This window comes from Humulus lupulus, chromosome 5 (genome assembly GCF_963169125.1).
Source record: "Humulus lupulus chromosome 5, drHumLupu1.1, whole genome shotgun sequence".
Classification (NCBI taxonomy): domain Eukaryota; kingdom Viridiplantae; phylum Streptophyta; class Magnoliopsida; order Rosales; family Cannabaceae; genus Humulus; species Humulus lupulus.
The window spans coordinates 219,387,300-219,459,388 of record NC_084797.1 but is presented as its reverse complement, the minus strand read 5'-3'; the positions used below and the strand labels follow the sequence as shown (position 1 = coordinate 219,459,388).

The window sequence follows — 72,089 nt, the reverse complement described above, 5'->3', positions numbered from 1 at the left end:
AACGATGCAAATGTAATGCGTATGCGATGCTTTGCGCTGAAATTTGAAGAAAACTTTGGTGATTCATGTTTTTTTACTCAAATGTCAATTTTATGTGATTTTTTCGAGATCTACAAGTTAAGATCGTATAAAATCTTAAATTTTGTATGTAGAACATATAATTACGATGATTCATTCAATGGATGCTTCAATGGCAGTGTTAATAGACATGGTGATTCAATCTAAGGGGATGGTCGTGGGTAGAATTCAAAAGGTGAAAGGATAAGGAGAGATAATTTGTGAGAGAGAAAAAAAGCTTCAATGTGAGGTCGTGGTGCCGCAATGGTAGTGCCCGCCTTGGTAGAGAGAGAAAGATTGTGATGTGAGAAAGAAGAATTAATAACAATGGTATAAAAAAAATTACTTGTATTCTTCTCAATAATTTTTTAAAAAAAATAATAAACTCATAAAATTTAATTGGGAAATTTCATAAGCATTTAAAAAAAAAACTTATTTTTGAAATGCGCATGAAATTTCCCAATTAAATTTTATGAGTTCATTATTTTTTTTAAAAAATTATTGAGAAGAATACAAGTAATTTTTTTTATATTATAGTCACTTAAGTAAAATGATTATTTATTTTACTGGTTGGTCCAAAAGAGAGGAATCTTATAAAAAGAAGTGTTCAAAGTGAGACAAGCATTGTTTTATATGTCCTTGTTATCAAAATCAAATACACTATAATAATGGTAACCTATGGGCTGCATAGAAATTGAAAAATGATCAAAATAGCATAATCCTCGAAGGAAGAAAAGAAAAACCAATATCCAACTTAACGGTTGAGGATGTAACTATAGTTAAAGGTGAAGATGATACATTATTTTAAGGAAAATTTGAACACCATCCGTTTTTTTGAATCATTTCAAACTCTGGAAACATACAAATGATGAAAGATGAATTCCAATAACAATAACCAAACACCCCAAAATCTATTTATGGTTCTCCACCAAGCTCCACTCGTAGATTATCATAGGGATAAACTTTTGGTGCCTGGTCAAATAGAAAAACAAAGCAATACATAAGATAATCTAAAGAGCAAATGCAATCTCAAATGATGCAAGCTCCTCCGCAACTAAGTACAGTTCGGTAGATTCACAATATTGCTTGTAATAATTGGTTTTATGATCACATCAAAGTAAGATTAATCAAGAGAAACAAAAGCATTGTGACGTAACTTTGTAAGTTGCATTGCAACTTTTAATTAGCATGCAGGTTCCTAATTCTTGTCATTTTCTAACACTAACTAAGAGTGACAACAGGTATTAGTACTAGTACTTTGATTTATTTTTTTTTTCATGATAGCCAAGTTCTTCAAAGATTTCAAAAGAAGCAGAAGCATGCACTCATATCTCATTCAACACAAGTAATGATGCTCGGATTTATAATGGAAATTACAAGAGCATTAAAAAAGAAGCTTGTCTTATGCTAGCTAAACTAGGTAGAAAACCATTCAAAGGAAAGATTCCAGCATGGCCACAACCATTAGAAAAGAACTTTATCTTATGCTAGCTAACATAGGTAGAAAGCCAGTTATAGGAAAGAGTCCACCATGGCCATATTGCACAAAAACAAAACACTTAATTCAGAAGACTTAAACCATTTGAAGTGGCAGTTGAGAGCAGACTGAAATCCACTACAGAAGATCATAACTCAAACAATTTTACAGGCCGAATTCCTAAAAACACTAAATTGAGCATAGCAGAGCAATAGCACATATATAATATAAAAAGGATGTTCTATAACTCTGCTGCAGGCCATAAACACACATTTCTTTATTATAAAAACACCTGGTTCCATTCAATGCAACCGAATTTCCAAAGCCAATACCAATAAATTATCATAATCAAGCAACCCAATTCAAGAAGACATTTAATTATTACCATGGCTGGCGTACACCTAGTCATTTGAATCAATGGCTAACAACACCGCCATCTTCTTGACACTCAAGATTACAAAAAACTATTCTATAAACATAAATTTTTAAAGTAATTCAGAATCAAAGTGAGTTTTTGGACTTACAAAAGGTATCTTTGAGGCTTTGTCATTCCACACAGCCATCAATCCCAACGCCGCAAAACAGCTCAACCCCCCACATAGCCAAGCCAGTGCTTCATACTGCATACAATTCAGAAACTCAACAAAACAAAATCGAAGCTTGATTTCGACCAATAAACCCAAAATTGTATACCTTTCCAACTGTATCGGCAATACGATCTATACAGGGCTCCGGTAAATTAGTCCCGTTGTCCCAAGTCAATTCGTCGTTGACATGAAGCTGAAGAAAAAGAAATTTGCTTCAAAGATTCGGCTTTTGAATTTGATGATTTCAATTAGTTTAGGGTTTTGTGGAGAATCTGATAATATTAATAACAAGGCTTACGGGTTTGTCGGGGACGATGTGCCTGCCGACGGGAAGGCCCATGCCGGAACGAAAGCGAATAGATGATGCGACGGAGCGTGAAACGACGCCGCTTGCGCTCATGATCTTGGATGCCACATTGCTCAATCTCCCTGCCATTTCCGATTTCTCGGTTCTTCTTCCTTTTCCCAAATCAGTACAATTACAATATTCAGGGCGAAACCATTTTGATCAATTCTTCCATTTCAAACGGTGTCGTTTGTTGTCCTGAGTCAGAGGCCCTAGCCCAAATATCATTCTCTTATTTATGGGCCTCAATCTGATACATGTGACATTTGACAATGGCCTCACGGGCCGTGACAATTGGACCGAAATCTATAAGGGTTTATTATATAGTGGAAATTAGATCTTGTACCCATTTTAAATGATACACTTTAATTTTTACCCACTATTTTTAACTTTTATTTTAGTACCCAAATTTTTAATTGATGTACCCATTATACCCCTTTAATTATATGTTTTTTTTTCTTCTTAAACACACTACAATTAGAATGTATTTCCAATTTAACTCTAATATGACACATATAATACACATTACAACAACACTTAAAATCATGTGCTCAAATAAGGGTAATTTGGGAAATCTCATGATAATAATGGGTAAAATTCAACTAAATATATTTAGTGTCTAATTTTAGTTAACTATCCCCAAAAATGGGTACTTCTCAACGTTTCCCTTTATTATAGGATCTTTACAATTATATACTTATAATATAAAATAATTACAAAAATCACTTGCAAAATTTTATTTACAAAATATTTTGCCACATCATCAAAAATATTGGATTCTAAAAGTAATATACATGAATTTGAAACTTTCTTGAAACCTTGATTTGCCTGTTTTTCTGGGTTTAAAAAATTAATAATTTGATTACTTAAAATGTCAATATGTTACCAATTAGTTACTTTTTTCACCATTTTTTATACCGCTTTTTTGAAGAAAAAAAATTCATGGTATGGCCCCTCTCTCTCACTCTCTCCACTATACTCTTTTTTTTATTAATTTCTTACATTCTCTCTTATCATTAATTTCAAAAATCTTTTCCAGCCACACCGCTAGTCGGTTGGGCTCAAAAGTTATACCACCACGACCTACTTTTCAAGGTGATCATTTTGATATGTGAGAAACATATGTTATTTGGCCATCGCCAGAGAAGATGACCAGAATAAAAAATAATATTTTAGTTTCTTTTTAATATTGTGCTGGCCAAAAAGTAACTAAATTTTAAACTTTATCAAAAATTAATATACTAAAATTTGTATTCTTATTTTATGTTTAAAAGATACTATATTGTATTCTAAACAACTTAAATTTATTTAAAAATATTCCAAGTAACTTTTTTAAAATAGATTCTTTAGGATATTGTTTAGTAACTTTCAAATAGAATATAAAAAAGTTTATTGTATAGTATAATAAAATTAACTTTTAATAATAAGTAATAAATTAATTTTTTATATTTTATTGTAACTTATCATTAGTTTCTCAAAAACGATTAATTGGCAACGTAAAAGTATCTTAAGTAATAAGACACCATAATATAACTTTAAAATGACTAATCAGTGTCTTAAGATAAAAAAAGTTTCAAAAATTAAGTATTGGAGGTAACCAAAATGTATATAAAATAATATGCTATAAAAATAAAAAAATTCATGAAAAAAGTAACTAATTGGTAACTTATTAACATTTTAAGTAACTAAAATGTTACTTTTTTAAACATAGAAAAACAGGAAAAATGGGATTTCAATAAAGTTTCAAATTCAGGTATATTACTTTTAAAATCTGGTATTTTTTTATGACGTGGCAAGATATTTTTGTAAATAAAATTTTGTAGGTGATTTTTGTAATTAAATTATAAAAAACAGTAAGGAATGTAAATTTCTCTTTTTTATAAGAGATTTATTTTAACAATATACATAATATTATAATTATTTACACATGTATCGTAAAAAATTAATATTACAATTATGCAGTGACACATCAGCACAACAATACTGTATTCAAAACTTTCATACTAGAAATCGAAAACAAAAACCTTGATCCAATCCCAGAAAAACAGGACACAATTTGTGCGCGTGATCCCAAATTCCCTTCTGAAATTTGAAAGCTACCAAAATCGTCCCCAAATATACAAGCAATCAACAAGAAATTCCATTGTAACACAGAACATTGTTAATCAAAACCAGAGAACAGCCTCCACATTCTCGATCAAAAAAAGTTTCCGATCTAATCAAGCTATCAATTCCATTAATTCCGGTGAGTTCTAGGTTATACTTGCATAAAACGTTTCTAGAAATTTGAACACCATATATTCAGGCGATCACAACCATTTATTCTGACAAGAAATCTGAAACTACAAAAATTCAGATCATAACAACATCATTCCAGTAAACTACAAACCAGGTATTATTAAAACTAAATCTCTGTAGTAAAACATAAATCCGGTGTATAAACTCATTGATGATCAAAGTACTTGACAATACGATAATTTCATTCAACTACTAACAAACCTTATCAACGATTTAGTTTGAAAACTTATTATGAAGTTTAAATCCAAATTCAAAAATTATTGTTTTGGTTCTTTTACTCTTTCCTTAGTTTAAATTGCAGAACTATAAAACTGATTCGTAAAAGAAGATAATTTAGTAAATTTTGAAATACAAAGTGTACCGTTCGGTTGCATTAATATACTTAAAACAAAAATATACTCATATAAGAAACCAATTGGTTTATAAAAAAATAATCTTGAATTTTCAACATTTTTGAAAAATAAGTTTCAAAACAATTCTAAAGTTTATATCCAAATTTAAATTTTACTATTTGGTTGCTTTACTGTTTAGTTACTTTAAATTGCACAGCCATATAATGAATTCATAAAAAAGGATACAATTTAGTAAATTTTTGAAGAAAAGTTGTATTGTTTTGGTTCATTTAATACAATTAAATTATTAAGCTACTTATATAGGAAACCAATTCGAATATAAAAACTTGAGTTGGTTGTTGTTGTTAATGAATCTTGATTTTTCAACCTTTATAAAAAAAAAAAAAGTTTCAAAACAATTCTAACGTTTATATCCAAATTTAAATTTTACTGTTTGGTTGCTTTATTGTTTAGTTACTTTAAATTACATAGCTGCACAAATAAATTTAAACTAGTAAAAAAACTTCTAATATGGTTTCCTATTTGTAACAGGATATGGATCCACGAATAGTAATCATTTTATACAACACGAAAATGGATAGACAGGAGCTACTACACAAATTATAAAGTGGTTAGAATATTAATACCAAGAATTTGTTCCTATGAAAATCTTGTGCAAACAATTAGTGTTGCTTTTGATTTGAATAGGAACAATTTTGACATTGATGTCCAATTTCAAATTAAAGAAGGAATCCCACCTATGAAGATCAAAGACGATAATGGATGCAAATTCTATGAACAAATCAAAAAGAAAAATGATGATGAGACTACTTACTCTCTAATGGTAAATTTTGTAGAAAAGGAAGCAGCTACAATTGAATACACACACCCATTACATTACATTGGCTACAACTCTTCCCATGATGGATGCATTGATTCAAACATGGAAATGACTGAAAATTTTCCTACACGATCGTAATATGCACAATCCATGCCAATTTTATATTTGAACAAGCTGAAGAAGCAGTTGCCACAAGCTGGGAAAATAAAACAAAAGTCGTTTCTAATCCTAACGTTGATGTGATAGTTGTTGGACAAGTTTTCAGGAACAAAGAAACACTAAAAACTGCCATTACCCTTTACTCAATAAGAAAAAATCAACCTTTCAAGGTAAAAATATCATCATCTCTTGATTACAAATTAGCTTGTGTGGATAACAATTGCAAATGGAGCTTTTTGGCTCAAAACATGGCAAAATAGAAATGTTCAAGATTAAAAATAAAATAAAAAAAATACACATACATGCTCATTAGACATTACTTCTGGAGATCATCCTCAAGCGACAAGCAACCTAGTTGGGAATGTCATGAAAACAAAATTCATAAACCCAAAAAGAAACTACACACCCAATGAAATTGTTGATGACATGGTAGATGATTACAGCGTCTCAATTTCTTATCAAAAAGCTTGGAGAGCTATAGAGAATGTTAGACGCTTCCCACAAGATTCATACAGTGAAATACCTGCAATTTTATACATGATGCAAAAATGTAACACAGGTATTACTTACTTAAAACTACTCTAATTTTCCTACTGCAATTTTTAGCTAAAAAACTACATAATACTATACAGTTTGCTTACTTTTATAACGGAACAATAGTAGACCTTGTCACAGATGAAGACAGAAGGTTGAAGTATCTTTTCTTTACTATAAGGGCTTCAATTAAAGGTTGGCAACATTGTACTCCAATACTTGTCACTGATGGAACTTTCTTAAAAAACCCACATGAAGGAACATTACTAATTGCTAGTGCCCAAAATGCCAATAGGCATATATTCCCACTTGCCTTTGTTGTTGTAGACTCTGAAAATGATGAATCTTGGGATTGGTTCTTCCACAAATTAAAAGAATCATATGGTGAAAGACAAGGCTAATGCATCATTTGAGATGGACATGAAAGTATTGCAAAAGCAGCACAAGCATCCTTCCCAAACCTCATGCATGGGGTATGTTGCTCCCACTTGCTGAAAAATATTAAAACAAAATTCAAGAAGAAAAGAGAAGCCCTCAAAAATGCATTTAATGGTGCTTCAAGGGCTTATAATACCACTAATTTTGACAAATACATGGTAGACTTGGACAACATTGATGAAAAAATTAGACCTTACTTGTTCAATGATGTTGGTGTAGAAAAATGGACAAGGTTGTACAACAACAACAAGCGATACTCAACAATGACATCTACATCGCAGAATATGTGAATGCAGCAATCAAAGAGATAAGAGAATTACCAATTGCTACATTACTATAATGTCTTCACTCTTTGGTACAAAAATGGTATTGGGACAACAAGAATAAAGCATTAGCCACATTCACAAAATTAGCAACCATCCCAGAAGAAATGTTATGGACACAAAGGGATCTGAGCTTAAAATATAAGGTAGCCTAAATTTGGTTTGGTATGATGACAGAAAAATATACACTCTGATGCGGTATTAAACCTTATTGTTACTTTGAATAATATACATTATGGTTTCTTTTTTATAGTAATGCGCTAAAACCTATTTATTTACCAATTAATGCAGGTTGAAACAACAAACCTACTTATATTCACAGTACATGATTTGACAAGATCTTACATAGTAGACTTGGAGAAATGAACATGCACATGCCAAAAATTTCAATATGATGAAATGCCTTGCTCCCATGCAATGGCTGCATTAATGTAACACCCTAATTTCTCATTAATTAACGAGAACATAGCGTTGGATCATAATCATAAACATTGCTCTTTTATTGAATGAAAACTTAAAAATAAGTATACGGATCCATGGTTTTACAAAAATAAAATAATTTTCTTTAACATATTAAAATGAGCAACATTTAAATAAAACATTCTTTAATAAATAAGTATGCCCTCTTGATCTTCCTCGACTATATGGTCACCGCGAGTACATCACGAAGCTCCTAGGTCCCACTCGCCACCGACCTTTCTATCTTTAATTTCCTATAATAATAACATTATAAGGGGTGAGCTTCTAAGTTCAGTAAGGAAAATACAAACAAGAGTTATTCATATAATCATTTAATCAACATATCATAAATTTCACAAGAGTCATAACAAAACTTATTTATACTAATCATACAACATCATAAAACCCTAGGTCATATCATAGCCTAAGTCATAATCATAAATCACAAGTCATAGGTCATAAGTCATAATCATATCTATAGGTCATAGATCATAATAACAAGTCAGATATAATAAAAAGATAAGTGCTTATACAGGGGTGGCAATTAAGCCCCGGACATAAGTTCGTCATACACCAGACATCAACTTAGGTCTGTCATAACATTTTGGCAACCGAGCCTACTGGACATAAGTCCGTCATACATCATTGGACACCTTAGGTCCAGACACACTTACCCCTTTGTTGTACCTAAAATGTTAGCTCATACAAAATATAAACTAGATCATAAACTAAACTACCTAATTTTTCTTATAAAAAACTGGAATATTGGAGACAAGAGCGAGATTGGAAACTCCTAAAACCAAACATAAAGAAAACATAAGTCCTCTAGAGAAAAGAAGATGAATAGAAGATCTAAACCATTGGAATAAAGACTTACCAAAAACCTTAAGTTTCAAAGAAATTGAACATCTAACCAAAAGTCATTATAACGAGTTAGGATTTGAAGAAAATGAAAAGAATAAGAGGAACTATAATGAACTAAACTTGAGGATAAAGAATACCTTAGATAGATTAGAACTTTGATCTACACCTCAATACCAAAAAATCACTCTATCTTACTTCCCAAGTGTTTATAAAAGTTTAGATTGGAAAACTTTTAACCTCAAAACCCTAGTGTTTCTCTCTAGAATAAACTTAACAGCTTGGAGGCTTTGAACTGTGCTTGAAAGATGATGAAAAATGGCTGAGTGAAAGATCCTATTTATAGAGTTCAATGAGTGAAACTAACTCCTTTTAAAATGAATAAATAAATGATTAAAAAAATATACATTTTTCGCTCAACAGATGCCTAGAACTCGGTAAAAAATGTTCAAGAACTAGTCAAAGTTGTTAAGGGCTATTTCTAGTTTCGGATTCCACGAAAATTAAAAAATGGTCACTGGAGCCGATATATCACCTCCTATAGGAGATATATTGCCTGCACAATAATCCTGAGGGTTCGTGGTTTCGTTCGTACGAAGTCGACGTGTTTTCTGTATCAATCATAGGTGATATATCGACCCCTATAGCTGGATGTATCGGCATACGCTGATATTTCAAACACGTTTTTGCACACTTTCAGCACACTTGAATTTGTTTAAACCACTTTGACTAAGTAAAGCGTGATCCTAATAGCTGGGGGAAGGTTCTAGACTTCCTAGAATTATCCATGATTATTTTTATTCATCAAAAACCTTAAATCTTTAATAACATAAATATGACAAATGTCACATTCTTAATTATTCTATCTACACCTTAGGTTATAATAAATAATATTTTTAGGACTATCTTCATTAATCAAACCTTATGATAAAATTAATACTTCCAAACTATAGACTAAACTTATAAAATTCATAGCTATCTCTACGAGTTTCCAACTAAATCCCGACTTGAACCAATAACCACGAAAACTAAAATACTAGGGTACTACTATTACTATATAGCTAAGTAAAATTCTAAGACGTTACAATTAACCAAAAGGCATATGTCTTCCTATGACTACTGCTTATACTACTACACAAAAGAAGCTTTCAAAGCAACATTTGAAGATACCATACTACCATTAGGTGATGCAAATTCCTAGGATATACCTAACGAGATGAAGCAAATCATTGTTCTACCACCAAAACATAAGAGACCAGCATGGCACCCAAAGACACAAAGATACAAATCTGCACTAAAATCAAAATCAAAAACACAAAATAAATGTGGAAAGTGCAAACAAAAAGGACACATCCGGAAAACTTGCAAAAGTGAACCAATCCTAAAGAAAAACAAATGAAGGCATGACATGACTATTTCATAGCTTTTTTCTAAACACAATACTTTTTAATAAAACAACCATTCATTTTCTTTTATATTGTTTAGAAACTTTGTAACCAAATATTGGTTTAATCAAATTAGAAACTAATTAGTAACTTCTATAATAGTTCATATAAATTTGTTACAAACCTTCATGTAAGCAGGTAACTAAACTACAAATTGATATACTGTTTAGCTCCATTATTTATTGCTTGATATACTACAAGTAATATATAATTTACTATTTGGTTACTTTATTTTATGAAATTGGTATCTTACTATACATTTTTCATCAATCCATTATATAAATTTACTATTTAGTTGCCAACATTGTGACTTGCATATCTCTTTCATTAATTTGGTTACATAGTTAAAAAAAAAGCATCATCCTAAAACAAAGTTCAAAATTAAAATTCTTTTATATTGTTTATAAACTTTGTAAACAAATCTTGGTTTAATCAAATTAGAAATTAATTAGTAACTTCTAAAATAGTTCATATAAATTTGTCACAAAAACTTCATGTAACCAGGTAACTAAACTACAAACTGATATACTGTTTAGTTGCATTAATTAAATATTATTGCCAGTAATATTTAATTTACTATTTGGTTATTGTATTTCATGAATTCAGAATCTTACCATATATTTTTCATCACTCCGATTATATAAAATTTACTATTTAGTTACCAAATTCGTGACTTGGGTATCTCTTTCATTAATTTGGTTTACAAATTAGTTAACTTATTCATTAATCTCTAATTTCATGATTTCCATTATTCAATATACTATTTAGTAACTAAAAAAATTGACATTAAAAACAATGACAAAATATATATAATCGTTAATATTATAAAAACTGAAATAGAAAAGGTTATATAAAATCCTTGATTACATAGTTAAAAAAATAAAATAAAATAACATCCTTAACAAAGTTCCAAAATTAGCATCTCCAAAAAAAATTCCAAAATGAAAAAGTTTGCTAGATAAAACTAGAAACTCCTAAAAATGTTACCAACAACACCAAAACAGAACCATTCACATGTAACCAAAAAACTCATTCCTAGGTTTGGGGTCTACACTGCTTTCAGCATCTTTCCAGGAAACTCATTTAATAAGAAATATAACCATTCAACTCATTTTTCTTTGCATGCACAAAAAGCTCCACACACAACTTGTTTCGGAAGAACTCTACATCCAATGGATTTGGAATCTTGTCAAGTAATCCATGTATAAAGTATTCAACATACTTTATAATAAAAAGACCACAATCACTACACACAAAAAACACATCCCAAAACAAAATCAGTTCAATAGTTGAAAACTAAAACATTTACTATATAAAAAGAAAAAAAGAAACCATAAATTTACCTCAAAGTTTGCTGTATCAAACCATCAACAAGAAGTGTATCCAATGGATCAGTGGCACTCTTGCCTTTAAAGTACCTAGTGATCAATATTTTTCCTACGTTCATAAAACTCCACATGTGACAGTAAAATAGGCAATATAGTAGCAAATGAATTCACAAAGTTGTGAAAGTTCATAGATTTCCCAGACCCCATGAAATTACACACTTTTAGACACCTCAACCTAATATAAAAAATGCACAAAACCCAGTGTGCCAAAACTGAAACATTAACAAGAATCAAAACATAGTCTAGACTTAGCCAATGGATAGAAAAACACATACGATACCCAGAAATATATTCAACAACCTTACTATTCCTAGGTATAGACTTAACATCTTCACCCTTACTCACAAACTCCCCATACATGTTGAAAATTTGATTTGCAAAAAAAAAAAAAAAAATCAGTGGTGTTTATTGACATATTGACACTCTTATCATATTTATATTCTTCCTCAGGTAGTAAAAACACACGTCAATATGCTGCAAAAACAACAAAACCAAATATATATATATATATTAACCAAACTAAAAAAACTAAAAACACAACATAACATAAAAATAAAATATATAAAAACAATAATACTAACCGAGAACTGCAGATTTCTCCCAGGGGTTCTCAAATCATAAAACCACATTTTTTCATCAATCTTTGCTATCGCAAAATCCAAAGGAACAACCAATTTTGTTCCTTCTTAAGAAACTTGTTATTCCTACACAAAAGGAAAAGTTTAGCATAACATATACAACTAACAGAAACATTAAATCAGACACACAACACAGACAAATCACAAAAATAATATTACTTATTAACAGGCCTAAAACCAATAAAAAACCAATCATCAAATGATTTCTCATGAAGAGCACTAGGACAATCCATCAAACCAGAAGATAATGGTGAAATACCCACAACTACCACTTTTTGCCTATCATCACTTCCAGAACTAAATTCAGTAGTATATGGACTTTGTATACAAGAACTAGGTTTAATAGGCCTCTTCTGCGATCCAAGAGAAATCACTTCAAAATTGGATTGATTTTTCTCCTTAAACAAAATAATAAACTAATCAGTTACCAAACAATAAAAAACTAAAACTCAATCAAAGTACAACAAACAAAACAAAAAGAACCTTAGCTATATTCTCCTCAAAAGCATCCATTTTTTCATTGATAATCTCCAAAGCAGAGGTAGTAATGCTATCATTTGTGCCTTGAATATCAACTAACTTTCCACATGCAACTGTTTTTTCACTAGCATCATCCCCACCCGACCCCTACAAAATTATACCAAACAGAAAATATATAATTTTTTTCTTAAAAATAATTAAAGTTTAAATCATAAAATAAATTTTACCTTAATATCAACACCATCATTCTTTGAATCCTCATTAGCATTTGATTCCTTGAACAATTCAGGCTGATTTATAATAAAACTCATGATATCAAAACTTGGGCAATTATCAATACCATCCTAACAAACAAAAATAAAATATACAAATACTTAACTAACATAACAAAGTAAACATAAAAACAAAAAATGTTTTATTTTAATTTTTTTTATAAACCTTGTTGACCAAATTAGATGCAACAATAACTTTATTTTCACTACTCTGAATAGTTTCAATCTCTGTTGAAACCTTATCTTTCCCATCCTGTATAAAAAAACAAATAAAACACCAATTACTTACCAAAAACTAACTTACTAATAAAAAAAATAAAAAGAAACCAAAACAGAACATTTTTCATAGTAGTACATTTTCCACCATCAGACAAACCTCCACCATCATGTATGAAAAGAAACACCAATTATTACCAAATAGTAACTTACTAATAAAAAATATTTTTTCTTTTTAATACAAACAGAAAAAAAAAAAAAAAAGATTTTTCATAGTAGACTCTTTCCCATCATCAGACAAACCTCCACCATCCTGAAAGAAAAAAGAACCAATTGGTTACCAAAAACTACCTTGCTAATAAAAATTATTGTTTTTTTTAAAAAAAAAAGAAAAGAAAAGAAACCAAAAACATAATATTTTCCACAGTACTATATTTTCCACCATCAGGCAAACATTCACTATCCTATATAAAAAAATCAAATAAAATACCAATTAGTTACCAAAAAACTAAATTACTATAAAAAAAATTAATTTTTTAACAAAAAAAAAAAAAGAAACCAAAACAGAACCTTTTCCACATAAGTATCTTTTCCACTAATGTCACCTTCCTTGGAAACCACCGAATCACCTCCAACACCAAGCTCAAACATCGTAACATCCTGGAAAAACAAACATATTACCAAATAAAAAAAAAGCATAACTAATTAAAGAAAAAAGGATTGCAGCTCAACTCTTCAGTTTCCTCATCACTATCATCACTATAACTTTCAATAACAACTTTAGAATTCTCAATAGACTTCTTCAACACATCAAACTTTATATCTATATAGAACTTCAGACCCTCATCAATCTTTAAATCAATGTATGACTTCAATTTTTTTTCAAACTCCTTAAATCTACGATCAACATCTTTATTCAGAAAATTCAAACCATAATCCAACTTTGCTTGCATTCCTATAATCTCCTTGAAATAAACCTTAATCTCCTCTAAAATAGGTTCTCCACTATAATTTTTTTTCTTTAAATCAGAAGATTCTACTACACCATTTGACCTCCTCACTAAAGGCTCATCCTCAAAATTACATCAGAAGTAGCCACATGACAAAACTCAAAATCAGATAAGTCAAGGGTTTCCTTCTCATCAACAGAAGGAACAACATGCATTACTTTCTGCTAAAAACAATGGTACAAAAAAAAAAGAAACTAATTAGTATAAAAAAAAATTAAATAACAAAAAATTCAAACAACAATTGATAAAAAATAACCCAATTACCTTGGTTGATGAAAAAACTTTACTCTCCAGCTCTTTAGAATTGAGATTTCTAACACTAGACCATCTATAAATCCAATGAACTACTTCATCATCATACTTACATATTCACTGCTTTTTTAAAATCGGAATGATCTCATACAACCAAACCTGAAAGGCACAAGGAAATCCTGAAAATTTGTAACTTCTAACATGATTTTTCTCTTTTTCCTTTCCTTTTCCTTTATCACTAGAATCCTTAGAATTTTTTTATATATATATTTCCCCTAAGACCTAGCCTCAAATTATACAATCATGTCATAAACTATTTTCCCCCATAGAAAACTATCATACTCCCCAAGACCAACCATATTAATCAACTCAGACTTCACTTTTTTTTTTTTGTAAGTGGCTTACTAAGAAAACAATTTGTAGCAGAGTACAAAATAACCATTTTAACTGCAAAATCATTTTTCTTAAACTCGCTATAGCAAAACCTCTGATCCACAACACTGTTAGTAACTTTTTGGTCACTAAAATACTTTTCAACAAAAGCATTCTCCTTATTTGCAAACTTTGACATATTTGAATCACCTACACACTCCAGTCGAGTTATAATAGCAAACTTTGCCAAACTAAACCTAACCTTATCACACCCAAATTTAAACCACACTCCACGCTCAATTTTTTGATGAATTTCCCTAGATATAGCATAGTGAATCAATTGTGCCTACATTAACATAGGTTTCATCTCTAGAAAGTGGCCAAAACACATACGACTAAAAAGACTAAGTCGATTATGTTGGAAAAACTTATACAGGATCTTTATTTATTTTCATGTATATCTAATATTAAACAAATTAATACGAGATAGCCTAAAACATGTTTCTAAAATTGAATTCAAAGAGAAACAAATAATATCATACTTACAGTATACGCAGCGGAATTAAGAGTCCTTCCTTCAGTTTCTCTAACTCTTGTATCCTTTCTATCGCAGAGTATTATCAAGAAACTGAACCGATCTTCTATTTTCTTCACGATCTTCCAATGTATCCTTAGAACCACCTAGACTAGTGTGGGCAATTCTCAACACATGAGATAGATATAGAGAGAAGAAGAGAAAATAACAAAGTAGCTTAGAAAAGGACTTGTGTTTAGAGAGAATATAAAACTATCAGAAAATCTGACTTATCTGTCGTCTCTTAAAATCTTCTCTCTAAGCACTCCATTTATAGACTCAATTAGGCCATTTAATTTAATTAAAAAATCATTAAAATAACAACCATTTTGAAGCCCTAGGTCGAAATTAGCATGGGCTATAGGCTCGTGAAATTTCCAATTTGATTATAAGCCCATTGGACTTAAAATCAAGGCCTGTATTATTTTCTATTGATTTAATTAATTAAATAATTATTTAAATCCTTTATCAAATTAATTATTTATAATTTGAACCTTGATTTAAACTTATTTATTAATTTAGATACTAATTTATCTTAATTAATAAATCCGCCATAATTTCTCTTTTCTTCTCAAAATTACACAACTCTGTGAAACTATCCAAAATTGACCTGGTCAACTTTGATAATTCTAATTGATAATTAAATCAATTAATTAAGACTATCTAGATGATTTTATCTAAGGTACAATGGGGACCATGGGCCTATGAAATCAAGCTCCAATAAGTTATCATAAATCTAACAAATAAATTTACTAACTTATTAATTCCTTGTGACTCCACTATAGACTTGGAATTGCACTCTTGAATTCATAGAACGCTCTATAACAAATATAGATACGCTATTAATTATCCATTGTTACAACCATAATTGTCACTCAATCCTCTATAGACGGTCTACAATGAGATAGGGCTAAAATACCGTTTTACCCTTCATTGTATTTTATCCTTAAAACACTTAGTTCCTTGTAAATGATATTTCAGTAAATTAATTTAATTACTGAAATGAGATCTCTATCATTTAACACCTTGAACCAAACTAAAAGGAAACCATCATTTCACTTCTTCATCAGAAGCTATAGATGTTCATATCTATGATTAACACTCCCACTCAATTATACTACCGAGTTCCCAAGATGTAAGTATGGGCTAGTCCGTAGGGTAAGCTGGTAACGAACAAGTCAAAGAACTCAAATAATACAATAAGTTAGAATACTAACCACTCAGAATTGAGATTGAATTGACCTATGGTCAACTATATGATATGACTAGAATAGATAATAACGGTATGTTTACTTATCTTATCAACTGTCAATATCGGTCCTGTCCAATGTAACAAATACATCCGATCTTATCTACTTTGCTAATGTTCTGGAAAGAACATAACACTGTAATGTGTAAGTAGATCATATCGTAGATTGGCAAGTCAGTGTAAATCTGGTGCACTGACTAATCTTAGGACTAACTTATTTTGAACATATAATCATATTTATATTCCACTGTGATTACGTCACTATAAAAAAGATTAGCTATATGCTCGAGATTTAATAGAAGTTTATATTAAACAAATAATCATGAAAATAAAACATGTGAGCAAAGTGATTGACTAAGTCAAAAAATGATTTCTATTCTTTTATTGATAATAAAATGAGATTACAAAGAATTTGGGTTTTAATTAGGGCATAAAACCCCAACAAACTCCCACTTGCACTAATTGAAACTAATGCCTTAATTCTACTAATCCCATCTCCTTGATATGCTTATCAAATGTAGCTTCTGGTAGTGTCTTTGTAAACGAATCCGCAAGATTGTCTTCAGTTGCAATCTTCATAACCTTCACATCTCCCCTGGCCACATATTCTCGAATAATGTGATACTTCCTTTCTATATGCTTACTTCTCTTGTGACTTCGAGGTTCTTTCGAGTTGGCTATCGCTCCTGTATTGTCACAAAACAACACAAGCGGTTTATCTATTTCTAGAATAACTCCAAGATCCGAATAGAACTTCTTTAGCCAGACTATTTCCTTAGCTGCTTCTGACGCGGCTATGTACTCAGCCTCAATGGTGGAATCTGAGATTGCAGACTGCTTTACGCTTCTCCAAATCACAGCTCCACCCCCAAGAGTAAACACCATTCCAGAAGTAGACTTTCTGTCATCGACATCAGTCTGAAAATCTGAATCGGTGTAGCCTACAGGGTTCAGAACACCACCCTTGTAGACTAACATATAATCCCTAGTCCGTCTCAAAAACTTCAGGATATGCTTAACTGCTATCCAATGTTCCGGTCCTGGGTTTGACTGACACCTGCTCACTACTCCCACTGCATAGCAGATATCTGGTCTAGTACACAACATGACATACATCAGACTTCCAACTGCAGATGCGTAAGGAACTTTTCTCATTGCATCTTCCTCTTCAGGAGTCTGGGGAGACTGCTTCTTTGAAAGATGAATTCCATGGCGGGATGGTAGACGCCCTTTCTTGGAATTTTTCATTGAGAAACGTTCAAGCACTTTATCAATGTAAGCTGCTTGAGATAGAGCTAAAAGTTTGTTCTTTCTATCCCTGATGATTTGGATACCTAGAACATAACTTGCTTCACCCAAATCCTTCATCTGGAATTGAGTGCTCAGCCAATTCTTCACATCTGATAATTTCTTAACATTGTTTCCATTGAGTAAGATATCATCTACATAAAGAACCAGGAATACCACTATTTGATTTGCCTTCAGTTGGTAAACACAGGGCTCATCAATATTTTGTTCAAAGCCATAGGTTTTGATTATTTCATCAAACCTAAGATTCCAGGAACGAGAAGCTTGCTTAAGTCCATAGATGGACCTATTTAACTTACAAACTTTTCCTTCTTGTCCAGATACTTTAAATCCTTCTGGCTGATCCATATAAATGACCTCGTCAAGCTTTCCATTAAGAAAAGCTGTCTTGATGTCCATTTCCCAAATCTCATAGTCGAGAGCGGCTGCTATGGATAGGAGGATGCGAATGGATTTGAGCATGGCTACCGGACTAAAAGTTTCCTCATAGTCCACGCCTTCTCTTTGGGTATAACCCTTTGCCACTAATCGAGCTTTATAAGTCTCGATATTTCCATCAACACCTCGTTCCTTCTTGTAGATCCACTTGCACCCAATGGCCCTAAAGTCACTAGGTGCTTCCACAAGATCCCAGACGGAATTTGAGTACATAGACTCCATTTCCTATTTCATGGCTTCGAGCCATAGTTCCTTTTCAGGGCTAGCCATTGCCTGTTTGAAAGACAATGGATCATCATCACTAGTGTCACCAACAACCATATTGGTTTCACCATCCAAACCATAGCGAACTGGGTTTCTAGAAACCCTCCCACTACGACGAGGCTCCGTGACTATTTGCTTAGGAACAGTGGTACTTTCTTCATTTAAATCGACTTGCGTCGGTTGTACATGAAGAGTGGGAATTTCATCATCAACTCGCGTTGATGACGATGGAACATTGGTTGGAGTCAATTCTTTAACCATCTCCTCTAAAACTACTTTGCTGCGAGGTTTAAAGTTCTGGACATAGTCATTTTCCAGAAAAGTAGCATTTGTAGAAGTAAACACTTTCTTTTCTGAATGACTATAGAAAAGTCCACCCCGAGTACCTTTAGGATAGCCAACAAACGTGCAAACTTCAGTTCGCGGTTCTAGCTTTCCCTCCTTTTTCCTCAGGACGTGAGCGGGACACCCCCAGATTCTATAATGGCGTAAACTAGGTTCACGACCATTCCAGCGTTCTAAAGGTGTTTTTGGGATTGAGTTTAACGGCACGACATTGAGAATGTCATTTGCGGTTTCAATTGCATGTCCCCAGAACGAAGTTGGTAGAGTTGAGTAACTAAGCATGCATCTAACCATTTCCAATAAAGTTCTGTTTCGGCGTTCCGATACACCATTTTGTTGCGGAGTACCTGGGGCAGTAAGTTGTGATAAAATCCCAAGTTCAGTTAAATGATCTTGGAACTGCATATCCAAATATTCTCCACCCCTATCAGATCGCAAGATCTTTAACCTTTTACCTAATTGGTTCTGAGCCATTGCTAGGAATTCCTGAAACTTTGAAAATGTTTCTGATTTCCTATGCATTAGATAAAGACATGAGTATCTAGAGTAATCATCAATGAAAGTGACGAAATACTCAAAACCACCCCTGACTTGTATATTTAAAGGTCCACAAACATCTGAATGCACAAGATCAAGTGGTTCTTTGGCCCTATCACCCTTTGCAGAGAATGGACGCTTGGTCAGTTTACCTTCTAGACAAGATTCACAGACAGGTAATTCACCTAAGGTGAGTTCCCTCAAAGGTCCGTCCTTTGTAAGTCTTTGAATCCTATCATAGCCAATGTGACCTAGTCTCTAGTGCCATAAATACGTCATATTATTATTATCGGTCTTTTGACGTTTATTGGTCCTAGGTTTAGCTACTTTGAATAAATCATTGTTAAGAGCGAGGGGTTCGTTAGGTCGCAGAATATAAAGCCCGTTTTCCAAACATGCAATACACAATTGTGATCCATTGAAAGAAATAAATATATTAAAACTTGTGAAAGTCATAACAAATCGTTCTAATTGCAACATGGAAACTGAAATTAAATTTCTACTAAAATCCGGAATAAAAAATACAACTTTTAAAATTAAGTATTTATTTCTGAACTTCAGACGAGCTATTCCTCTAGCTTGGACCTCAACGAACGCTCCATTTCCAACTCTAAGCTTTAAGCCGCCTTCGTCCACTTCCTCCCATGATTTAAGAAGCTGTAAAGAGTTACAAACATGGTTGGTAGATCTAGAATCAATAATCCAAATGGATTTATCATTCTCTAAAACACATGTTTCTAAGATAAATGAACTATAATCATTACCTTTGTTTTTTGCTGCTAGAAACTTAGGGCAATCTCGTTTCCAATGCCCCTTCTCTTTGCAGTGAAAACATTTACCTTTACCTTTCTTGTGTTTTCTTGTTTTTCCCCTTTGGCGTCTGTGCACTTGGTTGTGCACTCGTCTTTGCAACCTTTGTAGGCTTGGGGTTGTTTATTTGTCCACCTTTCCTCTTGTTTCCAGCTTTCGAAGACGAAGCTTGGTTAGCTTCAGCCTTAGCTAGATGAGCAGCAACATCAGTAGTCTTATTTTCACCTCCTTTCCTAGGTCCACCCATGATAGGTTCAATAATCTGAAGCATATTCATGAGCTGCGTCAGACCATAGTTGAGTTGATCACGAACATGTAGACACGGTGCCATCCGAGAATTCACGGTGCATAACTTACGTTCGGAGACGGTGTTATCCAAGCATTTACGGTACCATCACGAGCATTGACGGTGCCATCACTAACGTGCAGACACGGTGCTCGTTCTGGGGATTCCTCAATCATGACGAATTCAGAGTTGTCACCAATCAACTCTATGTTGATATTCTGCTTCCAATTAAGGAAGTTTTCTCCAGCGAGTTTCTCCATCGAAAGTTGAGAAGGGATGGGAGTAGACACAAACACTACTTAGCTTAAAACTACAAATTATCAATAAAATAGAAATCAATCACATTTGCTCAATAAAACTTCTATTCACACAAATTTTAAGAAATAGCACAGCATATACCAAAAATATGTAAGATATGAGAAAAAATACCAAAAACAATCATATCTCTATTTCTTTAGGCTTTTAACTAATCAATGATATCCTTGTCCTGGTTGGTGAGAGTAAAAAATACCACTAGTTAAATAGAGTTGTAAAATCATTTAATAATGGACACCATTATTAACAACCTACTATTCGATCAAAATAAGAAAACAAAATCTCTTATTTTATGAGCTAGACCCACGGTTTCAATAATCATAGATTTAGTCCTAGTAGTCACCGTAGGGGTGAGTCTAGTAGAATTTGACCTATAATTATCTATCTTTCGAAATCTAACCTTGTCAAAATAACTAATGAACACCTTCTGTAGGGAGACGAATCAAAGCGCCTCGAGGCCCCATTAAGCTATTGACTATGTTAAATCAACGGTGGAGATCGAATAAAATTCTTAAAATAAGCTCATTATAAAATTAAAATTAGTATTTTTATTATTTATTTATAGAAAATTAATGACTATGGTTTTCCAAAAAAAATTAAACAGATTAAAATTTTTAAAACCAAAGTCCTATAATTTCTTATTAATTCTAAAGTGTCACATTGAAACAAATTCAATTAATTTAGAATTAATTTGTTGCTAATCAATATTTAGGTTTAACTAATATAATGAACCTATACAATTAAGTCCAACTTAGGTAAATGGGCCTTAACAATTGGGCTTGTATGGAGGAGGGCTGGGTCCAGTATGTCGTTCCCACTACAAAGGCCCCTTATCTTCCATACAAGGTCCAAAAGACAAAAATTTAAACATTCGTTTTATTAATTGTTATTAATTGATTAGGCCCACTATAGTCATGCAAAGCAAATGGGCCTTCACAAGTGGAATCACCCACAAGAGAGGAATTTAAACTTTACATTATGGGCCCAAATAAAACCTATCATTTTATGAATATTTTATTTGGCAAAATACCATATATCTTACAAACATATGGGTCACTATATGCATCTAAGCCCAATTGCAAAAATACCACATATAGTGTAAACAGACATATTATAATTGGATGGGCCTAATCATGTTACTATATGAGCAATTTTATGAATTTATGCAAAAATACCACAATTTATTTCATTTGCAAAAATACCACAATTAATTATCTAGAATTTATCAAAAAAAAATCAAATTAATTAAATTTTTACAAAAAAAAATAAGTCAATTTAAATGAAATTTATCAACAATTAACAATAGTTAATTTAAATTTCATTTATCAACAATCAACTTGGTTTTAGGTTAATTTGAAAAAAAAATATATTAATTTAATTTAAATAGGATTTATCAACAATTAACCAAAGTTAATTTAAATCCCATTTATTAAAAAAATATTTTATTAATTGGCTGAAAAACATGATATTTTTCAAAATTTAACAAATTTTAAATTTTAAAATCAATATCTAAACTATTTTCCAAAAATATCTTGTGTTGTTACAACTATTATCTAATATTTTAACCATTTAAAAATAATAAAATACAAATATTTATAACAAGCCTAAAATATCTCAAATAGTTAAACAAATTCAAATATTCATAAAAATATCTAACTAACAATATTAAATTTCAAATAATTTAAATATTAAAAACTATAGAATAAAAAGATATTTATATTTTCAAATAAAGATTTAATAAAAATATCAATAATTTAAATGAAAACATCTTAAATATCTGATATCATAATTCTAATATTTTAATATATTAAAAGATTTAAAATTAAGTTGTTAGTCTAATTTTAAATTTTATTTGAATCTTTGTAGAAAATATCTAATTATTTAAATCTCTACTAACCAAAATATCTTATTTTAAAAAATTTAAATGATAAAACAAAAAAGATATTTTAGGTTTTGATTATACATAATAAATTTCTACAATTTTAATTTTATTTATTTTTCAAAAAAAAAAAAATTAAAAAAAAAAAATCTGGATGAACAGTACCCGTATCGAGTACTGTTCACCCGAGTGCTGTGGCTGCTGGTGGTGCGCGCGCGAGGCTGGGGTGCGCGCGCGCGTGCGTGCGCGCTCGTGGGCGCGGCTGCAGGGGCGTGCGCGCAGTGCGTGGGCGGGGCGCGCATGGCAGCCATAACAAAAAATTTCGAAATTTTTTTGTGTGCAATTTTTTCAACCAAAACCATTTTCTAATTAATTTTTAACATGTTTTACACAAAATAAAGCATATATAAAAATTAATAGCATAGAAAACACAACAAAATAACCTAAAAATTGCTAAAATTCACATAAAATCAATATGTTCATAAAAACATGAAAAACCATCCAATTATTCAAACATATCATATAATCCAATTTTAAACATGTTCATGCATGAAAATAAAGATTACCAAAGGCTCTGAGGCCAGTGGTTGGAAAAACTTATACAAGATCTTTATTTATTTTCATGTATATCTAATATTAAACAAATTAATACGAGATAGCCTAAAACATGTTTCTAAAATTGAATTCAAAGAGAAACAAATAATATCATACTTACAGTATACGCAGCGGAATTAAGAGTCTTTCCTTCAGTTTCTCTAACTCTTGTATCCTTTCTGTCGCAGAGTATTATCAAGAAACTGAACCGATCTTCTATTTTCTTTACGATCTTCCAATGTATCCTTAGAACCACCTAGACTAGTGTGGGCAATTCTCAACACATGAGATAGATATAGAGAGAAGAAGAGAAAATAACAAAGTGGCTTAGAAAATGACTTGTGTTTAGAGAGAATATAAAGCTATCAGAAAATCTGACTTATCTGTCGTCTCTTAAAATCTTCTCTCTAAGCACTCATTTTATAGACTCAATTAGGAAATTTAATTTAATTAAAAAATCAATAAAATAACAGCCATTTTGAAGCCCTAGGTCGAAATTATCATGGGCTATAGGCTCGTGAAATTTCCCATTTGATTATAAGCCCATTGGACTTAAAATCAAGGCATGTATTATTTTCTATTGATTTAATTAATTAAATAATTATTTAAATCCTTTATCAAATTAATTATTTATAATTTGAACCTTGATTTAAACTTATTTATTAATTTAGATACTAATTTATCTTAATTAATAAATCCGCCATAATTTCTCTTTTCTTCTCAAAATTACACAACTCTGTGAAACTATCCAAAATTGACCTGGTCAACTTTGATAATTCTAATTGATAATTAAATCAATTAATTGAGACTATCTAGATGATTTTATCCAAGGTACAATGGGGACCATGGGCCTATGAAATCAAGCTCCAATAAGTTATCATAAATCTAACAAATAAATTTACTAACTTATTAATTCCTCGTGACTCCACTATAGATTTGGAATTGCACTCTTGAATTCATAGAACGCTCTATAACAAATATAGATACGCTATTAATTATCCATTGTTACAACCATAATTGTCACTCAATCCTCTATAGACGGTCTACAATGAGATAGGACTAAAATACCGTTTTACCCTTCATTGTATTTTATCCTTAAAACACTTAGTTCCTTGTAAATGATATTTCAGTAAACTAATTTAATTACTGAAATGAAATCTCTATCATTTAACACCTTGAACCAAACTAAAAGGAAACCATCATTTCACTTCTTCATCAGAAGCTATAGATGTTCATATCTATGATTAACACTCCCACTCAATTATACTACCGAGTTCCCAAGATGTAAGTATGGGCTAGTCCGTAGGGTAAGCTGGTAATGAACAAGTCAAAGAACTCAAATAATACAATAAGTTAGAATACTAACCACTCAGAATTGAGATTGAATTGACCTATGGTCAACTATATGATATGACTAGAATAGATAATAACGGTATGTTTACTTATCTTATCAACTGTCAATATCGGTCCTGTCCGATGTAACAAATACATCCGATCTTATCTACTTTGCTAATGTTCTGGAAAGAACATAACACTGTAATGTGTAAGTAGATCATATCGTAGATTGACAAGTCAGTGTAAATCCGGTGCACTGACTAATCTTAGGACTAACTTATTTTGAACATATAATCATATTTATATTCCAGTGTGATTACGTCACTATAAATAAGATTAGCTATATGCTTGGGATTTAATAGAAGTTTATATTAAACAAATAATCATGAAAATAAAACATGTGAGCAAAGTAATTGACCAAGTCAAAAAATGATTTCTATTCTTTTATTGATAATAAAATGAGATTACAAAGAATTTGAGTTTTAATTAGGGCATAAAACCCCAACAGTTTAGGAGTCAACTTAGCCTTTATAGCAGCAATACATGAAAACTCTGAATTATGATAGAATGTGACTTTACCAAGTAGCCTATTTTCAGACTTGAAATATAACTCTCATTCCTGAAAAGTAAATTAAGTAAAACAAGTTGTAGAAAAAGAGCATGAAACTCAATCTAAAAAATGGAAACCAAACCGATTCTAAAACATACAATAACAACAAAACACATTTTAAAAAAATGACACCAAAAAGTAACCACAAATATAAACACAATCATAGAAGAACAACAAAAGTCATTCGAAAACACCTAAAAAATAATATACCAACAAATTACTAAAAAACAAAAACGAAATACAAAATCAAACTGAAAACCTACAAAAACAAGATACCAAAACGTACAATATATTTTTTTAAAAAATTAAGTGTGATATAAATCCTAACAAAAAAAAAACCAAACAGATACCCCTTAAAAGAAAATCAAACACATACAAAAAAGAAAATCAAATTAAAACCCTAAAAAAATATCAAAATGTACAATAAATAAAAAATTTAACAAACTTGAATATAATAAAAAAAAACCAAACACGGTACCAAAAAATGCAAAATGAAACATCAAACGAGAAGAATGTAAAATCTCACAAACTCCAAACCCACAACAAAAAAGAAACCAACAAGAAACCAAAAACCAGATACCCTTTCACAAAAAACACAAAGCACATACAAAAAATTGAAAAATCTGAAACCAAATAGAAACTTAAAAAAAAAGAAGCAAAATATACCTTGATTTTCTTAAGGACTTCAATCTCTAAATCATCACTATCATTACCATCATCATCTACTACCTTAACCTTCTTCACTAGACGATCATCATCTGAAGGCTTTCCTCTAAATTTTTTCTTCACATACTTCCTCTCACTAGAACCCTCACTCTTACTTAGATTCTTCTCACAAAACTCACTAACATCTTCCTCATAATCCTTTTTCCCTGAATTAGACATGGTTTTTTTCTTTTTCTTTTCAGTAACAGACTTCGGCAATGGAGAAATGGAAGATCAAGTTATCGCCATTACTCAAACTCTTCAAGTATTTAAAGAACAAATCATCGACAATGGCGGAAATGAGAAGACCACAACTCAAACCACGAACCTATAACTCCTATACAAATTATACCACTACCCGAAAATGGAGGAAATGAGTAACCCCATACCAAATACCACGATTGGATTGAAAAAAGGAAAATGGGGATTAGACTACACATGCAGACATGTCAGGAACATGCTTCAAAAATTGTACACGCGCCATACGTGAAAAAGCAAAGATAACAATATATAAATTCTAAAAAATGGTATAAAAAGTTTAAACAGGTATAAAAAAATGGTATAATAGTAAATAAAAAAACAACGGTAAAATTGTAATTAAAATGTAAAAAATGATGCCACATGTAATTTTTCTTTTTTATAATTATATACATATAACATAAAATAATTACAAAAATCAACTTCAAAATTTTATTTAAATAAATACTTTGGCATATTATCAAAAAATAACTAATTTCAAAAATAAAATTTCTAAATTGGAAACATTCCCGAAATCACAAATTTATCATTTTTATGGGTTTTCAAATATAACATTTTGGTTACTTATAATGGTGATAAGTTACCGATTTGTTACTTTTTCAAAAATATTTTTATTTTTAGAGCATATTATTTCATATATATTTTGGTTACCTCCAAAATTTATTTGTTGAAACTTTTTTATCTTAAGATATTGATTAGTCTTTTTTAGGTTATATTATAGTATCTTATTATTTAAGATATTTTTACGTTAACTTCAAATTTGTTTTAGGAACTAATGAGTTACAATAAAGTATAACAAATTACTATATAATATTGTTTCTTTTATTAATAAAACAAAAATGAAACTTAGAAGTTTATTTCGAATTATAATAAAAACTATACATTTTGGTTTTTTTATTATGAATTTTTGTTTAACCAAATTAAAAAGAAACTACATCCTTAATTTTTAATATAACACATAAATTACTTATTACAATTATTGAAGATACATTTCTGTTTTTTTTTTATAAACAAAGCAGCAAAGAATTTTTTTGGTTAACCAAATATAAAATAAACAAAAATGTTACTTTTAAATTCGGTCATCTTCTCCGGCGACGGCAAAAAAAATCTATGCTTTCCATATATCAAAATGACCACCTTGAAGAGTAGGTCGTGATGGTATCACTCTTGAGTCCAAATGATCGGTGGTGTGGCCGAAATTTTTGTTTAAAGTTGTGGTGAAAAGAGAAAAAATAAAGAGAAAAAAATAATATAATATTATATATATGTGTAGTTATCCATATTATATATATATTAAAAAAAGTATACAAAAATTCATAAAGGACAAAAAACAACATGTGTACAATAGAGAATAATGTAAAAAAAGAAAAATGTAGATGGTATAATAAGTTTTAAAAACAGTATACTATCATAAAATTGTAAATAAAATAATGCACGTTATTTTGAAAATAAAATACTAAATAAGATATCAGATTTAAATTTCCCAAGTCTTAAAGTGGAAATTACATTAATATGATTTTTTTTTTTATATGTTTGATAAATATGATGTTTTTAACTTGGCTATTTAGAATTTTTGTATCCCGAACTATGAAATATATATTATCGTGCTCCCTAATTTTTTCTGACTGTTAATAATTCTCCCAAACTATTCATAGTATTGTAAAATGGGAGTTCCGCCCAATTTTGTCAGATGCGGCCTAAGGAATGTTAATGTGGCTATTTGGTCGATGATGTGTCAGCGCCACGTCAATACCACATGTAATTTGAAATAAAAAAAATAATTTAAAATTTCAAAAAACCAAATTAATAAATAAAAAGTCAACTAAATTTTTTAAGATAACAAAATAATTTTAAGATACATTACATTAAAACTAAATTTGCATTTATTTTTCAAAAAATTTGTGTTTACTTTTTGTTAATTAGATTTTATTAAGAAAATTGGGTTTTTGAAATTTTAAATTACATGTGACATTGACGTGACATTGACACATTAGTGACTAAAGAATCACATTAGCATTCCGTTAGTCATATTAGACAAAATTGGACGAAAGTCTTATTTTACAACACTGTGAATAGTTCGAAGGAAATTTTTAACGGCCAGAAAAAATCAGGGGGCACGATAATGTATAGATTATAGTTAGGAGGGCAAAAATCCTAATTAGTCTTTCAACTTTGTGAATCTTTTATGGCTTTTTCTGTTTTTTCTTTTTATATTTGTATGGATTTTTTTCTCATATATTTGTAATATTATTTTTGTTTACCATATATATATATACTTATGGGATGATAACCAATAACCAGTGTCGAATAAATTATTTTTAAAATAATTTGGTGATAACCATTTACCAATATCAAAATAGTTTTCTTTATGTGGTATCAACAGGTTACAACTATAAAATTAGTTTTTATATTTTTAGAGATATGGTGGTAACCGGACACCATTATCAAAATATTGTTTTTCTTGATGTGGTGGTCATTTGTTACCACTATCAAAATTATTTTTATTTTTTTAGTGATGCGGTGGTAAGTGGTAATCGATTACCACTGTTGTAAAATGCCCTCTCTCAACTATTTTTGCACATATGTCATTTTTATGCTAATTTAGAAAAATGCCAACAATTATCCAAAAAATTTAGTGGGGCCTTATTAATATTAAAATCATGCAATATGAGCCCATATGCTCAAAACAAAATAAAATGTCTTTCATGTAGTTCATAAGAGAAAATAACAAAAGTCCCACTGAAAAATAAATAAAACATGATAAAATTCAACATAAGTCTATTGACGTTTCTAAATCATTTTCATTCATAGCTCCCCACGATATACACACTATACTTTGGAACTCCCCAGATCACCATGCGTGCAAAACAAAAATACTATCGTCTACCTGAAAGGAGGAAAGTAAAGGGGTGAACTAAAAGCCTAGTAAGGAAGTACAAACATATAACACAATAAATAATCAGAATACAAACTTACCTCAACATTATAACTTTAAACTCAAATTAAATAGACATTTCCATAAATAACATAATATTCATATGACAAACAACATAAACATATAAGCTATATCTCTGTGAGGTAACCAGAAACTCAGGTCCCATAATAACCTCATCTTGCCCTTGGGCCTCTTGGCACGTTTGCCCTCTGAGTTACGTCACACCTTAGTAACTCTTGTTGTTGTGTCACGTTCAACACGCTAACAACACTCTGCTCTTTGAATACAAGCATACATCATACAAATAACATACAGTCCATCTCATGAAATCAAGATCAATTCTAAACATTTCCAACATAGCACATAAGAATCTAACAAACTTCCTTACCTCAAGTCCAAGCTATTAAAATGGTGAGATAGCTTCACAACGAGCCTAGAATAATTAATCAAACACTCGTCTTAATATCAAGTAAAGCTACACATAAACATACATGCATACCCCATGTGGGCCATACACACGTGGCACCTAACTCACACAAGTTGCACTACTACTTAGCTCTAACAAAAATCATACATCAAGTCTCACATAAATCTCAAAAAGAATAATGTTGTTTCTACAAATTAATCCTTAATAATTTTTAAATAAGCATCATAGATTTAGTCATATAAATTGTATTTGCGCGTAAAAGTACTCTTGCATGTAGCATGCATACGTGAGACTATTCTTAAAAACTCGTTTGAGGTTGGAAATATTAACTCCTTTATTTTCTTGTTAATTTTGCAAAAATTCAGAAAGCATGGCATATCTCAAGATAGATTACACACTTACATAAATTTTATTTCAAAAATTTATTTTACTCATAATGATCATAGCTTAAGTTGTAAAAATATAAACTTGTTTATTATTTAATAATTTATTTTGGAAATCCACTTTTCAAAATAATTATTTAACTTTATTAAAGCTCCCTTTTAATTTGGCAAAATTAAGAAAATAATATATTTCTATGGACTAATAAAAAGTGACATATTTATTTTCTTTTTCTAGAAACTATTAGGTCATAAAATCACATTATTCATAATTATTTAAATTTGGTAAAAGAACTCACAATATGTACATTTTCAAGAAAACCAAATCTTAAGCACTTTTAAATTTCAACTTTCACGATTTTTAAGTACTAAAATCCAGCATATGTCATATATAAAAAGAAAAATACAAGACACATGTACAAAATTACACATTTTCTCATCTTAGTTTTTAAAATATGAACTGAAGACATATTTTGCTTTCTTTTAAAATATTTTCACAAATCATCATTCTAAAACAATAAAAATCAGCAAGCATCATTCACAAAATATTCCAAAAATACTCACAACCTTTTCAAAAAATTTAACACATTATCCTAACATTTTCTACATTTTATGCATCTTAGTATTACAATTAGCATGCAAAACGAATCAATCAACAAAATCAAACCATTCTAAAACTACCATACACATAAGGCCGAAATATACAAGCTCCCCCATCAAAATAATTTTCTAAAATCTACTTAGTCCATTTTATGAAAATAAATAATCAATAACAAAAATGGTAACACCCATAGAACATGATGATACTCCCTAGGCCGAAAACCCTAGTGCCTGTTTCTACTTCCAATTTGCATTTTAATTACCAAAACATTAAGATTTAAAGAAACAACAATATTCCAACATTAATCTTTCAACAATTCAAAATCAAAACTCTAGAAGATTTTCATGGAATCCTAACATGTTCCTATTCTAAAACATAATCAATTTATAGAAGATCAATTAAAATAAAAATCAAACTTCACATGCATGTTTCTAGACATAAAAAAAAAATACAAAACATACACACATTACAACAAACAAAGAATCCTAAAAATTATAAAACAAAACTTGCAAAATAGAACCCAAACCAACATCACATTAAGGCAAAGTCCTTCCTCACCTTGAGTACACACAAGTCGAATTCCAAACTGTCTCCTCTTGATTTGTCAATTCCAACACCTTTGCATAAACATCAAACTATTAGGCCAACCAATACCAAAAATCTAACCAACCAAACATAAGACTCTAAGGAGAATGATCTTACCCTTGTAGACCAAACCCTAAGCCCAAACCTCCACAATTGTTCTTGTGAAATTCACCTAGCACCACCATGAATTTTCACAAGCTTAGAGATAAGAAGAAGAAGAAGAAAATCATGAACCTCAATACATACCTTAGGGATTTCGAGACCCTCTTTTCTCTTCCTATTTCTTTCTTTCTTTCTCTCCTTCTCTCTCCATGCCTCACACATTTTCTTCTCTCCTTCTCTCTCCATGCCTCACGACTTTCCTTCTCTCCACTTCAAATGAGCCAAGAGGTTTCCCCTTCTTTCCTCTTATTGCCCTAGTCGAAACCCTAGGAGGCAATCACCAAGTTAAGGCCTCAATCTCTCCCCTTGATTCCCTCTCCCAAGATCAAGTAATTGACTCAACAAGAAAGGAAACTTCTCCCCTAGTTGACCGACCACACAAGCCTCCCCATTCAATCTCAATATTTGACCAGCAAACACACTCACAACTCCCAATAATTTTCCAATCCTACTTACCCAAAAATGACCAAGGACAACTAATAGAAATCAAATCCCATAAACACTTGCAATTAATTTATTTTTCTTTAATTTGCAATCATGAAAAGATGGAAAAATTTAAATAAGGAAAGATCTCCATTTCCTTGCTCTTCACTCATGCCACCATCTCTTTATCTCTTATTCACAATTGTTTCCATTTATTACTTGTGTGAACAAAAGCCTTATAGAACATCTCCAATTGATTATCTTTTTAAAATAGGAAAATCACCCACTTTACCATTATTTAGTCTAGGTTCATAGCACTCTCTTGCATGCTTACCATGCATGCCATGTATTTGTACACATACAATCAAGCAAGTCTGTCACTACTAACCATGCAGACAATCAAAATTAATCAAATAAATAAAACAATTAAAACCAATTCAAACAATTACACACTTAACACTTAAATAATAAAATAAAAGCAGAATTAATACCAACACATGAACACACTACAAAAAAATTGGTCTTTCTCGACAGGTCGGGCCCGCCGAGAATCTGAGCGTCGAGATTGAGCACTGAGATAGGGAGCGCCTAGTATCTGAGCGGTTTTGGCTCACCAAGATTGAGCACCCAATCTCAGCGGGCGAATGAAGGAGCGCCGAGATAGGGAACAATTTGATGGTTGATGAGACTATCTTAGCGGGCTGGGCCCGCCGAGATCCAATCTTGACGGTCCTTCTATGGCCCATCGAGATAGGGTTCAATCTCGACGATTTTGGCCCGCCGAGAATGGGTGTGAGTGTTTTTTTCTCGGCGGATTCGTTTGGCCTACCGAGATAGGGCATTGCAAGGGGGAATAATAATTGTAGTTTTTTTCTTTTTCCCCTGCTATATTTCATTGATTATATCCTGTATTTACAACAAACCCAGACAATTTACAACAGATAAACATATTATAGAATATATATATATATATATATATGATAACATGCTATCTAAATATTATTCAAAAACTCGTAAAAAATGTATAGATCTATGTTGTGAATATATGTCTCAAGTTAGTAGTTGTTTGCATTTGAGAAACTTGCAGAACATGTTTGTAATGTATCTGTAAGGAAAAGATTTGAAGTATTTGTAAACGAAAATTTGAAAATAATAAAAGGGGTTTACTTCTGTGTAAGAAATGTTTAAACGAAAGTGTTGGATGAGGAAAAGTATCAATGTATGAGCTTTAGTGTGTAAATGTGGTTTTGAAATCTTATTGTGAAGATTAGCTGCTTTTGTGAGGTAAATTTACTCATCTGGTCAATACGAAGCTACATATTTTTGCGGTGGGTAGTTTTGTATCTCTTTTTGTTTTACGTATAGTTGTCTAGAACAAAGACAACTAAATTCCAATGAAAACCTCAAACCATTTTGTGTAGTTAGAATTATGATGGCCCAGTATGACATGTTATAAAGCACTGGTTTTTTTCGGTTGGGCATTGTATTATTGATTTAATTTTAATATGATAATGCCATATGGCAGATATGTAAAACCTTGTGATGATTAGAGGTTTCTGACCTGGGTTTTGCTTTGGTGTGTCTTCACATTTTTTTCTGTATCCTTCCTATGGCGGAATGTTTTCCTTTGGCTTATGGCTTTTAATTCCAGCAACTCGATGTCTAAATTTGATTTTTGAAGCTGGATATTCTTGTAGGATTCATCATGAAGTGTGACCATCCATTTCCAGCCACAAGCTGGTGAGTATGGAAGAACGGAAAGTTCAAAATGGAACATATGATGAATATGCTGCAATGATGGAAAATTTCGATGACATGTCTCAAGGTAAGTAATCTCTGATAGTTGTAGGCTTATTTTTCATTCGAAGGAGGTGTCAAGAGGCATGCTTCTTTGATTTAATTTTCAAATGCTTCTACATGCTATACCTTTGACTGTCATTTTATGTTTAGGCTATCAGAAGTCATCTCTGTTGGAGTGGATAAATGATTTTCTTCCTCATTTGTGCTTGCCAATTGAGGCCTCAACAGAGGAATTGTGGGCATCCTTGATTGATGGGACTATTTTATGTAGCATTTTAAATAAATTATGCCCTGGCTCACTTGAAATGGTAGGAATACTACTTTGTTGTCTGGTATTTATTTTATTTAAGATTTTTTTATAACCCCTTTAAAAAGAATGTGTTGGTTGTAAATATGGTGAACTTGGAACTATAACCTAATTTTATATATCATGTGGTTCATTTTTTCCTTTTTCTCCCAATCTAGGTACCCAGTTCTAATCCAGGTGTCACAAATGTTAAAAGGTTTTTGGCAGATGTGGAGGAATTAGGTTAGCCAAGCTTTCAAATTGCAGACCTAGAGCAGGTACATTAAGTCCATTTCAATATTGTATTAATTTGTTGTGTTGTTTCATCTTGCTGGATATGTGGTAGTCTGATTTCATGGCAGTAGTATCTGGGTTACTGGATATTAAGTATTGTATGGACATTGCGACCTAATAGTTAAACCTATGTTGGTGGGGGTTAAGTGTTGTATTACGACTCTTGTGCTTAGCATTACCATAAACCACTAGAAGTTAGTTAACAAGCCTTCTTTCCTGATAACTGACAGTAGTTGTTTGCTGATTTGTAAGCCAGAGTTATGAGGCAGGAAGAAGAAATCTGCCTCCTGAGACAACAACAGGTTCTTGCAGGGAACGTTTTACCAGATGCACCACCTGCAATGGTGCCAACAGTTGAGCAGCTGCTAGAGGTTGGAAATAAATGGGAACATCTTTATGAAAGGTTCAGAAAATAGCAACCTCCTATTTTTTAGGGCAATGCAGATCCAGCTAAGGCTGAGTAATGGATGAGCATGGTAACCACCATCCTTGACTTTATGCGGGTGTCTGGTAATGAGAGGGTGGCTTATGCCACATATATGTTTTAGGAGGATGCCCGAATTTGGTGGGAAGTGATATCCCAGACCAGAAATGTCAATGCCCTGAGTTGGGAAGAGTTTTAGACTCTGTTCAATGAAAAGTATTATAATGATGCCATCAGGGCTGCAAAGGCTGAAGAGTTCAGCAAATTACTTCAGGGCAACATATTAGTGACTAAATATGATCTGAAATTTGATAGATTGGAAAATTTTGCCATGGAGCTGGTGCCCACTGATGGGACCAGGAGGGAGAGGTTTCTCCAAGGGCTACAACCTAGAATGTCCCGAGATGTTCGTATCACCATTGTGGTTGGAATTACTACTTATGCATAGGTGGTTGAGAAGGTGCTCATAGCTGAGAGCACAGAGAACAAGATCTGGCGGGGCAATGTACCCAGAAGAGAGTTAAGGAGGACAGGAAATTCATTTGTAGGATTAGGTAGGGGCGGAGGCCCCAATGATCAGAAGAGGAAGGCTCCTGATGCTTTCCCAGCTCCAGGTCCTGACAGTCGACCACGTGGTATTTCAATGGGCCGCCAGGGTGGCAGTGAGACCTGGAGGACTTATCCAGAGTGCCCTAGGTGCAAGAGGCACCATATAGGAGAGTGTAGGGAAACAACTTGCGTCTTATGTGGGGCAGTGGGACATTTCAAGAAAGATTGCCCAAAAGCAAGGAAGGAAAAGCCAAGGAATGCGGACAGCTCGGCCCCAGCTCGAGTGTTCGCATTAACTCAGGTAGAAGCCGAGGCTCCACCCTTAGTAGTTACAAGTCAGCTTTTTAGTGTTGGAACCCCTTATACTGTTTTGATTGATTCTGGTGCTACACATTCTTTTGTTGCTAGTAGAATTATTGATAGACTGTGTAGACCATGTGATTATTATGTTGTGGGGCTCGGGACCTTATTACCCACTGGGGAGCTAGTAGAATCCAGGAGATGGGTCAGATCATAGCCAGTGACAGTAGAGGGCAGAGAGTTGTCAGTTGATTTGATAGAGTTTGTTATGACTGACTTTGACATGATTCTGGGTATGGATTGGTTAGTGAAGTATGGGGCAACCATAGATTGTAGAAGGAAGATGGTAACCTTTGAGCCTGAAGGTGAGGACCTTTTGTATTTGTTGGCACTGTGCATGGACCTCGTATACCTATGTTATCTGTTATGAGGGCTAGAGATCTATTGCAAGGAAGTTGCATAGGATTCTTAGCCAGTGTGGTTGATACCACTCAGGTTATGCTAGTGGGACCAGAGGAGACCAGATTAGTTTGTGAGTTTCTGGATGTGTTTCAAGAAGATTTACCAGGGTTTCCACCACATAGAGAGATTGAATTTATGATAGAACTGGCACCAGTGATGGAGCCAATGTTTAGAGCACCTTACAGAATGGCCCTAGTAGAGTTAAAAGAACTGAAGGTACAGCTGCAGGAGCTGTTAGGCTTAGGTTTTATCAGACCTAGTTTCTCACCGTGGGGAGCACCAGTTCTGTTTGTGAAGAAGAAAGGTGAATCTTTGAGGATGTGTATTTATTACAGAGAACTGAATAAGTTAACAATTAAGAACAAGTATCCTCTGCGAAGGATAGATGATTTGTTTGACCAGTTGCAAGGTAAAAGGGTATTCTCAAAGATAGACCTTCGATATGGTTATCACCAGCTGAGGGTCAAGGAGGGAGATATACCGAAGACTGCTTTTTGCACTAGATATGGGCATTATGAGTTCTTAGTCATGTCCTTTGGATTGACTAATGCCCCAGCTGCTTTTATGGATTTGATGAACAGCGTGTTTAAGGATTATTTGGACCAGCTTGTGATCACCTTCATCGATGATATTCGGGTTTATTCTCAGTCAGAGTCAGAGCATGAACATCATATGAGGTTGGTTTTACAGAGACCGAAGGAACACAGATTGTTTGCAAAATTCAAGAAATGTGAATTCTAGTTATCTTAGGTAACTTTCCTTGGGCACATTGTCAGTAAGGAGGGGATTAAGGTGGACCCAGCTAAGATTGAGGCGGTTAGAGATTGGCCAAGGCCAAAGAATGCTTCAGAAATTAGAAGTTTCCTTGGATTGGCAGGTTATTATAGACATTTCGTGGAAGGGTTCTCAAAGATTGCTACTTCATTGACTGAGCTGACACGCAAGAATCAAAAGTTTGTGTGGTCAGACAGGTGTGAGAACAACTTCCAGGAACTGAAGCAGAGGTTGGTTACAGCTCCAGTTCTGAGTCTTCCTGTAGATTAGGAGAAGTTTATGATATACTGTGATGCCTCACATCAGGGTTTGGGTTGTGTTTTGATGCAGTCAGGAAAGGTGATTGCTTATGCATCACGTCAGCTGAAGGAGTATGAACAGAGATATCCCACTCATGATTTAGAGTTGGAGGCTGTGGTCTTTGCATTAAAAGTATGGATGCATTACCTTTTATGGGGAGAAGTGTGAGATTTATACTGACCACAAGAGCCTAAAGTACTTCTTCACACATAAAGACTTAAATATGAGACAAAGGTGTTGGCTGGAGTTAGTAAAAGAAATGATTGTGGAAAGGCAAACGTGGTAGCAGATGCTTTAAGTCGGAAGGGTTCGAGACTGTAGAGTCCAAGAACTTTACTTAGCTAATTGTTTAGTAGTGTTATAGTATGTTTAGTGTTATCTTTGTTACTATGGATTTTTGGTTCAGACCGGGAATTATTTGGACACTCATAGTAGTATTTATAGATTTTCTAAGTTTAATCTATAGTTTAAGAATATTAAGTATAACCTAAGGTTTGATTGATGTGACTGATATTAAGGATTATATTTATTATATTATAAGGTTTAGACATCAACCAATAGGATTTTAAGCACATGTTATGAATGGTGATTAAGGATTAAAGATTTTTGAGGATTTAATTTAGTAAGGAGTAAAGTTTGAATGTTATAGGGTCAGTCAGCAGTTTTGAAAACGTTGAGGGCTTAGTCAAGGCTGTTTACTTCATTCAAACTTAGCTAAAAATGTGTAATTTCGTGTTTAAATATTCAGTGTGTGCCGATATATCGCAGCTACAGGGGGCGATATGTCGCAGCACGTAGATACGGAAAACACGAAACGATGCACGGTCGCCTCGGGCATACTGGCCCAGGCGATATATCGCCTATATGGGGCGATATATCGCCTCCTCCTGTATGTTTTCAAACATTTTTGAATTCATTTCCTTTCAGCCATTCAAACTCCTTCAACAGTCCAGCATCTTTTGAACGAGTCTTCTGCCTCTGCTGAACGATTATTCAAATGATTTTCACCTAAAAAGCCATTATTTTTATTCAAGTAAAATCAAGATACTTTCATTCCCAAACTCTATAAATAGGACCTAGTACCCAGCCATTATTCACCTTTTTCTCTAAGTTCAGAAGCTGCTAGTGTTAAGTGAGTGTGAGAGTGTAAACACCTGGTTTGGGAAAACTATAAGCTTAAACATCATAAGATTATCAAACACTTTGGGAAGTGAGTTCTATAGTATTTCGGTGGAGGTGTAGATTGGTCTTTCAAGTCTTTGAGGTAACCAAAACTCTAGTTCCTTTCTGTATTATGTTATTTTCTTTCTCATAGTCTTCTACTCAATCTCTAACCTTAATCTTCATTTTGGTTAGGGAATCTAAGTTCTTGAGCACATAAGTTCGGTAAGCGTGTTTCTCAAATGGTTTAGTCTTTCCATCTCTTTCATTTCATCTCCTTTCTTTAGACTCACTCTTTCTTATGGTTTTAGGAGTGTTCCAAAAAGTCCCAACTCAGTCCATTACATCCCGGTAACTTTGGTAAGGAAAATAGGCTAGAATCAATATGTTATGTGCTTATGTTATCTATATGTTTTATGTTATTAATGTGTTATGATATGTATGTATATTTGTAGGCTTGGGCATATGACCCATATGACTAACAAGACCCCAAATGGATTATGGGCATATGACCTACTTAGCTAGTAGGACCCCACTAATTCCATGGGAATATGCTTGTTTAGTCTATGGGACCCCAAGTAATAATGGCCATTATAATAAGTGTATGTTATATGTATTATGTTAAGTCTTTATGTTTCTTATGAAATTATGTTTATGACTATGTGTTAGATTTTTCCTTGCTGGGCATTAGGCTCATTCCTTTCTGTTTTATGTGCAGGAAAATAAGCTTTAGAGGCGGTAAGATTCGTGACGCTTAGAGGATGTGTATCGATGGTGAATGGAGTCAAGGGGCCGAGCGTTATTCGATTCGAGGATGTAGTCTCATTTTATGTTTTTTATGGTTTTATGTGTATTTTCCGCTCCAATTATGTAATGTCTTTTATTTAAAATCATCTTTTGTTTTTAAAGACAATGGGATCCCATATCCTTATTAGAATTTTATTTATTTGTAAGCAACTCTTATTTTACAAGTTACTAAATAAAATTGTGGTATTTTCGTAAAAATGTAAGTTTATGTATAGTTTTGTTAATGGTCCAAATAGTCTAGATTAGTGGGTCATTACAGTTGGTATCAGAGCAAACGGTTTCTTCGCATGAAGTTCTCCCCGATACACATGCTCAAAGCTCCGAATCTGACCGCCAAGTAAGTGTTTAAGTTACAAGTTACAAGTTACTTTGTCTATGTGTATAGCTAACAACTTTAGTGTTTATGTTTCAGTTAAGAATGAACGGAGCCTTAACCTACCAAGATATCCGAGCCATTAAGGCCTTAAAAAGAATAAGGGAGCCAAGAAACACCGTAGGAGCCCTAGAAAGGATCACTCGAAGGTTGCTTTTGTTTCATCAAGAGATAGGTGGCCTTCAAGAGGCTAAACAAATAATGCTAAGATCAACGGAACAATATGTATTAGTAATTAGGTTGTTTAAGGATTTTCATTCTGTAATAGCAGCCTTAGAAGAAATATGGGAAGAAATGCGTGAGGAGGATGAATTGCCTTTAGCAATGAGATACTATTTCCTCTTAGTTAGGTTTACCGCAAAATTTGAGTTTCAGTTCACAAATGAGCAAAAGAATAGGATTCTCACCAACCTTCCTATAGGACGTTTTGATGCTCATGACAATGATGATTATGAACAAATAGATGATGATATGCTAGATGACGGATCGGATGTAGAAGATCCCGATTTTTAGATTAGTAGTTTTTATTTGTTTTATTTACTTTTGATTGTAATAAATGAAATTGTTTTTCCAAATGAATAAACATGCTATTTGAATATCATGTGTGAGTTTGATTTTTTTATTTTCGCAATCATAATAAATACTAAATAGAATGAATAATGACTAAGTTCGGTGAGGGTGGATACAAATCAATGAACCTAGTTTCTTTATTGAGAGTTAGGGGGCCATAGTAGTGGGAACGATTTTACTGATCCCAGCCCTCCCTCAATATGGTTAACTTTGGAACAAAGATAAGTTTCGAGCCTGAGAATTAAGTCATATAGGATGATTAGAAACACACTTAGAAAATAAAGATGACTTTTTTTTAGTATAGAAACCCACTCTAATAATAAATAAAGACCTATATAATTTTTCATAAAAAGTCATAATGAATAGGTCCGAGATATGTTTGTTTTAGCATAAGTTTTTGCCTTAGAGCCTATTAGGAAAAGTTCTAACATGTTTCTTTCAACTGTTAGAACTCTGCTACGATGTCTCTCCGAAGATCCGCACGCACCAACGGAAACGCCGCTAACGATGTTCCAGCGACCAATGCGGTTCCAACAGTTCGCCGAAGGGGTGTAAGTGCTACTGCTCGCCGCAACGCGCCGGCACAGCCAGCTGACAACACTGCAGAGATTGCCAGACTGCGACAGCAAGTCGAGGAACTTCTGCAGCAACAACGCCAACAGGCTCAATCTCAGCCTCAGCCTCCGCCACAGCCGCAGCCACAGAAAATGGCCCCAGCACCCCAACAAGTTGGTCCGTATGGGGGATGGCCTATGACGAATTACGCTCCATATCCTGTTCAGCACATGGAGCCAGTGTACGAGAGGTTCCGCAAGCAGCACGCTCCGAACTTCGAAGGGACTACGGACCCCTTTGAAGCAGAAGAATGGCTAAGGAATGTGGAGCCGATCCTAGCCCACATGAACCTCAGTAATGCTGACCGCATATCCTGCGTCTCGTCTTTACTCAAGAAAGATGCCAGGATATGGTGGGATATGGTCCAACAATCCCACGATGCTGCCACCATGACGTGGACCCGATTTGTGGAGCTCTTCCACAAGAAGTACTACAATTCAGCGGTACTTGCTACGAGAATTGAGGAGTTCACCAATCTGAAGCAAGGGAATTTAACAGTGGTGGGATATGCTCGTCAGTTTGACCGCTTAGCCAAGTTCGCGGCAGAGTTAGTTCCAATCGATTATCTGAGGGTGAACAAATTCGTGAGAGGACTCCGACCAAAGATCGAGATGGGGGTGAAACTAGCGAACCCGAGAAACACTTCATATGCCGACGTTCTTGAGACGGCAATTGAAGTAGAAAGGTTGCAGGCCAACGTGAGCAAAGAAGAAGCCAGCAAGCCTGAACCCAGACAGCAGAGCCAACCTCAGGCCAGTCGGAACAACAATCAGTCCAGCAACAGTCAGTCCAACAACAACGGTAGTGGACAGAAGAGAAGGCATCCCGACAACAAGCAATCGGACAACAATAAAAGGGCACGACCAAATAATGGGGGAAATAGGTCGGGCTACGTGGAATATCCGCCATGTGCCAAATGTCAGAAGAAGCATCCTGGAGAATGCCGCACCAACACCAAGGAGTGTTTCAACTGTGGTCAAGAAGGGCATCGTAAAAGAGACTGTCCTCAGCAAAAACCAGAAGGGAAGAAGGACGAAAAGATGGTCCCTGCTCGGGTTTTTGCTTTAACCCAAGGAGAGGCGGATGCTAGCAACAAGGTGGTCACAGGTCAGGTTTCTATCCTCAATAACTTATGTCATGTATTATTTGATTCGGGTGCCACTCATTCGTATATTTCGTTAGGAATGATAGAAAAACTAGACAAACCTAGTGAAAGATTTAGAACTAGGTTTGTAACCAAGTTGCCTTCGGGCAAAGCAGTTCTATCATCACGAATAGTACGAGGCGTATCGATCAAGATTGAGGACATAGAACTAGAAGGAGACCTGAAAGAGCTGGTGATCAAAGACTTCGACGTCATACTAGGCATGGATTGGCTAGCACGGCATGGCGCAACGATCGACTGCAGACGCAAGAAGGTGATGTTCGAGACTCCTGACGGCCAGAAACTGTGCTTCATGGGACAAGCTTCAGGACTACGCACCCCGTTAATGTCATCTCTCAAAGCTCAGAGAATGATGGAGAAAGAATGCCAAGCATTCTTAGCCAGCATCATGAATGTGGAGAAGGAGACATCACTCAAAGTTGGAGATGTTCGGGTTATACAAGAATTTCCAGAAGTTTTCCCCGATGCACTTAGCCGAAAAGGTTATGGGAACTTAGCAGCCTTATCCGGAATAGAAAAGCCGATACAGCAGGAGCTTATCAGTGCCGGAATAGAAGTGATTGTAGGCAAGCTGGCTAACTTTTCTATCCAATCGAATCTGCTAGAGGACATACGGATTGATCAGAGACATGATAGCACACTAGCAACACACATGGATGCAGTCAGAGAAGGCAAGACTACAGATTTCTCAATATCCAGTCAAGGTTTATTGAGATATAAGGATCGGGTATGCGTGCCAGACGATCAAAGTATTAAGAAGACGATCCTAGAAGAAGCGCACAACACCCCGTACTCAGTTCATCCAGGGTCTACCAAGATGACTCATGACATCAAGGCAGTCTATTGGTGGCCAGGGATGAAGAAGGATATAGCGGAGTATGTATCTAAGTGTCTGGTATGCCATCAAGTGAAAGCAAAGCATCAGCGGCCTGCAGGATTATTGCAACCGCTTAGCATACCGAAATGGAAGTGGGACGATATAGCCATGGACTTCGTGACGGGTCTGCCAAAGACGAATAAGCAGCATGATTCTGCTTGGATAGTCATAGATAGACTAACCAAGTTGGCTCATTTTCTGCCTGTTAAGACTTCTTATACGGCAGACCAATATGCAGACATCTACATCCAAGAGATTGTACGATTGCATGGAATCCCCAAGACGATAGTATCAGATAGAGGATCAGTGTTTACGTCAAGATTTTGGAGAAGCTTATAGCAAGCCATGGGTACTAAGTTAAGTCTTAGTACAGCTTTCCATCCTCAGACAGATGGGCAGTCCAAGCGTACGATTCAGATTTTAGAGGATATGCTACGCGCATGTGTACTTGATTTCGGAGGATCGTGGAACAAGTACTTACCGCTAATCGAGTTCTCATACAACAACAGCTACCAGTCGACGATCGAGATGGCACCTTATGAGTTGCTATATGGAAGAAGGTGCCGATCACCGTTGCACTGGGACGAGGTAGGAGAAAGGCAGCTTCTAGGGCCCGAAGCTGTTAGGCAAGCTCAAGAAGCAGTAACGCTTATTAGACAGCGTATGCTTGCTGCTCAAAGCCGTCAGAAGAGCTATGCGGATACCAAGCGACGCGATGTGGAGTTCCAAGTTGGAGATCAAGTCTTCCTGAAGATATCTCCTATGAAGGGTGTCAAGTGGTTCGGGAAGAAAGGCAAGCTCAGTCCCCGATTCATAGGTCCTTTTGAGATATTGGACAAAGTGGGACCAGTTGCATATAGACTAGCCCTACCGCCAGCACTAGCCGATAGTCACAACGTTTTCCACATTTCGATGCTACGCAAATATGTGTCAGACCCATCTCACGTCCTCAAGTACGATACCATAGCGCTCCAAAAAGACTTAAGTTACGAGGAACGACCGGTTAGCATCCTAGATAGGGGGATGAAGCAGTTACGGTCCAAGAGCTTTCCTATAGTTAAAGTCCTATGGAGCAATAGTTCTGAACGCGAGGCAACGTGGGAATTGGAAGAGGACATGCAAGGCCGGTATCCGGAGTTATTTGGTAAGTAAATTTCGAGGACGAAATTCTTTTTAGTAGGGGAGAATTGTAGAGTCCAAGAACTTTACTTAGCTAATTGTTTAGTAGTGTTATAGTATGTTTAGTGTTATCTTTGTTACTATGGATTTTTGGTTCAGACCGGGAATTATTTGGACACTCATAGTAGTACTTATAGATTTTCTAAGTTTAATCTATAGTTTAAGAATATTAAGTATAACCTAAGGTTTGATTAATGTGACTGATATTAAGGATTATATTTATTATATTATAAGGTTTAGACATCAACCAATAGGATTTTAAGCACATGTTATGAATGGTGATTAAGGATTAAAGATTTTTGAGGATTTAATTTAATAAGGAGTAATGTTTGAATGTTATAGGGTCAGTCAGCAGCTTTGAAAACGTTGAGGGCTTAGTCAAGGCTGTTTACTTCATTCAAACTTAGCTAAAAATGTGTAATTTCGTGTTTAAATATTCAGCGTGAGCCGATATATCGCAGCTACAGGGGGCGATATGTCGCAGCACGTAGATACGGAAAACACGAAACGATGCACGGTCGCCTCGGGCATACTGGCCCAGGCGATATATCGCCTATAGGGGGCGATGGGGGCGATATATCGCCTCCTCCAGTATGTTTTCAAACGTTTTTGAATTCATTTCCTTTCAGCCATTCAAACTCCTTCAACAGTCCAGCATCTTTTGAACGAGTCTTCTGCCTCTGCTGAACGATTATTCAAATGATTTTCACCTAAAAAGCCATTATTTTTATTCAAGTAAAATCAAGATACTTTCATTCCCAAACTCTATAAATAGGACCTAGTACCCAGCCATTATTCACCTTTTTCTCTAAGTTCAGAAGCTGCTAGTGTTAAGTGAGTGTGAGAGTGTAAACACCTGGTTTGGGAAAACTATAAGCTTAAACATCATAAGCTTATCAAACACTTTGGGAAGTGAGTTCTATAGTATTTCGGTGGAGGTGTAGATTGGTCTTTCAAGTCTTTGAGGTAACCAAAATTCTAGTTCCTTTCTGTATTATGTTATTTTCTTTCTCATAGTCTTCTACTCAATCTCTAACCTTAATCTTCATTTTGGTTAGGGAATCTAAGTTCTTGAGCACATAAGTTCGGTAAGTGTGTTTCTCAAATGGTTTAGTCTTTCCATCTCTTTCATTTCATCTCCTTTCTTTAGACTCACTCTTTCTTATGGTTTTAGGAGTGTTCCAAAAAGTCCCAACTCAGTCCATTACATCCCGGTAACTTTGGTAAGGAAAATAGGCTAGAATCAATATGTTATGTGCTTATGTTATCTATATGTTTTATGTTATTAATGTGTTATGATATGTATGTATGTTTGTAGGCTTGGGCATATGACCCATATGACTAACAAGACCCCAAATGGATTATGGGCATATGACCTACTTAGCTAGTAGGACCCCACTAATTCCATGGGAATATGCTTGTTTATTCTATGGGACCCCAAGTAATAATGGCCATTATAATAAGTGTATGTTATATGTATTATGTTAAGTCTTTATGTTTCTTATGAAATTATGTTTATGACTATGTGTTAGATTTTTCCTTGCTGGGCATTAGGCTCATTCCTTTCTGTTTTATGTGCAGGAAAATAAGCTTTAGAGGCGGTAAGATTCGTGACGCTTAGAGGATGTGTATCGATGGTGAATGGAGTCAAGGGGCCGAGCGTTATTCGATTCGAGGATGTAGTCTCATTTTATGTTTTTTATGGTTTTATGTGTATTTTCCCCTCCAATTATGTAATGTCTTTTATTTAAAATCATCTTTTGTTTATAAAGACAATGGGATCCCATATCCTTATTAGAATTTTATTTATTTGTAAGTAACTCTTATTTTACAAGTTACTAAATAAAATTGTGGTATTTTCGTAAAAATGTAAGTTTATGTATAGTTTTGTTAATGGTCCAAATAGTCTAGATTAGTGGGTCATTACAGAGACAGATTTTCAATGCGAGGCTGGTATCCAAAGAATTAGCAGAGGATATGACCAGAGCTAGTATAGAGTTGTTGGTGGGCCAGTTGGCCAACATACGCTACAGTCTACGCTGTTGGAGAGAATAAAGGAAGGTGAGTTGGGTAATCCACAGCTGACCAAGATCAGAGAGGATGTATTAGTTGGAGTGTCGAGAGATTATACAGTGTCAGACATGGGTTTGTTGAGATACAAAGGTCGGATATGTGTTCCATTAGACACTGCTATGAGGCGGGAGATTATGGATGAATCTCATACCACTCCTTACTCTTTGTATCCAGGCACCACGAAGTTGTGTAAGGATGTAAGATCGCTATATTGGTGGCCTGGGATGAAGAAGGATGTGGTGGAGTATGTGGCTAAGTGCTTGACATGTCAGTAGGTCAAGGCTGAGCATCAGAGGTCAGCAGGGCTATTGCAACCTCTAGACATCCCAGAGTGGAAATGGGAGGACATCACGATGGATTTCGTGGTGGGGTTGTAATGCCCCGAATTCTTCAGTATGGTTTAATGGTGGGATTAGTCGGCCGGGAGGGCCATACTTGCTTAATTATGCCATTAAATGATATTATGCATGTATATGTGAATTATATTATGATATGATGTTATATGCGTGCATGTGGGTCCACATTTGAATAATTATGCTATTTTGATAATTTGGCCCATTGAGGGTGAATATGTGTATTTTGGGTGCATAATGTGATTTGTGAATGAGATTCCATTATTATGGAGATATATTCGAGCTATTCGGCATGAGATGGTCATATATAATGGATTAGCGGTTTTGTCATAACGGGGTCAATTTTGGGGTAATAGGAATGTTTATTTGATGATAAATTGGGAATATTTGAGATCAGGGTGAAATTTCAGAGGTTTTGACTATAATGTCCCCGGGGGTATTTTCGGGACCCCGAGCATTAGGTTTTATTTGAGGTTACTTAAGCTTGAAGTAGCTGTTAGATAGAACGTACGGTTAGAAACCTCTCGTTCTCTCATTCGATAGTTCGTTTTACCGTTTGAGCATTTTCGAAAATATCTCGAGATCTAGGAGTCAGAATCAAGCGAGGATCGAGGCATAGCGATCCTAGGAAAGATTATAAGCTTCATAACCAAAGGATTTGACAGAAAACAATCCAATCAAAGGTAATCTAAGTTTAAAGTTTTGAGTTTTTAGAGCTTCTAAGCTTTGAATTGGACTTTGTGAATTGTTGAGTTTTTGGTTGGTTTGAAACTTGGGTTTTGAGGGTTTTGGAGTTTTGGGAAGCTTGGGAACTTTGTTTTGATGATTGGGGATGGTTAGGTATGATTTTGGAGGCTTGGAGAAGTTGAAAACACATTTGAGAATGGCCCAGGGTCGGGGGCTGCGGCCTTATTCTTGGGCGCCGCGTCCCTGGCTCGATGAGGAAGAAGAGGGGGTTCTGTCTTGGCTGGGCGCCGCGGCACTTGCTTTAGGAATTTTTGGGGGCCGCGGCCTATGGTGCCAGGGCCGCAACCCTTGCCCTGTTTTCACCCCGTTTGTTCGTTTTGACCCCGGGAACTTAGCTATAGGCCTCGAGAGTGTCCCTACTACTTGGATTAGTTGGGATTGTTCTTTCGGTGGATAGATATTGGTGTGGAAACCTATGTTGACCATTATTGTTAATGTTGTCCTGTGTTTGGTTATGATTAGGTGACCGCTAAAGGACTAAAGGTTGATCGTTCTCACAGGTCGTTCTTTTAATCTTTCTAGCTCGAATCTGAGGTAAGAAAACTGCACCCTGTGTATATGTGACATGCGTGATTATTATTGAGGCATGTTGATTGATAAATGTGGACATGGATTGCCTATTAAATGTTAGCGAATGTTGAATACTTGTATATGTACTGACTAGTCAGGGACACTGACCTAAAGAGTCATAAATGGCATAGCGTCATGAACGCCAAGCCAAATGAAGATTATATCTAATCGATATCAGTGTTGAATGGCTCTAAGGCATTAACGCTGGATCGACCCTAAGGTCAATGAACTTATAAGCGCTTGTCTGGTCTAAGACTAGTTATTCAGAGCCAGGGCATATGGCCCTGGTGACTGTTTGTCACATGGCTAGGGAACGCTGTTCCAGGGTTATGACTTTAAGTCATGAGGAGGGTTATGTTGGTGACCAGTCACCATACACCTATCCTGATCAATTTTATGAGAGGTTCTCTTATTAGTTAAGCCCGAGTGACCTTAACGTCACATGGCTAGAGGGGGCTGTACCCACTTTTGTGACTGTTGCGACTGTCACCTATTTGTTTGGACTGATGGTCCTGAATGATTATTATGATCATTGTTGATATTATATCATGCTTTATTATGCTTTCTTGCTAGGCCTTGGCTCATGGGTGCTATGTGGTGCAGGTAAAGGGAAAGAAAAGCTCACCCAGCCTTGAGTGGAGAGCTTAGGTGTTGATGTGTACATATGCGGCCGCTTGACCACCACGGCCAAGGCGTTCTCAGAGGAACTAGAGGGTTTACCCTATTTTTCCGGTTAGGTCAGCGGGATTGTAAATTTGAAATAGTAATGACCGTTTTGTACTGAGAACAACTTGTAAATTTTTTGATTAGCTCTGCAGAGCAGTTTGTAATGAAAATATCCATTTCCTTTTTAGTAGTTTTTCACCTTAACCTGTTAATTACACTTAGAGCACGTTTTTGACCAAAGGACTCGGGTAGCGGGTCAAATTTCTGGTCCACCGTTCACCGTAACTGTTCTGGGGTAACCAGGGCATTACAGGGGTTACCCAAGACTGTAGGTCAACATGATTCAATATGGGTTATTATGGATCGCTATACCAAGTCAGCTCACTTCTTACCAGTGAGGACTACTTTTACAGTTGACCAGTACGCAGATCTCTATGTGAGAGAGATCGTGTGCCTCCATGGAGCACTGAGGTCAATTGTGTCAGATCGGGACCCCACTTTAACTTCTAAGTTCTGGGGAAGTTTGCAGAGGGCCATGGGAACACAGTTGAAGTTCAGTACTGCTTATCATCCTCAGACAGATGGACAATCTGAGAGGATGATTCAGATATTAGAAAACGTGCTACGGGCATGTGTGCTGGACTTTGGTGGGTCCTGGAGTAAGTGTCTACCTTTGATAGAGTTTTCCTACAATAAAAACTATCAGTCTACCATTGGGGTGGCACCTTATGAGATGTTGTATGGTAGGAAATGCAAACCTCTGATTCATTGGGATGAGACAGTAGAAAGGAGATACTTGGGTCTTGAGGCAGTTCAGAGGACCAATGGTGCCATTGAGAAGATTAGAGCTCGGATGATCGCTTCTCAAAGTAGACAGAGAAGTTATGTAGATCCCAAACGCATGAACGTGGAGTTCCAAGTGGGAGACTATATTTTCCTTAGAGTCTCACAATGGAAAGGGATGAGAAGATTTGGGAAGAAGGGCAAGTTGAGCCCTAGGTTTGTAGGTCCATTTAGGATCATGGAGAGGATTGGTTAGGTGGCCTACAGGTTGGCTATACCACCGACATTGTCGGCCGTGCATAACATATTTCCTGTTTCATCTCTTCGGAGGTATGTATAAGATGTGACTCATGTTTTGAGTTACGCAGATCTGGAGCTTGAGGCAGATCTCTCCTACGAGGAACAACCAGTCCAAATACCAAACAGAAAGGACAATTTCCTGAGGAATAAAACTATACCTTTGGTTAGGGAATTGTGGAGGAACAACAAGGTCAAGGAAGCGACCTGGGAGCTAGAGTCAGATATGCAGAGTTAGTATCCCGAGCTGTTCAGGTATGTTTCGAGGATGAAATTTCTGTAAGGAGGGGATAGTTGTAATGTCCCAAATTCCCTAATGTGGCATAATGCCTGGATTAGGGGGTCAGGAGGGCCATAATTGATTTATTATGCAATTATGTGATTTTATGTATGATTATGTGAATTATATTAATATATGATGATAATTGCATGCATGTGGGCCCACTTCTTATTAGAAGGGCATTTTCGTAATTTTGATCTATTAAGAGCATAATTGTATATTTATGTTCATGTTAGTGATTTATGGGTGAGACCACATTATAATGTGGATATGTTTGAGCTATTCGGCATGAGACGATCTTAGGTTGCAAGATTAGCGGTTTGGTCATAACTGGGTTTAATTTCTAGGCTCGAGGTAAGTCTGGGGGTAATTTGATGCTTAGTACATTACCGGGAATGAATGGGTAATGAGATATGATTTAGTTATTATTTGAGAATATTGGGAGTAACGGGAATCGGAGGACGTTAATTATAATTAACGAGATAGATGGAAAATGACTGTTTTGCCCTTGGGTGGCTATAAAAGTTTTAATTGACCCTAGGGGCATTTTGGGTGGCTGTATAGGTCAAGTCGCGACTTGAGCCCATTCTAGAGCCTCCCTTGGGCTTTGACTAGCAGGTGCACCGCGACCCACTGGGTCAAGTCAAGGCCCGCCCCTGACATCCCAGATAGAGGGGTTTCTGTCTTGGGGACGCCCCACGACCCTAGGGGGTAAGTCCTTAGGAAATAATAAGGGGGTTTCTTTCTTGGGGACGCGCCGCGCCCCTGACATCCCTTATGTGCCAAGATGGGTTTTTAAGGGTTTTAAGCATGGGTTTTCATTTCCTAAGGCTCGGGATTGAATCTATTAACCATTTTAGTCCGATTCGAGGACCCGGGATCTGGGTTTAGACCATGACCCTCTTATTATTTATTTTTATTGATGGGATTTCATATTTGGTTATGACTAGGTGACCGCTAATGGACTTAAGGACCGATCATTCTTAAGGGTCATTCTTTTATTATTTCACGCTTGAATCAGAGGTAAGAAAACTGCACCCAGTATGTGACATGCATGGTTATTGATGAAGCATGTTGAGTGCTCTATATATGGACATTGATTGCATTGTAAATGCATAACAACTTTGCTTACTTGTGAATGACACTGACTTATTAGTCAGGGAACGACATGGGTGTTTAGTATTGATCGTGATGTTGTGACTTGTCAATCAAGATCAACGGTGGTAGTGAGCACTTGTCATATGGTATTGGCTTAAGAGTCAAGAATGAAATTAATGTGTTTAACACAGGCTGGAATGATTAGATTTAATCAACATGAGCTTGAAATGCTTGATCGACCTTAAGATCGAAGAAAATTAAAAGCGCTTGTCTAGTCTAAAGGCTAGTTACGTAGAGCCAGGGCCAAAAGGCTCAGGTGATTGAAACGTCACATGGCTTAGGGAGCAGATCCCCAGAGATAGACTTATTTGTCATCTATTCAGAGAGTGACTCATTAGTCACCTATTTAGAGAGTGACTCATTAGTCACCTACCTAGGGTGTGACTCACTAGTCTCCTATCTGATTAGGGTTGCAAGCCCTAGAATGATTACATGATCATTTATTGATATTACATACATGCAGTAATAAGTTTTCTTGCTGAGCCTTGGCTCACAGATGCTATGTGGTGCAGGTAAAGGGAAATAAAAGCTCACCTAGCCTTGAGTGGAGAGCTTAGGTGGTGATGTGTACATATGCGGCTGCTTGACCACCACGACCAAGGTGTTTCTCAGAGGAAATAGGGGTTATCCCTATTTTTGCCGCTTAGGTTGGCAGGTTGTAATTTTTACACTGCAATGACCATTTTGGATTGTAAATAACTTTGTAAACACTTTTGTGGGCCCATGTACAGTTTTATGTTTTAAATAAAATAGATCCATTCCTTTTGACCGAGATTTTTCACCCTGGCCTATTAATGATACCTAGATGCACGTTTATAACCTAATGACTCGTTTAATGAGTTAAGCACTATTTAAAATCCACAGTAACGGTCTTGGAGTAACCAAGGAATTACAACAATCCTTCTTCAAGCAACTTGCTTGACCGCACTTGTAGCATTTGTTTGAGCTTGCCTGACATTCTCCTAAATGTTTGTGTGAACACTTGGGACAGTTGGGGTACTCCTTGTAGTATTGTCTTTCCATATGCAATCTTCCATATACTCAGCATCTAGGGCTTTGTCTAAAATCTCAGCATAGCTAACCAGCTCTGTACCGGTCATTTTGACATCTTTGACAATCATAGGCCTTAGCCCCCTTATAAACCTTTGAACGCTCATGGTCTCTGTGGGGACTATCTCGGGAGTGAACCTTGCCAATCTGTAAAATTTCTGAGCATATTCTATAACTAAAAGATTGCCTTGTGTTAGTGTCACAAACTCATCGGCTCTGGTTGCTAGCACTACAACATTATAGTATTTCTTATTAACGACTTGAACAAATTCTACCCAGGTCATGGTGTCTAGAGTTCGTGTTTGTCTCACCACTTCCCACCAGATCTTGACGTCCATCTTTAGTAAGTGAGCAGCTCACAAAACTCTCTGCTGATCATTCAGCTCCATGTGATAAAAAATGGCCTCAACCGACCTCATCCAATCCTTAGCTATCATAGGATCGGGCTTTCCTTCGAAGTTTGGAAGAGATTATTTCCTAAAGTGCTCATATACTAGTGCTAAAGTCTTAATTGATATAGAAACAAATTTAATATGCATGCTTATATCCATTCATACATAATCCAAATTTGTAAAGAATATACCAAATAATAAATACTTAAATCCTTCAGATGTTCAAAATATCCCAAATATCCAACTTAGAACAAATTAAATCCCATTTATTTTATAAAATCCATGGATTTGGAAAGAATAACTCTAATCTTCCATAGTTGACTTGTCTCCAGAGTCATAGTCCAGCATCTCCTCGGTGATGTGGAAATAACCAGGCATGCTAGCTCTTGCATAGTCCATGCCGTCCACATCAAGTATGGAATAGAGCACCTCCTCCCCATAGATTGGTCACCAATTCCTCGTGTTTCACAAGACACTACAAGAAAAAACAGTATTCATAACACTTAGAAACTACTAACCGGGAGTATTAATAACGCTTCTGAAAACGCTAACATAGCCCCTGTTATTAAAAGTCCTGTCTTTTCTACAACAGTATTCAAATGTTATGTTTGATGTTATCTTAAACTATTCAATAACACATTTTTAGTTGCTATAATATTCAAATAATAACATTTAGTTAGAGTATTTGGTTATAAATTTGAAGTTTAATCTTATACTTTATGCATAACACTTTCCAACTGTTATGAAAATTGTTATATTTGATCATTTTATAACGTTTTTAGTTCATTCTATTATATAAATCATAACTTTTTGTCCCAATTATAATATATTATACAAAACAACCATAATTATTGTAAATTCTCCCAGTAATAACATTTTGTTATTTTGTAGTATGCATTTTAAATTGTTGTAATTTTTTTTTATTATTGTATTTTGATTAAAAAAATCACAATTGATCACAAGTGTGATATTAAATAGATCAAAAAATCTAAAATATTCAATATATATGATAAACCATGAATATTTTTACATTTGAAGACGAACTACTTCAAACCATGACACTGTCCACTTCAAAAGTTCTTCGTTCTAACTTGAGTTTGAAAGCATGCATAATAAAATTATATAGTCTTGCACATCTTTTGCTTCAAAAGTAAAAACCAGAAACATAACAAGATACACAAAAATTAAACCATGAAGCTTGCTCCACCCTCCAATTCATCATCCATTCCATTGTGCACTTGTCTTTGTTGTGAGGTTGATTTGCTTAGCTACACAAGAATTTAAATAATTAATGCTTAAACTTAGAGTTAATAGTAAACTAAAAGAGTACAAAAAGAAAGAAAGTTAATAACCTCATTACGACTTTATAAGCTGGCCATGCAATTACACTAACTACAACACATAGGCATGAAATGTTGAAGATTTATGCTTGGTAAAATACTCATTAGAAAAGTTAGCTCAACAACTTTATTATTATGAAATGAAAATGCAAATGATACACCAACCAAACATATAAATATATATATATACAATACAACAACTAATTTATAAAGAAAACCCAATAGCATAGACACATGAACTAGAATTAGATCAAATATAAAGTTCCATAAAAAGAGTAATGAATTTGCAATTTTTATTGTAGATTTCCAAATAATGTGTCTTGTAGATACCTAAAACTATATAAGAGCAAACTCTGCTGTAATATAGAATATCGCTTCAGTGGCTTCAGGGAATAAACCAATTCCAATCATGAAACCTTTTTACTATAAATAAACCAAGCATTTAGGTTCAATTTCTTCGTGTTCAGCCAAGTGTCATCATATTGTATTCTACTAAAATATCATAAATTAAAGAATGCTAGTAGTCATCACCCTCTGCCACCATACTTTTTTATCACCCAAAAATGAAAAAGAAAAATGCCTTGGCACTAAAAGGAAATGTTTGGAAGTCCAAAAAAGTGCTACTGCCCAAGTAGTATGAGCACGTTATGACATTAGAAGAAGAAGACCAAAAAAAAGTAAAATAATCAGAAAGATATATTTCTTTTCAATCAACTCAACTGAAGTCCAGATGTTGATAAAATTGAATATCATAGAGGCAAAAATAGAAGAGAAATAAGTATGAAAATTATATTTAAGCATTGCTGCAAAAAAAAAAAAAAAACACATGCAAGCATTACCTTGTCATATAATCCAGCTTCCTGACACTGGTGAGCATCTTCAAGTAAGAATTGCTTTCTTGAATTCTCATCATTAAAAAACTGGCTCAATTGACCTTCTTCTTTCGCACCTCTTGTACCAAGTAGCATATAGATCCCATTATCTTTCAACAACAGCTCCGTTAGGAGTTGTTTTAACATCAATTTTTTCTGTCTTCGTTGATCTACAGTACCCTAAATATCAAATAGCAAGTTCCCTAAATCAATGTAAAACACAATAGCAGAAGAAAAAATTTGAGCATAAGACATGAGCAAGTAAAGATCAATAAAGCTATAGAATTACTAGAATCTAGGCTACACTAAGCATCATTGGAAAAAATCATTCCCAAAATATTAAAATCCTGCTAGCAATAAACCGTCATGGTAGAATATTAAGTTATTACCTGGGCAGGATGACTTTGGATAGTATCCATTACATATTTTTCATGACCCTGCTCAAGATGGTGCCTTGCACCAATAATTAAAGACATCTTTTTTGACACACTTTTTGGAACAGACGAGTCTTCACCAGTTACAAATCTTCTGAAAATGAACGGATTTTCCACCAAATGCATCCAGACCTAAACTTTCATAAGCACCCTTGAAAGCTATCGCAGGCTAACAACAGAAACAAGCCATTAGATAGGTACTTATCTCACTCAGCATAAACAAAACTTGACAACAATCTCTAAAGCACCACTCTATTAAGGTGTCTTTTTCATAAAGTGAAAATAGAATTTAAAACAGCAACTTAGTAATTTGTCAAAAAAACTAAAACTTCACAGTTCAAAGTAGCAACTCAGTCATTTGTCAAAAAACTAAAATTAACAATCCACTAAATATTGAATGCCTCTCATTTAATGGTAGGAATCAAATATATAATAAGATCGATTGAATACAGGGAAAAAATTGTTTCAAATTACTTTTAATGGTAATCCACGTTCTCTTGCATCATTCAAATTCTTTACAACTTCAGCATAGACAGCTTCCTTTTTCTCAAGGATAGGCTTGTTAGCAAGAGGTACAAGCTTCATGCTAGATGCACCAGATGAAGCTTGAGGGCTAGAAGTCATCGACACTATCTGACTAGAGCGAGCACCCCCACTACTGCTAACTATCATGTTAGTTCTAGGTAATGTGGAAATTCGACTCAAGCTTTGAAGACTATCTAATTTTTCTTTTTGCCAATCCTCCTACAGAGCATTAATATTTAAAAACCATCAGGATTCAAAGCTCAACAGCAATGATAATCACTACATAGCATATATTTATGCACACATAATCTGTCTATAATTTGTTCATTATTCTGTCATAGGAAGAGAATAAAAATACCAATGTTCAATCCAGTATCAAGTTAAAATACTAATTCAACCACTGTCATATTTTTTCATTAATCCAATCACAATACTTTCAGCAATAAAAAAACAACATAATTTGTCCATCACTCAATAAATATAGGCAGCATAAAGGCTAAGTCTTTCATTAAATTTCTATTATTACTCAAATAAACAACATAACTTATTATAAACTGCTGCAATATAAACGAAACCATACCCAACTAAACTCTCTGAAATATTCAATAACATCAGAGCAACAGATGGATGTTTGAAACAGAGCATCTTCACCAATTTGAAACATTAGAGCAACAGATGGATGTTTTTTGTTATGACTTCACCACATAAAAACCACACCCAAGTAAGGAAAAATGCTTTACACGGAAGAGTCAAACACTCATGAAGACATGGAAGTGATTGGATATCCAATAAAACATAAGGGTGTTCTCTTAATCTCTTATAAATACTCATTAAAGGCTTCAAAAAGGATAGAATAATCTTTAAGCCAACACATAGTAATTGATACTAAAAACTTGGAGCAAATAACCTATAGTTTTGAAATGTGATTTACAAGGTGAGAAAGAAAATTTAGAACAAATCATGAGAGACACTCACTAAAATTTAAAACAATAACTCTTTCAATCCTTAACAAAATCTCTAAAAAAAAAGAGACTTATAAATCTCAAGTCATAACTTCAACTAAATCATGAATACAATAAAGATATGCAAGTTTCCAAATTAAAAACTGAAACAGACAAATGGAAATTAAGAAACTTTTTTCAAGGAAATATCCATCAACTTGTAGCATAAAGTACATATCATAACCATCATGTAAAGCCTGACATATCATTTACAGAGAAGCCAAGATATTATAGTTCTAGTCCATCATTTGTGATTTAAAAATACAAACTTAAGCAAATATACTGCCTATGTGGACTGTGGGGATTACTATATAATCTGCCTAGATCATAAGGGAAATGATATAGAGAGAATTGATAGAATTGTGCTCATGGGAGAGAACCAAGCCTCTCAAAATCTTGGGCGTTCATGTAAAATTCTGTGATTGATAAAAAAAGTGAGGAATACCTTCAGAGGAAACTCGTGTCTACAAAATTAAGCTATGATGGTATCAATACAATAAGGAGATGGAGCATTTCTATATGCTTTCCAAAGATTCTCTTAATGCTTACTCATATCATTTCTTCTGTTAAGGTAACAATATAGCAAGTCTTTGTGTTTACCTAGATATAAAGGGAATATATGGTGAGAGAGTTTGCTCAAATTTTTGTGTGCTTGCAAAGCTAGTAGTCCAGTATATACATAACTAACAAACATATAAATATAACATAGATAAGAAATACTAAAAACAAAGTTATTAAATTGAACACATCTTTGAAATAATAGTAAAATAACCACTTATATCCTTAATTGAATAAAAACATAGAGTTCTAATAGTAAACCCTATTTTCCCTTCAAGTTGGCTAAGTTCAAGACATTATGCACAATGAAAAACACAAAAGAGAGCTGATTGTATATATATTTACTTTTGTAAAATACCATTTTACTCATATGATTGTGAATAACTAGAACACTTGGAGAGCAAAAATAACACAAAAAACAGAGCATCATAGATCAGATTTAAAACATACTCAAAAACAGAAAAATTAATCTGAAATAACATCATAGATTCAAGGAAACAAAAGTGAATTACAAAATAAGATCAATAATCAGATTCACCACACAACATAGACAACCATAAAAGGAAAAAAGTCTCAGCAAATAAAAATCATCATAAGCCACCCTTCAGTTTAGGGATTTTCTTCAAACAAGATCAGAAATATACCTCACAAATAAATTAATTACAAAATAAAATCAAAGACCAGAAAATCACTAAACTTGAAATATATGAAACATGAATCATAAAAAGCACAACATTTTATTTACTCTCTTGCTAACTAAACTATGAAAAAGAAACAACAAGGTTTGTACATGAAACAAAGAAAGTTAAAAGAAAAGTCCAGAAAAAAGAGTTACATGATTCTCTTCCAATTCTATATGAGTGAATGAGGAGTAGAAGGATGAGAACCAAACTTGAAAGAAAACATGGACTGCTCTCTATCAATGCCAACCCTAGAAAAAAATTAAATTTACAAATTAAAAAATATCATGTCTCATAAAATTCATAAAAAACACCATAAATTAATGCCTTGAGATATAGATTGAAATGCATTTCTTTAAGCATAAGAAATCATAATCTTAAAGTACAGTAAGATAAATTAGGAGACCTTCATTGTAGTCAATTCAATAGAATAATTATATACTTAAAACTGATTATAGTTTGTTGTTTTTCATTAATAATCGCACAACATGACAACTAAAAATCAATCAATCCCCTAATTCAAGGCCTGCAGTTTAACAAAATACAAAAGCCCAAGCATCCAGCAATTCACAATACAATCAGCAATGTCAAACAAATCTTTAATATAAGATTAAAAAGCCTAATTGTGTATAAGCTTGAAAATGAGAACCAATAAAACTTTGAAAGAGTAGTTTAGACCATACATATGCTATTTTCTGTGTACCCCACATTCAGATTATATACACGCATACACATATCATCACAACATCATCAACACACAATACTTCAATATATATAATGAATATTAAAATTTTACGGAAGCATTAATATATAATGAAGAGGGTTTAGCACCGTTCCAATCAAAGATTGCCTCAATATACAACACTCAGATTCAAGAAATCCACAGATAATAGCAAGATTAAAAAAGAAGATATACCTAGATTCAAGAACAAACATATAATGTGGTAAAAAACATATGAAAATTAAACACTGTAAAAAGATTGATACCATCATACGAAGACTGCGTCCACCATGAATGGCAAGGTCAGCCACCAAAAGAGCACATATATATTACTCAGAGATCGTGAGCTCAAGCACCGTCGCACCAACACCATAGACCCACCGCTGCAAGCACCGTCACACCCACGAGCGAGCCACGCCGTAGACCCACGAGTTGAGCCTCCCTGTCATACGACCCAAGTCGCGGGCCCCCATCACCTTGTTATACACCTGCAACAAATAGAGAGAAAGAAAGAAAGATTGAATGAGAGAGTAGCTCAGAGAGAAAGATAGAGCAAGAGAGAGTTACTGAGTGTGAGAGAGAAACAGAGGAAGCTCTCACCGATGTTGTGTGCTCCAGAGACTCGCGTGAGGCAGGGAATGACGAGACGAAACCAGAAATTAGTGCAGATACGTGGTTGTGTAGACGAGAGTGAGTGGAAGAGAATAACGTGGCTGTGTAGAAGCTGAGTGTAAGAAAGAGAGGCAGAGAGGAGAAACCTGAAATTAGGTTTAGGCATTCAATGGAGGCTTAGGGGTTCAGAGGCTGAGACAAGTTTTTCGTGTGTCTCTTATTTTCATTTTGCGCCTAGTTACATTTCATATGGCGCCAAATAATTTTTCACATATGGGATCCGTGTTTTTTTTAATTGCTTATTAATAACACTTTTAAATATGTGTCATTTTTTAATGTAATATATACTAAAAATTGTTGTAGTGAGATTGCCATCCTCATCAGATGCGAGGATCAATTCCATTTGGTGAAACTCATACATATCCAAGGATCGATGTATGAGATATCTGAATCTACTAGGCTCTGCGGTATCTTGAAGCACATCATTCCATATCATGGTTAGGATGAAGAGAGCCTCAGGAAACATAGCTAATGCTACTCTCAACACCCAATACTGCTCAATAGACCAAATTAGTGATCCCGTCTTATTGGCCATCAATTTTATGCTTTCACAAACTGTATTGGTCTTTCGAAGGATGAAAAATCCTCTTGTCTCCACCATTAATTTCATCAATGCGAATCCTCAGAATCTGATGAATTTCCTGAATGAGTTTCTTCCTAGTCATCCTAATTATTGAATGCATAATGTCTAATCTGCAACCATAGTACTAAAACTTAAAACAAGCAAAACAAATAAATAAGTAGAAAATATACTTACGACACGGTGATATGAGGTTTTCCCAGTCTTTAGTATGTATGCGGAGGGGTTTCTTGAAAAATGAATGACCGTCTCTGATACCATTTGTAAAACGCCTTATCTCAACTATCTTTGCACAAATGCCATTTTTTATGCTTATTTAGAAAAACCCCAACAATTATCCAAAAGGTTAAGTGGGGCCTTATTAAAATCATGTACTATGGGACCATTGGTTCAAAGAAAAATAAAATATCTTTCATGCAGGTCATAAGAGAAAATACAAAAGTCCCACTGACATTTAAATAAAACATGGTAAAATTCAACATAAGTCTATTGGCGTTTCTAAATCGTTTTTGTTCATAGATCCCCACGACATACACACTTGACTTTGGAACTCCCTAGAACACCATGTGTGTCAAATAAAAATCCTATCGTCTACCTGAAAGGGGGAAAGTAATGGGGTGAGTTAAAATCTCAGTAAGGAAGTACAAGCATATAACACAAAAAATAATCACAATGCAAACTAGTCTCAACATCATAACCTTAAACTAAAATAACATAGACATTTCCATAATAAGCATAATCTTCATATGAAAAACAACATAAACATAAAAGCTATATCTCAATGAGGTAACCAGGAACTCAGGTCCCATAATAACCTCATCTTGCCCTTGGGCCTCTTGGCACGTTTGCCCTCTGAGTTACGTCACACCTTAGTAACTCTTATTTTTGTGTAGCGTTCAACACGCTAACAACACTCTGGTCTTTGAATACAATCATACATCATATCAATAACATACAGTCCATCTCATGAAATCAAGATCAATTCTAAACATTTCCAACATAGCACATAAGAATCTAACAAACTTCCTTACCTCAAGTCCAAGCTATTAAAATGGCGAGATAGGTTCACAACGAGCCTAGAATAATCAATCGAACACTCGTCTTAATATCAAGTAAAGCTACACATAAACATACAAGCATACCCTATGTGTGCATGGTCCATGTGCACGTGGCACCTAACTCACACAAATTGCACTACAACTTAACTCTAACATAAATCATACATCAACTCTCACATAAATCACAAAAAGAATAATGTTGTTTCTACTAATTAATCCTTAATGATATTTAAACAAGCATCATGGATTTATTCATATAACATGCATTTGCACGTAAAGTACTCTTGCATGTAATATGCATATGTGAGACTATTCTTAAAAAGTCATTTAAGGTTGGAGATATTAACTCCTTTATTTTCTTGTTAATTTTGCAAAAATTCAGCAAGCATCACATATCTCAAAATAGACTACATACTTAGTTACTATTTTTTATTCTCTTAAAACATACCAATGCCATACATAAATTTTATTTCAAAAATTTATTTTACTCATAATGATCAAGTTGTACAAAATATAAACTTTTTTATTATTTAATAATTTATTTTGGAAACCCACTTTTCAAAATAATTATTTAACTTTATTAAAGCCCCCTTTTGAATTTGGCAGAACCCTATGACACATGTTCTAAATTAGGATGACAATATTTTTCTTTAGACTAATAAAATGTGACATATTTTTTCTTTCTAGAAACTATTAGTGTAACGTCCTCCTAATTCAGGACCGTTACACTGTGTAATTGAAATATTACTTAACTCTCTAAACGAGTCATTTGGACTTAAAACATGTAATTGAAACTAGCACCAGGTTTAGGTACTAAAATTTTTGTTCAAAAGTCAACCATTCCATTAAAAGAGGTTTAGTTCGATTTAGGGGATCCCAACAAAGTTTAAACTATTACAGACTCAAACAATTATAGACTCAAACTATTGGCCTCTCCATTATGGCCTGCATTTCTCATGCTAATACCGTCCACGACTTATAAGCTGCTTCGGCCTGCGTTCTGCATGCTCAAGACGCCATCAACTTATAAGCTGAGCTTTTTAAATTGGCCTTGCCATTTCAGCCTGCGCTCTGCATGCTAAAGCCACCCTCAACTTATAAGCCGAGCTTTTAACCCACATAAGTGACTATAGAGTCACATTGGGGGTCCATGGCCCTATTCTCATCTAACCAGCCTTAGAGCTGGCCCGACGCATCTTGCGCTTTATTTTCCAGGCGGCCATAGTGATGTTCAGGTGTATATCATGCTTCTGGGTTGGCTTAACCACATCAACCATCGTTCAACACACTATTGCTGCCCTTGACTCATAAGTCGAGCCGTTAAACCTTTGGCTTATAAACCGAGCCATGTAAACCCTCGACTTATAAGCATAGCCTTGTAAACCATCGACTTATAAGCCGAGTCTTTTAACCAGATATACCCTCCACTAATAAGTTGAGCTTTTATTAAGATGCAATAGATAAATCCTTGACTTATAAGCTGAGCTTTTCAACCAAATATAATCGATAAACTCTCGACGTATAAGTCGAGCCTTTCAATCAGATATGATAGATAACGACATTGGCATGTGTTCAGCACGCTATTGTCGCCCTCGACTTATAAGTCGAGCCTTTTAATTATATATATCATATGGACAATCATCATTAAACATGGGTATGCACATTGTAATCAAAATGTTTACCAAAACATTCTAAGTATGATTACAACCATGTTCGATAACCGAGGTTCAAGTCCTAACAACAGTCTAGGTGCAGCTTTCTTACCTCAAGTCCTGAGTGGATAGTGCATGACGACTCCGAGTGTAATGCCTCGAATTCTCCGATGTGGTTTAATGGCGGGATTAGTAGGCCGGGAGGGCCATACTTGTTTAATTATGCCATTGAATGATAATATGCATGTATATGTGAATTATATTATAATATGATGTTAAATGCATGCATGTGGGTCCACATTTAAATTACAGGGGTGTGATGGTAATTTGGCCCGTTGAGGGTATAATTGTATATTTGTATGCATGTTGATGATATATGTCGAGACCACATTATAATGTGGGTTTGTTCGAGCTATTCAGCATGAGACGATTTTGGAATATTGATTAGCGGTCTAGTCATAACATGTTTAAGTTCGGGGCTCGGGATGAGTCTCGAGGTGATTTTAATGATTAGAGCGTTACCGGGAACTAAAGGGTAACAGGATAAGAATTATTGGTGTTTGAGATTATTGAGAATAGCGGGAATTGGAGAGTGTTAATTATGATTAACGAGATAGGTGGGGAATACCAATTTTTCCCTTGGGAGCCTTTAGAAACTTTTAATTGACCTAGGGGTACTTTGGTCTTTTCACCCCTAGGATAGATATAACTATTTTTGAGTTGAGAAAGAGGTAGAAAAACAGAGTATACTTGAAGCTTCTCCCATACATATCTTCCCTTCAGTTTTATTTGTGATTTTTGAACCATTCTTGAGGATTCAAGCTTGGGAAGTAAGCCTTGGGAGTTTGGGAGAGTGTTCCTCCATTGAAGAGCATCATAAGCTGAGCTTTGGGTAAGTTTCTAACCATTGAATTCTATGGTTTGCCCTATTTTAGTTCTGTTTTGCAGCTGTGATTTCTAGGTTGAATACTTGGTTTTGTTGGGAGTTTTGGCTAGGGTTCTTATGGTTGTGATGTTTGGGGTATGTTAGGATGGTTTTTGGGTTCATTTGGCACCAAAAATGGGATTTGGAAGCATTGGAATCAGGTTAGAATCGAAGGAGATGAAGAAGGAGGTTTCAGGGGGCATCAAGTTTGGAGGTAGCGCTATAGCGCCCACCCTAGGGCGCTACAGCGCTACACAGGGGTGTTTGGGCGTGTTGGGGGTTCTGTGAATAGCGCTGGGGCGCTAGGGATCAGCGCTGTAGCGCTACTCCGTTCCTTCAAAGTCCCGTTTTAAGTGTTTTTAAGGGTTTTTGACTTGGGGTTTCAATCCTTAAGGCTCGTGATCGAATCTACTCACTGTGTGGGCATGATTCGAGGTCCCGAGAGTGGTGTTTAGGTCAAGACCCTTTCCATGTTGGTTTTCATTAATGGAGGTTATAATTGGTTGTGATTAGGTAACTGCTAAGGAACCAAAAGGTCGATCGTTCTCAGGAGTCGTTCTTATTATATTTCTCGCTCAAACCTGAGGTAAGAAAACTGCACCCTGTGTGTGTGACATGCATGATTGCTGTTGAGGCATGTTGGTTGATAAATGTGGACATGGATTGCATATTAAATGCTAGTGAATATTGTTTACTTGTATATGGCACTGACTAGTTAGGGACACTGACCTAAGAGTCAGAACCGGCATAAGCGTCCTGAACGCAGGGCCGAATTAAGATTAGATCTAATCGATATCAGCATTGAATGAATCTAAGGCATTAATGTTGGACCGACCCTAAGGTCGATGAAACTTATAAGCACTTGAATAGTCTAAGCTAGTTACTTAGAGCCAGGGCTTAAGGGCCAGGTGACCGTTTGTCACATGGCTAGGGAATGATGTTCCAGGGTTATGACTCTATGGTCATGAGGAAGATTATGTTGGTGACTAGTCACCATGCACCTATCCTGTTTAAGCTAGTGAAATGTTCACTTATCTGTTAAACTCCGGTGACCCTATCGTCACATGGCTAAAGGGAGCTATCCCCATCTGAGTGACTTTTGCGACTGTCACCTATCTGTTTTGGACTGAAAGTCCTGAATGATTATTATGATCATTGTTGATATTATATCATGCTATATTGTGTTTTCTTGCTGGGCCTTGGCTCATGGGTGCTATGTGGTGCAGGTAAAGGGAAAGAGAAGTTCACTCAGCCTTGAGTGGAGAGCTTAGGTGATGATGTGTACATATGCGGCCGCTTGACCACCATGGCCAAGGAGTTCTCAGAGGAACTAGGGGGTTTACCCTATTTTTGCCGCTTAGGTCGGCGGGTTTGTAAATTTGAAACAGTAGTGACCATTTTATATTTTAAATAACTTGTAAATATTTTGATGAGCTCATGAGCAGTTTATATACTTAATAAAATATATCCTTTCCTTTTTATTGGTTTTCCTCCTTAGCCTGTTAATAACACCTAGAAGCACGTTTTTAACCAAAGGACTCGGGTAGCGAGTCAAATTTCTGATTCATCGATCACTATAACTGTTCTGGGGTAGCCAGGGCGTTACACCGAGTATGGTCCTTTCCTCCCGAGTCTAACGGCTCACCCTAGTCATAACCATAACATGGAATAACTATTAAGAAACAAACTAATAAAGGCTCCTGGACCAAGTCCTAGCCTCTGGGACCCTAAATTCGACTAACCCGGTTAGTAGAACCATTCCCGAGCCTTTAGGTTTGGGTTCCCAACTCCCAAAACCTCCTTTCTAATTTTTTTCCCAATTTGAGTCGTGGCGCCCCCCACTAAGGGTCGCAACTCTCAACAAGTCAAAGAGCCTGAGTCACACCCCTGCCCCTCTGAGTTCATGAGGGCCACAATGCTCAAGAATAGCGCCGTGACATGACCCTACGACCTCGAAAAATGAGCGATTTTAAGAATCTCAAACCAATCCAAAATCATCCCAAGACATGATTTTAACAAATTTTGACCATAATAATGGTCCCAGTAGCTCAAAAACATCAAAGCCAATCTTAAAACTCAATCCAAATCCCTTAAACTTAGATTCTCAATAAAACTTCAAAAACTCTAAGGACCGACTCTTGTCGAATATCTTAAATATATCCACATAATAATGTGGTATCAATCATACAATACCATTTAATCACATTTATACCCTCAACGGGTCAAAATTACGAATATGCCCCTTTAAATAAAAGCAGGTCCGTTTCACACATTTAATATGTTTAAACATGCTTAATCAGTCATATATTGATATAACTCATGCAATTCATATAATCACATAAATATTAAATTAATTAACATAATATTCAAAATAATGTCCTTCTGACCCCCTAATCAAGACACTAAGCCTTATTTGGAATTTTGGAACGTTACAGTTAAGTCATAAAATCACATTATTCATAATTATTTAAATTTGGTAAAATAACTCACAACATGTACATTTTCAAGAAAACCAAATCTTAAGCACTTTTAAATTTCAACTTTCACAACTTTTAGTTACTAAATTCCACCATATGTCATATAAAAAAAATACAAGACATATGTACAAAATTACACATTTTCTCAACTTAGTTATTAAAATATGAATTCAAGACATATTTTTCTTTCTTCTAAACTATTTTCTCAAATCATCATTCTGAAACAATAAAAATTAGCAAGCATAAATTCACACAATATTCCAAACATACTCATACACTTTTAAATTTTTAACACATTATCCAACACAGGTTTCTACACTTTATGCATCTTAATATTACAATTAGCATGCAAAATAAAATAATCAACAAAATCAAACTATTTTAAAACTACCATACACATAAGGCCGAAATATACAAGCTCCCTCATTGATAACTCTACAAAATAGAGTTATTTGACCACTTTCTATATATTAATTGTTGCTTAGTTCTTGAGTTTTTAATTGATTTATTAAGTTTTTAAGTAATTTTGAATTTATTATGTTTATTTTGATTTTATAAATTTTTGTGTGTTTTTATAGTTATTTTAGTTTAATTATTTAAATTATTGTATTTAGTTAGAAGTAAAAGAAATCTTGCTTTATTGAACTTAAATGCTAAATTAAATTAAGTTATAATTAATATTTTCAAAGAATTAATTTGATTTATTTTTAAAAATATTTGATTATGACTTAATTTATGTTTATTTTGTAGGAAATTGTTGTATTGTTGATGTTTGAAAAGCCAAGAAAAATGAAGAAAAGAATGTGGCAAATCTGAAAAAAAAAAAAGAGATAAGTTGATCTGGGCCCACCTGCCCCAGGCCCACCACGCCAGTCCAGCTGCACCTCCCTACCTCCAGCCACGGCTGTAGCGTCTCGAAATTTTACTATAGAACTTTAGTTTTCTTGGATATTGGTTCAAGCCGAGATTTAGTTGGAAACTCGTAGAGATAGTTATGAATTTTATAAGTTTAACCTATTGTTTAGAAATATTAATTTTAACATAAGGTTTGATTAATATAGCTGGTCCTAGAAATATTATTCATTATAACCTAAGGTTTAGATAGAATAATTAAGAACGTGACACTTGTCACATGTATGATTTGGATGAATAAATTAATAAATGATAGATATAGAAGGTCTAGAACCTTCCCTCAGTTGTTAGGATTACGTTTTACTCAATAAAAGTGGTTTAAACAAACTTCAATTATGTTGAAAGTGTGCAAATATGTGTTTAAAATATCAGCGTATGCCGATATATCGTAGCTATAGAGGCCGATATATCGCCTATGATTGATACGGAAAATACGTCGACTTCGCACGAACAAAACCACGGACCCTTGGGAATATGGTGTAGGTGATATATCACTTATAGGAGGCGATATATCGGCTCCTAGAGCCATTTTTGAATTTTCGTAAAATCCAGAACTAGAAACAACCCTCAACAACTTATACTCGTTTCTGAACATTTTTTTACCGAGTTTTGGGCATCTGTTGAACAGATAATTCAAATTTATTCAATTATTATTTATTTATTTATTCATTGAAATGGGAGTTAGTTTCACTCCTTGAACTCTATAAATAGGACCCTTCACTCAACCATTTTATTCATCATTCAAGCACAGTTCAGAGCCTCCAAGCTGCTAAGTTCGTTCTAGAGAGAAATATTAGGGTTTTGGGGTTAAAGCTTTCATTCTAAAGCTTTTCTAATGTAGAGTACAAGAACTTTACTTAGCTAGTTAGATAGTAGTTGTAATAGTAATAGCTAGTAGTAGTTATAGTATGTTTATTACTGTGGATTTTGGTTCAAGCCGAGACTTAGTTGGAAACTCCTAGCAATAGTTATGGATTTTATAAGTTTAACCTATAGTTTAAGAATATTAATTATAACATATGGTTTGATTAATATCGTTGGTTATTAATATGGTAATTATTATAACCTAAGGATTAGATAGAGTTAATAAGAATATGACACTTGTCATGAACATGGTTATTCCTAAGGTTTAGATAGAGCCAATAGGATTATGACACTTGTCATATACATGATTATTAAGGAATTATTATTTTAATGATAAAATAAGGGAAATATAAGACTTAGTCTTCACCAGAATCTGTTAGGAGCATGACATTTGTCACAATTTTATTTATTTGTGGATTAGGTTGTTATTTAGATAATTAAATAGATTTTTCGTAACTTTAGGGTGCTGTAACTTATGACCTATTTTTGACTCAGTTATGTTATGAATTTCGAAAAATAGTATTTCTAGAAAGTTGTAAATAATTGAATTAGCTTTCTAACGGTATAAATATGGTCTAAATCGGAGTCCTACAGCTTCAGTTATGTTGATTTTACTGCAGGTGAGTTTAGAGTTACGAGATTTAGGGAGTTAGAAGTTAGTATTCTATTTGTTTTTATTATTTTTGTTTTTAAAAATCAAGCTTTGACTCTTTAAACCTCTCTCTGAACAATTTGACCAAGTCCTAAGCCTTTGACTGAAGAATATTCAAATATTTTCAATTAAGTTCATTATTTTTATTCAAAGCCAAAAAGAAGATTTTTATTCCTATAACTCTATAAATAGGACCTAGCACCAAGCCTTTTCATGTTGGTTTTTATTGATCAAATAAGAGATTATACGCAGCGGAACAACAATCAAATTGTTAGATTAACCCCATAAGATTTCTAGATTTACTTCTTCACATGCATATATATATTGAATCAAGGACATGAATAGAAAAATTACCTCAGGTCCTTCCTTACTGCTATCTTTTCGTATGGCTAAATCCTCGAGATCTCACACCAAGATCTTCCAAAATGTTCTCAGGCACACAAAGAACGAGTGTGGGCTCGCTATACAAATAATAGGCAATAAAATGTTTATCAGATGTTCTCAACACATGAGATCTGATAAAGTTTTGGACCTAGGTTTTGTGAAGAATAATGACTTTTGTTTATGTCACTGTTCTCTTTCTCTGAGAGAGATTCCTAGATATTTTTCTATCCCTAAAAAATTTATGTTATGTGAAAAACTGATATACTATATTTAATATATACTATATATTAAAATATTTGTTATTTTAAACAAATTCAAAATAACTGATCAGTTATCAGATTTTTTTTTAAATAATAATATTTTAATCATATTAAAATATCTCATTATTTATTTAATATTTAAATAACTAAAATTGTGGAATCAAGAGACTGAGTACACTCTCTTATGCGTGTAGCACAGTGCCTGTGCACTATGCCACACGTGTACCGCATGCCTGTGATGGCATGTGATTTTTCCCAATTTTTATTATTATTTAAATACCAAAAATCCCAAAAATAAATTAATTCAAAATTAATTATATTTTTGTTAAATCAAATAAATAATTAATTATTAATTAATTAATTACACATAATTAAGCAATAATTATGTTTGATACATAGAAAAATATTTTACTTATCACATAAGTCCTTTTTGCCCATTTTTGTATTTACCTTTGTCAGTGTTTGTTTGAGCCATTTCGGGGACCATGGACCTATAACATTAAGCTCCAATAAATAAACTAAATAATTAAACTCTTTAATTATAATAGTTAATTTATTAATTCTGGTATTACTCCACTATAAATTCAGAATTGCACTCTTTATGTTATAGATATACTTTTACATAAATCTTTTCTTAAGTCATCCATTGATATAACCATCTTACAATAGTTCAACCCTCTAATTAATTAGTTCATAAATTATAATGGAATAATTACCATTTTACCTTTCTAATTTACTTCTTATTCCTTAAGTACCATTAATTCACTAGTGAATAATTAATCTATAATCTAATTATAGATTTGAGCTCAAAATCATTCAGTTCCAGAATTAACCCTTAAGGGAACTAATATACGATCCTTAGGAAAGATTAGATTCCGTATTGTTGATACATGTTCCCAGCCATCCATGATATTAAATCTCCAAAACAAAAGTCATTAGCCTCATTCTTTGAAGAGACCTTAACGAATGAATCAAAAGATTTAATAAACATGAACAGGAGTTCATGAACACTCAGTATTTAGGTTGATCTATAAATGATCATCAGTTATGATATGAATTACAAGTCTTTATTATTAAATGGTTTTTGGATAAAGACTTTAATTCATATCGGTCCATGTCATATATAATCATATTATATAAAGCACCTTTACCGAGATGTCTTTCCACATCAATAATCTGAATCTAGATTATTTGTATCATTATGATACTCAGTAAACCGTACTTACAACTCCAATTAAATAATTCCATAACTTTAATTTGTTGTTGTTGACTGTTTTTATTCATTCATGTGATCTTAATTCTCTCGTACTAATACAAGATCACATCCTCAATAATGAATATGGAATTTTTCTGATATTTACAAAATTATTCAAACAATAATTTAACAATCTAAATATGACAATAATAATAAACCATTGTATTTATTTATTCACAGAAAAACAAATGTCTTTACATGCTTTTAGGACACACTCCTAACATTTCATTCATTCTTCAAGCATTGATCAGAGCCTTCCAGATGCTAGTGAGACTATAGAGTGATAAACACTTGGGTTGGGGTTATAAGCTTTATCATTCTAAGCTTATTAAACACTTGGGAAGTAAGGTTCATAGTGTATTTCAGTTTCGAGGTATAGTTCGGTCATAAAAGCATTCAAAGGTATTCCTATTCTTAGTTCCTCTTTCAGTATTGTTTCATTAGTTTTATAGTCCTAACTCAGTCTTCTCAATTCTTGGTTAGGCATCTAAGTTCTTCAAACTTGAGGTTTCTTGTCGGTAAGTATATTCTCAGTGGTTTTTAGTTCATTCATCTCTTTCTTTTAGAATACTCACCTCTATATTAATGGTTTTTCGGAGTGTTCCAAAATCTCGACCTTGTTCTCATCATCCTGGTATTTTGGTAAGGAAAATAGGATAGTTCTTATGTGATATGTGCTATGTCTATATAAAAGTTTTATAATTATGCTATAGTATGACTGTATGTGTTATGATATATGTATGTTTGGGGCTTATAGTTGTTATATAGTAAACCCTATCACATTTATGTTTTGGAGCTTATAGTTGTTATATAGCAAACCCCAATAGTTATATGTTTTTGGGGCTTGTAGTTGCTCAACTAGCAAACCTCATTGTAGTTTGAGGCTTATAGTTGCTTAGTTAGCAAACCCCAATAATCACCATGTACATGGGTTATAATTATGATATATGTTCATAGTTTATGTGTATGATTATGTTTCATGCTTGTAGTAAATTTTCCTTGCTGGGCCTTAGACTCATTCCTTTATGTTTTGTATGTGCAGGAAAATAGTTATGGCGGCGGGAAGATTCTTGGCAGCTTGTGAATGTGTATTGAGGGAGAATGGAAATTGGTGGACTGCGCAAACGATTCGAGGATGAAGTTGTTTAAGTCTTTTAATTATGATTTATATGTATTTTTTTCCGCACTTTGTTTTGTAACGAATTTTAAGATTTAAGTTATGTTCTATTTTATTTTCAAACAATGGGATCTTATACCCAAATCGCATTTTTATGTATTTAACATTTGCTTTACAGTTTATAATAAAGTTATGGTTATTTCATATGTATGTTTTCCTTAAGATTAGTGTCTATGTATAGTAGTTATTAATGGTCCAAAGTCTAGAATAGTTGGGTCGTTACAGTTGGTATCAGAGCAACGGTTCATTCGCATGAAGTTCTCCTTGATACACATACTCAAAGCTTCGAATTTGACCGCCAAGTAAGTGTTTAAGTTATAGTTATTATGTTTATATGTATAGCTAATGATTTTAGTATTTATTTTTTAGTTAAGAATATTTGTAAATTAGTTTATTTTTCGTTATTTATTTTATTTATTATCTTTGCATTTATGATTGTACATAGTGAAATTTTTTTTTCCAAATAAATATCATTGTTATTTTTGAATGACATGTATGAGTTTGATTTTTTTTTTACAATCATAATAAATAATAAATTTAATAAATAATGACCAAGTTCGGTGAGGGTGGATACAAATCAATGGACCGGGTTCTATATTGAGAGATAAGGGGCCATAGTAGTGGGAACAATATTACTGATCCCAGCCCTCCTTCAATATGGTTAACTTTGGAACAACGATGAGTTTCGAGCCTGAGAATTAAGTCATATAGGATAATTAGAAACACACTTAGAAAATAATAAAGATGGCTTATTTTTTGTAAAGTTTAGAAACACACCCTAATTATAAGGCTCACATATTTTTTTTCATAAGAAGTCATAATTAATAGGTCTGAGTTATGTTTGCTTAGATTAAGTTTTTCCTTAGAGCCTATTAGGGTAAGTTCTAACATGTTCTCAACTGTTAGAACTTTTGGTGAAGATGTCGCTCAGAAGATCTGCTCGCAACAACACCAATGCCTCAAGCGTCGCTCTTGAAACT

The 72,089-nt window shown here is 34.2% G+C and overlaps 1 protein-coding gene and 1 pseudogene across 1 annotated transcript; both read right to left on the bottom strand.

Annotated features, from left to right (window-relative positions):
• Positions 1–805: 805 nt before the first annotated feature.
• On the bottom strand, positions 806–2,605 carry LOC133778194 (NADH dehydrogenase [ubiquinone] 1 beta subcomplex subunit 8, mitochondrial). The gene is made up of 4 exons (XM_062218060.1): positions 2,420–2,605; positions 2,228–2,314; positions 2,059–2,154; positions 806–1,029 (listed from the first exon to the last, which is right to left on the bottom strand). The coding sequence occupies exons 1-4, from the start codon at positions 2,555–2,557 to the stop codon at positions 973–975; spliced, it is 378 nt and encodes a 125-aa protein (XP_062074044.1). The 5' UTR covers positions 2,558–2,605; the 3' UTR covers positions 806–972.
• A 51,033-nt stretch (positions 2,606–53,638) lies between these two features.
• On the bottom strand, positions 53,639–59,514 carry LOC133779958 (nuclear pore complex protein NUP93A-like; annotated as a pseudogene).
• Positions 59,515–72,089: the final 12,575 nt, after the last annotated feature.

Excerpts from the sequence above, each read along its gene's own strand:
- LOC133778194 (XM_062218060.1), bottom strand. The coding sequence starts at position 2,557 with ATGGCAGGGAGATTGAGCAATGTGGCATCCAAGATCATGAGCGCAAGC. Across the intron at positions 2,155-2,227 it reads TTGCCGATACAGTTGGAAAG|TATGAAGCACTGGCTTGGCT; the intron begins GTATACAATTTT and ends AATTGTATGCAG. Across the intron at positions 1,030-2,058 it reads AAGCCTCAAAGATACCTTTT|GCACCAAAAGTTTATCCCTA; the intron begins GTAAGTCCAAAA and ends CTATTTGACCAG.